We start from the raw sequence: 69765 nt of genomic DNA, 5'->3' as shown, positions 1-69765 counted from the left end.
GGGAGTGGAATGGCTGAGGATGCAGAGCACGGCCTGAGGAGCACAGCACAGGGTGTGTCAGTCAGTGTGATCTGATCCTTCCGTGCCCATCCCCAGGACTGATCTGAGGATGCAGAGCATGGCCTGAGGAGCACAGCACAGGCTGTGTCAGGCAGTGTGATCCTTCCGTGCCCATCCCCAGGACTGATCTGAGGATGCACAGCATGGCCTGAGGAGCACAGCACAGGGTGTGTCAGGCAGTGTGATCTGATCCTTCAGTGCCCCATCCCCAGGACTGATGAGCTCTTGCATGACCCGAGGCTGTGACATTGCATCATGTGTTCTGCGTCACAGGGTGGAGATTCTGGAGTAACACAAACCTCAGTGACCACATCTGCTCCATTTTTTTGTCCAACTCTGGCTGCAGGTGTACTGGCATCAGTCTAACCCCCATAATAGCTGCTGCATTGCTTCTTGAGGTGTGCCAGCTGCTAAGAGTTTTAAAGGAGATGCATGAGGGCATGTGCAATTTAACAGTCTGGGATAACTGAAGTCCTGCCTTCCAGTGATGGGGCTTTCCAGAAGGGCTTAAAGACAAGTACAGATTCTCTGGATGATTTGTGGTGGGCGTTTCTGAGACTTGAAAGGGGCATTTCACAAGGCTGTGTATTGATAGGGCAAGGGGCAATGGCTTCAAACTGTGAGAGTAGGTTTAGACTAAATACACTGGAACAGGCTGCCCAGAGCTTATGGATGCTCCACAAAGCCAGGTTGGATGGGGCTCTGAGCAACCTGGTCTAGCAGAAGGTGAACCTGCCTGTGGCAGAGGGTTGGAACTGGATGGGCTTTTGGGTCCCTTCCAGCCCAAACAATTCATGCACTCAGCGCTGAGAGATGTGTAGTGCTCTTGCATTTTCCATAATAGCTGAAGAGTTGAACTCATCCACATATGTTATTCCCTTCTTCCTCTTTCTGCTTCATCCAGTAAAAAATGGAAATTATTCCACTTGTCCAAGCCTTTCTCTGCTAATAAGATCTAAAGACCAGCCATGTGCAATGGTCTTGCAGGTCTGCTGAAATGTGTAGTCAGGTGTGATCAGTGAATTCCTCCTCATCCTTGGCTGTACACAGATTTCACTTGGCTTCTCAGGATGGCACCTTCAGCAGCTGGAGTCTAGCAGAGGCTGGGGCAGCCTTGTGCTTCCTTGTCCTGAGCTGGCACAGGTTGGATTCTTCACCCTGAGAGCCCTGAAGGTGAGGATGGGCAGTTGGGGAAGTCCTGTTGTGTACAGAAACAAAATGCTGCTTTGTACCAAACTGCTGCTTTCCTGGAGTTGATGAATTTATACATCCTTGTTAAAGTTCTTTGATCCAGGCTAGGAAAAGAATTATGTAGACTTAATAACCTTATTAGGGGATAATCATTTACAAAGGTGAAGGTGCAAAGATCCTTTTCCTGTTGAGGGAAATGAGCAGAATTTTTTCACTGTGAGGTTGAGCACAGTCCACCAGTTTCCCACCTTGGACATTCTCAAAAGCCACTTGGATATGGTCCCAAGCAACCAGCTCTGGATGACCCTGCTTGAACAGGGCTTGGGCCAGGTGTCCTCCAGGAGTCCCTGCTGACCCCAGCCATTCTGTGGTTATGTGAGGATTAACTACTCTAAGTCGTGTTAAGTTATCACTGACTTGTGTGGATTTATAATGCCCTGGTTTGGAAGTGACTCCTGCCTTGCTTGTGCCCCTGTCCAGCTCCTCACTTCGCCGTGTGAATAATCCTGAGAGCCAGGGCTGGATCTGCCCATCTCCCAGCCTGGAAATGCTGAGCATGAGCAAGGCAGTGGGGCAGGTGAGCTCAGCAGTGGGAGGATGGAGCGCAGGTGCTAAATGGAGCCTTCTTTTTCCTGTTGTTTCCATGCCTAACGAAGTTTGTCCCTGCCTGGTTAACTCCATGACAGGGAGTTTGGGGAGTCAGCTCTGGGTCTCTGGGGCCTTATTTGTAATGCTTCTTCCCAGCTTCTGTAGATGGTTGGTGAGTCCATTCTGGAGAAGAAAAAAGCTGGAAAATTGTTGTCATTGTTCCTGTGTGTCTGCAGAAGCTCTGCTGTTGAATCTGGACGAGGTGCAGATGTCCCAGGTGCTGTGTGAGCACAGTGCAGGTGATGATGATGTGCCCAGGCTTGCTGGGCTTACCCTGCTAATTAACATTGCTGAGCCTCTCCAGAAGGAGAAATCAACAGCTTCTAATTAGCCCTTATGTAATCAGGACTGCTCATCTTCAGAGCATTTTGCTAATACTGGGTAATATTCACAACTTCATCTAAAAGGTCAATATTGCTCCCCTTTGACAGCTGGGGAGGGGGAGTGGAAACCTTTGCACAGATCCCTTCAGCTGTTGGGAGTATGCAGAAATGTGGCTAAACTGGTGTGGGTGATGGATGTCCTTAGCATCCAGCTTTTCCTTGGATATCTTTTTTTCTCGGGGTCGGCTGCTTGTTCTCTGCCCCCGAGGTGAGTTGGGTGGTCCAGGGAGCGACCCCAGGCTCTGAAGAATGAGACTGGACTCTCTGTTGTTCGGTCTTCAGGTTGTTTATTAAGTCTTATCTACAAAATTTTCTCCCTGGCAGACAGAGGTCTGACCAGCAAGGCAGCCACGACGCTCTCCGCCCGCTCCCAAGGCTGCGCCGTCTCTTATACCACAAATTACGTATATCATATTTACCTTTACCTTCCAATACCTATCACCCATGTTAGACAGTGCACCTGTATTCTAAACCAATCCCCAAGTGCTAACATCACAGCAGAAGATGAAGGCCAAGAAGAAGAAGGAGAAAGGCTGGACACACCCAGTTCCCTCCATCTTGCCCCCTGAACCCCCATACCAAAAAACCCAAAATCTTCTTTTCCAGCCCGTGATAATTTCACTATTATTCTACCTAAACTGTTGTGGCTTGCTGATCTTCATATAAGGTTGGTAATTTGCTCCATAGGTCATAATCAAAACCACAGGTGTCTTGGGCTCTGTGACAGGGTCTCTGAGACCCCTAGCAGGGGTCCTGGTGTCCTGGACAGCCAGAGGTGTGTCCTGGGTCCCGACATTTTTTCCCTACTGGAACTTTTACTTTTTTGAAATACAGTGAAAACTGAAAGGATTTCTCCCCCCAGGCTTTCTGATGCTTTCCAAAGTGAAGTCCAGGTCCCATCTCGGTCAGATGCTGAGGTGTGTGATGATCCCTGGACAGAATATTACTGAAAACAAGACTGTAATTGGCTAAACCTGACCAGCAGGTCTCCTTCCAAGGTGAGGAGCTGTTTTTCCTTTTAGGAATCTGGCCAGATCCGTCATTTTGTGACAGGATTTGCTGAGTGTGAGGAGGTTTTTTGGAGTCCTTAGTCCACATGGGTGACATGAGGTGTTGTGGACATGGGATGGGGGGTGGGTCAGGGTGTGATATGGCCACCCTTTGTAGAGATATTCCAGTGATTTTTATGTTGTATTGCATCCATGCTGAAGGCAACACATTGAACCCAAACCATTGCCTGGCAGCTGATTCCCATTTCCAGCAGGAGTGATGTGCTCTGCTAGTGAGGGTGTGGGTTGGGTGTTTTGCAGAGATGTTCTGCAGTCAGTGTGCCCAGGCCCCCTGGCAGCTCTGGGAGGCAGCACATGCTGCACTCAGGTACAGGGGGTGGGTTCATCACCAGCAGGAATTGGTCCCTCTGGCAGCTGGGCTGAGCTGGGCCAGGTCTTTGACAGGCAATGTGTATTTCACACAGAAACTCCACTTTGAGTCAAGAGAGGGTTTCTCACTCAGGTCTGTTGCTGCTCTGAGGAGTCGCACAGGATGTGCTCATCATTCCCAGCAGCAAGGCAAAAACTTTTCCATGAGAAGGAGCAAGACCCATGATTTTTTCATATTTAATGAGCTCAAAGTATCTCATACTGAGGTATGTGAAAAATCTATGAGCTTTTCAAATCAAGGTGGTGTTTTGAAAGCCCTGAGCTAGGGATTTTCCATGCCAGGTCTTAACACTGCTTTGCGAATATTCCAGGCTCCTCCAGAAGCTGAGGTGTGGCCCTTTCAGAGGATGTGGAGCAACTCCTTGGCTGCTGCTCCATTACTGGTGATTTGTGTGGGGCTGTGCCAGCTGTAGGAGGAACCTGTGAGCAGAATGCTCATCCTCTGACAGGGAATGTTCCATTCACGTAAGTGAGGTCACTCCCAAAGATTCACCTGCAGGAGTCACACCCTGCTCAGCTCCCCTGGCTCTGGGCTGGACAATTTGGAGAGCAAATTGTCCCTCACCACTTCACTCCTCAGCCTTGTGGCAGCAGAGATGCCTGGAGCTGCCCTTGTGGACACCAAACCCAATTTCTTCCTCTAAATCAAACCCACAAAAGAATCTCAGATTTTTGGGTTCTGGCTGTTGAAGCCAAATACTCAAACTTACAAGTTCATTTCCAATGTTTCATCCTTTAAGCAGCCACAGTGGAGGAAAGCTGCCCACAACCCTTTTGCTGTGGGGCTCATGGTCAGATGGACCTGGGCACGAGCAGGAGGCGAGGTCAGGCCCAGCATCACTTGCCTGAAATGCTCTTAGTGGCCACAGGCTCCTCAGGCTGCTCTTTCCTCTCTTCCATTGGCAGCTTTTCCATCCTTGGCAAGGAGTTAAGGGGCTTTGTCCAGGACTTATCATTTGCCATTCTTCCATATTCTTTTTTTCCCCATCATTTTGCTTTTTTCTAGAGATGGGTCCTTCCTTATTTCATATCTTTAACGTGATTTCTCAAAGAAATGAGGATAAAATTGCCACAACCTCTTTCCATCTCTTCTGAAATAACTTTTGAACCTGTTGGACAATCTGTAAGAAATCTGACAGCTGGGCACAAGTCTCAGATTCACCAAGCTGTTGCACATTGAATTAAATGTCACACCTTAAGAGAAACAGGAAAATCCCCTCATGAGACAGAGCCAGAGGAAACCAGGCTTTTGTGGTTCCATAAAAATCTCCTGAGGCAATGTTTGCTTTCCTGGGTGCTTTGGGGCAGTTTGCCGTGGGTTTTTTCCCTCCAGGCACCCAACAGCTCATGGCCAATGCAGAGTGCCTGAGCTACGACCCCAGTGGGTGGAGAGTTGGGTCCCAAAGGCAGCGATGGTGCCACCCCATTGTCCTCGTGCTCCCAGCCATGACTCAGAAGAGGGACACTTCTCCTTCCCTCCCAGGGCACTGACTGCAAGGCCACAGGGAATGGCTGGTTTTGGGTTTTTGGGAGCAACACTAATGCCCCCCATCTTGGCTGCAGCTCTTCCAAGTGGGACTTTTTTGCTGTTACTTTTCCCTGCACCATCTGGTGATTAATTTAACACTTTAAAATTAGCACTGGTGTTTCAATGAGGTTTTGGGCAGGGTTGTTTTTTTTTTATATTTTTATTTTTCATTGTTTCCTGCCTCACAACACACGTGTGAGCTGTGTTCCTGCAGTGCCAGGGCAGGTTTGCCTACATCAGCTGGAGGATGTGTTTCCTCTCCCAGCACAAAGTGCCACCGCTCTCCTTCCTCCTCCAGTGCATTCCAGTCAGTGACATCTTCCAGCTCAGCCTACGTGTGTCTGCACACGGGCTTGTTAACTTTTACATCTTAATTGAGAGGGTGGCACATGTTTGAGCCCTAATAATGACATCCTTTCTCCTGAAGCAGTCTTTAATCTCAGGATGAAGCAGTGAGCCAAGGCAGCAGAGTGGGGCTGCTGAGCCAGGCTGCTGGCACACCTGAGGATGGGAGCAGCCTGCCAAGAGAGGACGTTTTAGGGTTTGATTTGAAACATGTGCCTGATGGTCCAGGGATGGAGGTAGCAGCAAGGGGAGGTGATGGAGGGCCAGTGAGTGAGGAGGAGGATTAAAGAAGCAGGAGCTGTTTGTGAAGTCTCTCCCAGAGCTATTAAAAAGCCTAAAAGCACAAATCTCCTTTTAATGTGGCCCCTTGGTACATCTCTGCACGCTGCTCCATGGGCCACCCCCATACATCTGCCTTTACCTCTTCCTAGCCTGGCTCATTAGTCTGAACTGATGGGGTTTATGGGCTGGGAGCTTCCTTTGCTGTTTGTCCTGGGAATATGACAGTTAAAATCTCTGGATATCCTTATAACACAGACGAGAACTTTATGATCCCATATAGCTGCAATGTAAGTTACTTTAATATGGCAACTTTACAGTCCAAAAGTTCCTCCAATCCTGACTTACAGCTGTGAGTCAGGGCTTCAGTGCTGGAAGATCAAAACATTCCTGAGAACGATGCTTGTGAGTAACATTGGTGGGTTTGGGAGCCCAACCTCTGTGCTTTGGAGGGATCAGATCCTTGGATTTTGGAGGTGCCATTTAGAGAGGCTCAAAGGTTGAATGAGAAACCATTGGTTTGACAGATGGAGTGCAATGTTTGTTAGTGGGGAGTCTTCAAGGACACCCTCTCTTGGCTGCCACACTGCAGTAGGTGGGAAGAAGCTGGGAAAAAACAAATCATTTCTCTGACATAGAGAAATTATGTGCCATGCTTAGAGATGCTGCTGAGGAAAAAGACAGGAAAAAAAAAAAGAAATACTAGGGGAAAACAGAGGGGGGAAGTAAACAAGAAATAGAAATAAAGTGAAAAAAAGTAAAAAAAAAAAAGTCCTCCAAAAAGGAGCAGTAAATGTGCACTGCTAATCGACCAAAGCCCTGCCAAGCAAATCTTTTGTCAGATCATCTGTCCAAAATCAAAAGCCCGGACTCAGCAGCCCCGTTACCGGCGGTTCTGCCTACGAAGCAGGAAAGGCAAAGCCCCGGTTCCCGCGGCTTTGTTACAAAGCCCTCGCCACACCAGCCCCGGCCCGGCCCCCCCGGCCGCCCCTATATAGCGCCGTGTCCAATGGTCTGTCCATCGCAGCTCTGCTCTGGCTCCCGCCCTTGGTCTTGGAGAGCAGCCAGCAGAAAATGTCCCAATACTCAGGAAAAGTAAGTAACGACCCGACCCTTCCCTTTCAGCCTGGGGCCGGGGAGCCCGAGCATCCTGCGGGGGGAAGGAGTGGATGAGGGTAATAGAGCCAGCAGTGGTGTGAGTGGTGATCCCGGGAGCAAATCTGGTAGCAGGGATGGGGAGGGTGTGGCAGAAGGAGCTGCATTTCGGGAGCTGAATTTCCTGTTTAAACATTCCTGCTGGAAATATGTGTGAGTGAGCACGAGGCGGCGAGAAGTGTCATAAATGCGGGACGCGCTGCGTTCCCAGAAAAACAAATACGCTGCTTAGGAAAAAATGCCAGTGATGCTTTTGCTGGAAAGCAGCTAAAATAACACAAACCACCCTGAAATGATGCATCTGCAAGAGATTCCCTTCTGCTTGGAATGGGAATCCAGCTGTGTCCCTGCTGCTCAACGCAGGCCTTTTCTCCTCCTCCCCCCAGATCACTTTCTACGAAGGCAAATGCTTCACAGGCAGGAAGCTGGACGTCTGTGGCAGCTGCAACAACTTCCAGGACCAAGGTTTCCTCAACAGGGTCAACTCCATCTGTGTCCAGAGCGGGGCTTGGGTGTGCTTTGACCACCCAGACTTCCGAGGGCAGCAGTACATCCTGGAGCACGGCGAGTACCCCGACTTCTACCGCTGGAACGGGCGCAGCGACCACCTGGGCTCCTGCCGGCCCATCGGCATGGTGAGTGGGATGCTGCTGCTGTTGGCTCTCCCAGCTGGAGCACCGTTGGGTTTAGTTTATCCTGGTCACTGGAGCCATGTGAATAATTGCCATAAAAATGTGTGTTCTTTAGGAATAGGGTGTCCCATTGAGCGGGAAGGAGTTTTCTGGATGGGTTTGTCCCCGTTCAGAGCGGTCTGTGCAGTGAGGCAAAGTAGAAATTTTCCAAAGTAGAAATCAATTTTGATTTAGGTGGAATGTACATCTTTGAGTTAAGTATGTAGCTTGCTGTGTAGTCTGGCTGCAAAAAGCCTAGGCTCAGAGAAACTGCTTCAGTGAAAGACAGATAAGGGGAGGGGAGTGATAGAGAGAGACAGAGACTGCTGTGAGAGCAGGTACACCTGACCTAAGAATTCTTTCTGATAAAGAAGAACTAGCAGCAAATGTCATGGGAAATTCATAAAAATGAATATGTATGAACCTATTGTGAAATTGTATGCATATGTATTTGAGAGGGGGATAAAAAGAGACCTGAAGTTCCCAGAAGCACGCATGTCATTTTAGGGGAACGATTCCCACATGTGTCCAGCGCTGTAATAAACATACCGGCTTTACAACTCTCACAAAAGTTGTGGAGTTTTGTTTATTTCCGCAAAACAGCAGGCCACAAAGCCAAGACAGTTTCCTGTGTCCCCAGACAGGAGAAAGATGCATTTTCTTCCTCTCACAGTGAAACACAGAGCCTTTAAGAGGATGAGCTATTCCTGTGCTTTTCCAGATGAGATGGCAAGGTCCTGCTGGTACCATGTGCTTTTCCTTTTAATGTGAGCTGCTGTGAGATACTCACGGGGGAATTCAGAAGGAGATTCATTGCCCAAGGCAAGTTTGAGCTGCAGCTGCTCCATCTCCCCACGCACCCAGAGGGGGACAGGGCAGCCCAAGGGCTTCCTAACCAGACCATAGGGCTGCTCCTAGCAAATTTTAGTTGAATTCTCTGCTGTTGCAAACCACCCTCTGACCCTGGTAATCCTAAACTAAACCCATTATTTTCCCTTCCCTTATCCAGCTTTTAAAAGCACTGTCCAGAGGAAGGTTTACATGAGAAGATTAAAAGGTAGCAAAGAGAAATGAGTATGGGTTGGGTCTTTCCATTGATTCTCCTACCACTGAGAGCCTCTGGGGAAATGGTGAGCCCAGCTGGAGCTGGTGGGATTTCTCTTTTGGCACAGCAGCAGATCTGTTTCAGGTCTGTAACATCATCCCCAAAGCACCTCCATGATCCATTCATGGAGGGATGCTCTGGCCCAGGCCCTGGACCTTGGCCAGCACAAGGATGTGCTCCTCCTTTCCTGGCCCAAGATGTTCCTGTGAGATGCCAGTGAGGGCCTGGAGGGGTTTGTGCAGTGCAGATTCCCTGAGGAATGTTTGCTCAGGCCTGGTGTCTGCCTGGCTGCTGCCTGCTGTGGGCTTTGGCAATGGCAGCCCAGCTTCTTGTGTGCTGACGTTGTTTATTTGAAAAATGCCTTTAGGTATTCCTTGAATTTGGCTTAAAAATATCCTTTGAGCTCGCTCTGTCCCACATAGCTCTGCCACAGGCTGCAGAGATGTCCCCAGAGTCATTTGTGACATGTGACCATCAAGGGCTCACACAGCAGCGATGATGCTGGGAAAGTTTCCTTTTCTCCCCTCTGTTTTTATTTTCCTAAAAGAAAGGCACAACATCTCTCACGAGGAACAGCAGCTATGCATGAAACTGCAGGCAATACAAATTAGTTTAGGGGAATCATCCAGCATCTTTGTACACTCAGGATATGTTTCTTTTTTCCTGTTTGGGTGTGCAGAGCATTGGGGCTGCAGCTGATGCTGCATTGGGGATGGAGGGGTTGTGGGCTGGTGGGGGGGATCTGCAGATGGATGAGAGGCTATGTGTGCCTGAGCACTGGCACCCCAGGATGTGTTAGCATGTGCACAGCAGCACAGGAAGGTGCAGCTGGGCACAGGTTTGAGGGATTTTTGGCTGCTTTCGTGGTTGGTGTGCTGGGAGGCAGCACGAGTTTGTGCGAGCTCTGTTCATGCTGGCACCAGTGCTCTTGGATGGATCCTCACATTCCCCTTCCAAAGCACCCTTCTGTCTCCCTCTCTGTCTGATACAAGCCAGAGGAATAATTTGTTGTGCTGTTTTGGTGTTGCTGTTGACTCCATTCCCTTTGTCCCCAGCACGGCGAGCATTACAGGATTGAGATATTCGAGGGGAGCCATTTTAGGGGTCCCAGCCTGGAGCTGACAGAGGATTGCTCCTTCCTGCAGGGACAAGGCTGGGACAAGACCTGCATCAATGCCCTCAAAGTGTACGGCGACGGCGCGTAAGTAACTCCACATCAGCCACTGCCACTCCCTGCCCTGGGCACTGCAGGGGACAGGGGCTGCAGACAGCCCTCCCTCGTGGAAAACCCTCTCAGTGCTGGGGACACTTGGAGAAAGCCTAAAAATGTTTGTTAAAGGTGAATGTTGGTGCCTGCCCACCGCTTCAAAGGGGTGTGACTTCTGGAGTGTGGCAGCTAAGCACGAGTTACAAGAACTCTGGCACACCATTTTAAGGTGTATGAAATGAGAAGCCTAAAACCACCCTTCCCTTCCCTTCCCTTCCCTTCCCTTCCCTTCCCTTCCCTTCCCTTCCCTTCCCTTCCCTTCCCTTCCCTTCCCTTCCCTTCCCTTCCCTTCCCTTCCCTTCCCTTCCCTTCCCTTCCCTTCCCTTCCCTTCCCTTCCCTTCCCTTCCCTTCCCTTCCCTTCCCTTCCCTTCCCTTCCTCTTTCAAATCCATGCTGAAGCTCTCAGGGAGGTTGGATGAATGGTTCCAGGTGATGCAGGTCAGGGCTTTTGCTTTGCAAGTGGCCTCACCACACCTTTTCCTAAGATGGCAAAAGTGAGGCAGCAGCAGCAGCTCCCCTTTACATTAAATCCTGCCTCTGAAAGACAGGGCTGACAGCGGTGGTGATGCCCAGACTGAGGCTCAGCCCCACCCTCCTGCCCCTACAGATGTTCCTGAAGGCCTGGGCAGGATGTCAGTTTTGCCTTTTCTGTGATATTTTGTGGCTATTCTCAATGGTGTTGGTCCTTTTTGTGTGGTTTTTTTTTTTCTCGTCAGAGAGGCTGTTCTCTGTCTGTCTCCCCTTTCCTCTTGTGACAATTGTGTTTTCACTGCAAGCCTGCTGGGAGCTGGGGAATGCCATAACACCTTCCCAGAGCCAGGCAGCAGGAGGCAGGAGGGAGGCCCTGGGGCAGAGGAGGGAGCACAGATTCCTTGTTCTTCACCTGTCCTGGATGTTGTGCAGCTCACAGGCACCTGCTGTGAGAGGCTGGACCCTTTGTGTCCATTTTTTTCCCTAAGAATAGAGAAAGCTTGTTGCCATCAAGATATCCTGACAGCAGCAAGTGTCCTGCAGGAGCCTTTCTGATCCAGCCAAGCCTTCTCCTCTTCCAAAAATCCAATTAGGCAATGGCAGTTCATTAAGGAGCAGAGCTACTCACTCCTGATGGGAAGAAATGGCTGGAGCCCACCAGGGACCCTGTTAGTGCTGAGCATTTGAGCACCAGCACCACAAAGCCAAGAGGGAGCCTGTGAGTACTCTGACAAGAGCTTTAGGGCCAGTTTACTGTTTGGGTCCCTGTAGCAGAGCCTGGAGCTTGAGAAACTGGGAAGCTGCCCAGAAACTTTCAAGCACTTGAATTTTTCAGATTGATTTTCTCCCTCACCTACAAAATATATAAAAGGCACAGAGCTTGCTCTCCCTCACATGAGAGTCTGGATTGTTTGTGTTAACATTACAGGACTTCTCAAGGTTTATGAATAGTGAGAAAAAATAGGAAAAAATAAAGCATGGAGAGGAGTGTGGTGAGGAAACTCACTGAGGTTTGTAGCATTGCATTCAGATCCTGGGAAGATCAGTGCTGGACATGCTTGGAAAGGTCTGTAAAGGCAATTAAAGGCCTTTATCAATGCAGAGGGACCTGCTGTCCTGGGCTGCAGGAGGAGGGAGGGAAGGATGAGATACTACTGCAGAGAGGTGAGAGCAGGGAGGGAAAGGGACCCTATAGCACCACTTTTCTCCTTTGGATGGACCTTCTAAACCCAGGTGCTTCCAGAGGTGCTGCAGGTGCAGATGGTGCTGGGTATAACCTGGCAAAGCTGTCCCAGGACTCATCCTTGAATGTCTGGGGAGCAGAGGAGATGGGGTCAGTGGAGACAAAGGCAGTTTCAGCCACAGTCTCCCTCTTTGATTTTCACCCTCAATTCCCACAACACGACATCTGTTGGATACAGAAATATTTGTTTCCATTTCAAAACCCATGGATGGTGTCATGTGCTGATAAAAAGTTGCTGCCTGCGCTTTGTGGAGGCGGCTGTGCCCGCGGGAAGCGATGATGGATCATCTGGAAACATGGCAATGGAGACAAACATCAGCCTTTGGCACGGTGCATGGTGAGCCTGAGGGGTCCAGCACCTTCCCTGCTGCCTTCCTGGGGCAGGCAATTGCTCTCCCCACAGCCAGAAAGGGTGATGGTAAAGCTGTTTAAGGCACACTGGTGATGAATTGCTATTTTGGAGCAGTTTTGAGGTGTCACCGCCTCCTCGGAAGCTGCTGCAGGTTTGTGGTGAGTGGCTTCGCCCGTCCCACGGCACAGCCAGCTCCAGTATCACATATGGGATCATCTGATTTTAGATGAAGATGTGGGGTTCTTGTCCTCTTTGTGCCTCAGCCATTCCACAGAGGACAACCTAGAAATTGCAATTTTAAAAAGCTGAATTTGGTTTGCAGTCCACGAGAGAATACCCCAAAAAGAGCTTTTCATACTACAGTGGAATAACTTGAAGGAATCAGACCAACCATTTATTCTGCTGAAGTATTCATGAGTGTTCTGCAGTCAGGTTATGAAATACAAAGCAGAACACATACCCAAATAATGAACATCACATATTTCTCAGCAAAGGTGGTACCTGCCCGTGGCACTGCTCAAGTCCTGCATGAAGAATAAGTGACTTTGAGCTCCACTGAAAGCCTCCTGCTTGGTTCAGGCTGATGCTACAGCATTCTCCTCCTCATTTTTCAGTTTGAGCAGCCAGTGTTGGCTTATAGAGTTTGAGTTGGTTCCATGAGCATTTTATTCCCGTGTCCGCTGGGATTATGTGCTAATGAAACACAGCACTGAGATGTTGGAGGGCTGTGTGCTATGTGCCTGGATCAGCTCTCCCATGCTGGGCTTGAGGACAAGATCATCTCTTTTTTTTTATTTTCTGGGCTCTTGACTGACTTGATTTCCCCTCTCACTGATGGTCCCAGAGAATGTAAATTTCAGGCAATAAAGGAGCAGCTAAGTAAGCCATACAGTCCTTCACTCATCACCTTGCACTGCCAGCACACTTCACTCCCATCTTTCTGCTATTCCTTTTATTCCTGTGGTTTTTGGGTTTTTTCAGCCTTCCCGAAGCAGAAGGACAAGTCAGAGGGGGTTCTTATCACCACACCAGGTCACTCACTGCTTCTATCTAGACCAAAGCCTGTCCCATTCCCTCCATGTAATGGTGCAGACACATCAACGATGTGTCTGGAAAGAAATCTTGGGAAAGACAAGACAGTGAGGGGCTGTTCTTCCCCCTGCTCTATTCCCCATGGTCCACCTGTTGTTGAAACAGGTCCTAGAGCAGAAAAGCTGAAAAGAAAGAGGAGGAATGTTTTATAAATTGTTGTTAATTAAGCTGGGAATGCTTTCTGTCACTGCACACTGGGATATGTGGTGGGGGTACACTACACTCACAGGTGAGCAGTGGGCAGCCTTCCCCACATGCTGCAAAGGGACCATCAAAGCAAAAGGCTGAGGATGATTTTGTAATTCCAGTTTGGATATAAACTGGCTGCAACAAGTGCCAGAGAATGAGGCTGTTTGTTTGCAGGAACCACGTGTCAGCACAGCGCTCTGATACTGCAGGATGCTCTTTCACAAAACCAAGGCACAGTATTCCATGCTGGTATCCACATGCTGGTCCTGCACAGGGATCTGGGAGAAGGGACCACCACAGTCCCACCCCATGTCCTCTCAGAAACACAAAACAAATATGCCAAGGAACCTGTAAGGTGCCTTGGATGAATACCCCAAACTTTTCTTGTTTTGTTTTTTAAATAATGCCCGTTAGTGGATGGTTTTATAAACAATTTTTTCTAAGCCTCCAGCTTTTTTGCTTTGGGTTAGACTGATCTGAGTTCATCAGCTGTTGTCTGACCCTCAAGGCCCAGCAGTCTTTGACCCCTCTAGTTCTTGAAGAAGTTTCTCCCTGGAAATCCCTCACACTCAGTAAGTCCCAACCCCAATGTCCCAGCTGAATTCCTGCAAAGACAGACCACAGAAACCAAATGACTGGGAGGATTGCATTTCTGCTTTGCTGTCATTGCTAAGCACATAAACGGGAAAAGCAGCTGAGATCTTCATAAAATCTTAGAAATATGGAGATGAGAGGAAAGAGGCAGAGATGAACAGCTCAGTAATGTCAGGGTGGTAACCTGACCATAAAACTGTCAGAGCAATGGCAAAATTTGGTTAAGAAGCATGAGAGACTCACATAGAGGACAGGGGTGACACTTGTGGTCACAGTAAGATCATGTGAAGGGAGAGAAAAGCAGCAAAATTGTCTTTCTTGATCATCAGAATTGCTCCTGACTTGACCTACAAATGGAGAAAGACATATCACAACCAGGGTGATGGAGAGCAATGTAGCCAAGCCAGGTGAAGAAGTCAGGCATGCCAAAGTCACCAAGGTCATTGAATGTTGTATCCATTTGACTGCATTCCAAGGGAAAATTGTCATTAATTCTTAGTGTAGAGACAAAGTACAGATAACCAAGCCAAGCCGTGCTCTCTGTTGGAAAGCATCACAGAGGTCATTAGGAATTATTAACAAAGAGAGAAATTACTAAATATGGTTCCCATCAGAGCTAATGAATCAGTTCAAAGAGACAAAAGGTCCATCAAGCATTACATGTTTCTCCTTACAGTCCCTAAAAAAGGGGTTTATGGAGGGGCTGGGGGGACTCATATCCTTCTTTAGCTCTATAAATGCTATTAAATTGTTTCTGTTGCATATTGTGAAGCTCATGTGAATGTGAAGCAGGGAGTCCTTGGGCCCAGGTTTTATTGCTGGTGTAACCCAAAACATCTTCCAAAGGCAAGGTCCAGTTTGACTTTGGGTGTTTGCCAGGCCACACTGTGGAGAGTGGAGGGAAGGGCCCACAGTGACCTCCACCAGGAGCATTTCCATGTGTGGGGTGGGACTGGGAATCCGGCCCTGTGGTTTGCAGTCCAGCAGCGCCTAAATGCAGCCCCTTGGAGCAGCCACTTTGCAGGAGCAGGGTGCTGGGCCCAGGTGACCCCCCCTTTGTGCCCAGGTGGGTGCTGTATGAGGAGCCCAACTACCGGGGCCGCATGTACGTGGTGGAGCGCGGCGAGTTCAGCAGCTTCAGCGAGTGGCAGGCGCGCAGCGCCAGCGTCCAGTCCATCCGCAGAGTCGTCAACTACTTCTAGCTGGGCTTCCCCCCTGCCAGCCATGGCCTGCTGAGACTGAGCATCACCCTCCTCCCCACCCACTGACCCCCTGAATAAATTGTTAAACAACAGCTGTTGGCTCTAAGCGCATTTTTTTTCCATAACTCACATGAGTTCATGAGAGAAGAGGCTCGTAATCTTTCTAAGCTTGATTTACATCAAGCTGTGAGTTTGCTCTCTTGTTCTGCAGTGGTTTATGAGGATGGGCCAGAACTGGTGGTGACATGCAGATCTAGGAACATGCCTGCCATTGTGGTTGTGGCGTGGCACATGCTCCCTCTGCCCTGACCAGGCCCACCATGTGATGGCCCCAGCTGACTCCTGGTGCCTGGAGGGGGCCACATGGATGCACACATGGGTGGGGAGCACAAACTCAGAGCCATTGGGAGCCATGTGAGGACACACGTGAGGATCATAGCAGGAGCTGAGTGATTTGTGGGGTCTGTCTGAGCATGACATGCTGGTCTTGATAAAAAGGTGGAAGCCACCATTCATCCTGATCATTACATATTAAAAATATATATTAAAAAAAACCTCAAGCCTGAAGGCACAAAATCTGAGCAACTTTCTTTTTGTTCCCAACCCTTCCTGACAACAACATTTTGAGGGATCAACAGCAGGGGAAAACAGCCACTGCACTGTCATTTATTTCACAACCCTCTTCCCCATCTTTCTGCCCCTTCAGTGTTCCTGGTCCATCCCAATTGTTTCAGTGCCCCTGAATCCCATTCCATGGTTGACAACTGGGATGGGAACCACTCTGCCCCTTCACCTATGGACTGTCCACTGCAGCTTTGGCTTCCCCTGGCATGCAGCCCCCAACAGTGCTGTAGCCTCCCTTCCGTAAAATCATAATCTGTGTTCAGCATTAGCTAGGGTGTTTCTGGCTATTTCAGAAAGGGGTGATTTTATCTCTTCACTCTGTTACTCTATTAGTTGTTAAGCCTTGGCTGTCTGATAGATCCTGACAGGCGCAGGCATGGTGCCGGCAGAGCTGCAGAGCTCTGTGCTAATCCAGTGGGAAGGCTGCTGATCTAAGCCCAGCCCCAGCCCTCTGAAGGGACATGAGTGAAGCTGACAGGCCCCCAGCACACTGGAGCATGAGGTGTGTGTGCCCTCAGGGCTGCTCTGCTTTGCAGGTCTGCCACGGGAATCTGCCCTTCCCTGAGCGATGGGGAGGAGCAGGACTGTGCTCTGTGCCAGGGGCTGGTGGGTCCCTGCTGCATCCCAGCCTGACCCTGGATCTGCCTGCCATTCCACCAACTCACAGTCATCCACCTGGATCTTGGTTCCCTGTGGCTCTGCACCAGTACCAGGACTGGGGTGACTGGTAACAGCTGGGCCTGTGTGAGGACATGTGCTGGTCCCATGATGAAGTGACACCGTTGGTAGAGTTGCATCAATTCAGATTTGCCCCAGCTGCACATATGCTGGGTATGTGTTATGAGGTGGTATGGAAATGCAAAAAAAATTCCACCTTGTGAGTTTAACAGCAGTTTGGGTTAAGGCAGTTTGGTCTGCCTTAGCAGTGATACAGACAATCGTGTCCTCTTGTAGACAGCCGGTTGTCTGGATGTATCCTCCATGCAAATCATCACAGCAGCACTTACAGTTACACCAGCTCAGCTCTGGACTTCAGTGGCCATGTCCTGGGTGACTTTGTGGTGACATGGTCCATTAGAGCTGTAAAAATATTTAAGATCTTTAATGGGTTGCAAGGTATTTCTGTGTCAGAGAAGGCAGGGAAATGATTCATTCATTGAGTGGGATGCACAAATGTACAACTCGTGCATCAACTCTTGCGTATTTCATTTTCTTTTAATTAGATGCAGCTTATGAAAGATTTTAGGAGTCCTTCCAGGATTAGCATTGCTCTTGCCTCATGAAGGCTGTAATCAGCTCCTGAGCAAAATGCACTCTATTAAAAGTTAATATTCAGTCATATGCAGTGCTCTGTGTTGCGACCTCCTGGACATTAATCTGTTAAAAAAAATCCCAAAGTGGTCCCAGAGAAAGACAAGCATCGAATTGTGATGAGCTTTAAAGGAGGCTTCTCATTCATCTGAAACACATTCAATGTCACAGGGCAGCACGAAGGATAAAGAAACAAAGGCTTTAAAATATACAATAACTGGAGTCCCAGATGCTCCAAGAATTTGGGGGACAAAAGAAAAGAAAACAGAGAACAAGCATCCAGCCACATTCCCCTGGGAACAACAGCATAAGCCCAGACACCCGCACATCTGGGTTTGTCAACACTCAGTGCACACAGCCAGGGGAGGTGACTGTCCCACTGGTGTTGGGGTCAGAGCTGTGACATCACAGATACTCTGCTCTGTGACTTCCAGTGGTCCGTGGTTCAACTCCCCTGCATGCAGAGCAGCTTTAGAGGGACCCATCCTGACGTCCCTGCCCGTCCTCAGTGGGAGCGTGGGACGGTGCACGTATACACAGCTGTACAGGCTGACTCCAGCATCCAGCCACTCTGTGCAAGCCCACTTCATCTACACACTTCAAACTAATTATTTGTTTATATGCTCTAGTAGATTAATATTTGCTGCTTAAATTGTGGGAGTATACTTAGGATCCCAGTCCTGGGCTGAGCCATGCCTTGTGCTAGGAGTTAAAAGCACAAAAAACACAGTCTGGTTAATCTGTGCTGTTGTGTGGAACCCTGTTTGGAACCAGCGAGTGTTTAGCTACCTACAGCACATTTTACACAAGTTTGTAATATGCCTACAGAGTAAACACTCATTATTTATTGACATCTGATATCCCATTTATGAGCACACTCTCAATGCAAAAAGCTGGTCCCATGTGAAGGCTATTTAAAAAATTCCTCTGTGTGCACAAGCCTAATCTCACTAAAAACTGGCAGCTGGGAATTGAATTCCATCTATTTTTTGCTTATTTGAAACCTAAGTAGGGTGGCCATGGGCCTAATCCAAACAGTGATGCTGCAGGAACATGCATTGCGTTGGCAGCGGGGGGACGTGGCTCTCGTTCTCTTCCTTTTCCCTCCCCCTCCTTGCTAAATCTGCACTTGTTCAAAGGACAGAATGTACAGATCCCATATGCTCGCTGGTGGCTCGTTGGTGCTTTTTTCCCCTTAAAAAAAAAGAGATTATTGACATTGCTCTAGTATGAAATGGTATGCTTTGTGAGTTTATAGAGTATAAAATATAAATGACAGAAATGCCAGCTCGATGTGAAGTGGATGTGAGATTGTGCAGCAGAGGTTTGAGCTGCACGTCATTAAACTGTATGGCTGAATGAGCTCTGCCAGTGAACAGAGAAAGCAAGCAATGGATTAAGAAAATTGGAAACTGTTCCACAAAATGCTGAAGATGAAACAAAGATTCAAAGTGAACAAAAGGGACAAGTCATTAATTACAAGAGAGAGAACGAAATGAAATCAGCTCCATCTGGAAAACCAGGAAAACCCTAATAATCAGCGTTACTGTGCTTGGCTAAGCTGCTGCAGTGTAATATTCAGAATAACTTAGAATTACATCTGGCCCCAGAGCAAATAGCTCCTGCCAGAATGCCTGCACACACGAACGTCCTTTCTTTGTAGCTGGATAATGTGCAAATGTGATGGAATATCTCTTTCAAATGAATCCTTGGAAGATATCTGAGGAACTGCAGTGCTTTTGCCTTGCTATACTACTTGGCACATGTACATATAGTGAAGGTAAGGAGGAAACTGCCTACTGATCCACTGTTGGCATGTGTGATGTTGTCATGTTCAAATGAACCTCTCCCCACTGCTTACAGAGGCAAAAGGGCTGCACAGCCACCACCTTCCCTGTGGAATCAAAGAGGTGTTATCCTGCTATTGAGGCTGCCCCACACTCACACCTTCCTGCGCTTTTTTCTCTCCTCCTCCAAAGACACCTCTCTGGACCTGGTAGAAATGAATTCACTCCTTGGTGTCTGCTAGAGCTGTTTTATTACTTCTTTAAGTAGAAAGTCTGGCTCAACAGTGACCTCTTTGACTGAGTGCAGAAAGGAAATGAAGAGCTTGAAAAGGTCTCTCTGAAGTCTGGCACCAGGAGGAGAGCCCTGGTCATTGTTAAAGCCTAAGCAATGGCAGGGTAAAAATGTAGAAAGAACACAGTGACTGGGCTCTGGAAGAGGTTGGCACGAGAGGTTGTGGAGCCTCCTTCCCTGGAGATATTCAAATGCTCTTTGGACACAGTCCTGAATAATGTGCACCAGGGGACCCTGCTTGAGCAGGAAGGTTGGAGCAGATGACCTCCAGTGATTCCTTCCTACCTCACCCATTCTGTGATTCTATGATACTCGGGACCATTGACAGATATTCTGGCTCCTGTGCTTCATCTCGTTTGGTTTTCACTTTCTTTTCTTTACACATTTTCTTCAATGTTGTATTGAAGTCAAGAGAAAATTAACTTGAGTGAAAACACATTTGGCCTTGAAATTTTTACTATCCATGGGCTCAAACCCTTGTCCAGGAGTAAATCTGTTATAGTTAACAAGACCTGAACCAGATAATATCTGTGTAATCTGGTCAGCATCATCAACATTACAAATGGTGATTTGTTTGGTGTTTTAATTTTAAATAATCTGGTTTGTTGGAGAGATTAAACTCAGTTAAATCAACCTTCAGTGGTTGAGGCTCATGTAGCTTGGTGTCCTTTTTTTTCTTCCAAGAGTCACCCTTCAGTCAGCAGAGGAGGTGCAATAACATCCCACACAATCTGAGCTGTTCCCACATTTACTGGTGGCTGTGGCAGAAACCAAACACACATGGAAAAGAATGGAAAAGGACAGAAATAAAACAAATATTATTTTTCCATGGAGCACTGAAGAAAGAGCAAGTGGTGTACCAGGTTTTCCATGGGCAGCTGACCATCTTTACATGATTCAGAACGAGACAGTTTGTAATCAAGTCAAGCTGTCCTGGTTTAAGCATGTGAACATATGGAGGAATGTACCAGTGTATTCAGGCAAATTGTCCGTGAAGTAAACATGAAATCGTACAGAAATTGTTAATGTAAATTCCTGCTTTGAATATGATGATCTCTAGTGGATTGCAGTAAATCCACATGTCCTGTAGGCATTTGCACCTGCACTCACACAGTCCAAAAAGCACTGAATGCTGCCTCTCAGTCAGAATGGTTTCATGTGCTCCTGCTAGGGAGATTGGGATGGTAAAGAATCAGTCCCTGCTGTTCCATGGAAAAAAATGCAATTAAAAAAATATTTGGTTAACTCATTGCAGCAGCTCTGGTATGCTGCCACTCAGTTTGTTTGGCCTGATATAAACTAAGCTCTTTTCTCATGTAAGTATTTATTGGTGGCCACCAGTGCTGCTCATCATCTCTGATAGGGTAAGCGAGCAGTGCAACTCCTTCCCTGAAAGACACAACAGCAGGCAAGGCTCATGGTCAGCACAGGTTTGTTCATGTTTTGGAAGAGGTGCTTTTAAGCTTTGACGTGTCTGCCCTGTGATTGTGGTGGTGAGGAGGTGGGTGAATGATCCTGACTCATAGATGGGCAAAACTCTGTGGTTTCAGCTGACCTTACCCTTGCTTTTTTTTTTTTTTTTTTTTGGTGCTGCTGGAAACCAAGAGCTTAGAGAGAAAGAGCAAAAAATTGTTCATGGGACAGATCTCTTCCTTGCATGCTTTGCTGAAGGTGGCCACCACTAAAACCAGTCCCTTACCCAGTGCTACAGAATCCATAAGGCACCTGCACACAGCTGAGCCCTCTCTGACACAGAAACACACCCAACATTGTGAGCCTCCTTTAGTTCTGCAGGGCAGGCTGCACAAATCAAGTTTTCAGGGAAGACAAAGCCCAGTGTGGGCCGCTCCACACACAGAGCTGACCTGCTAAACTCTGTGAGTGCAACAGCTGCTCCAGCAATGTAAGTGGGAATGAAAACTGCTGAGATTTGCAAAACTTTGTGCGGTTGTCTTTGGTTTTCTTGGCTGGTAATGCAAGAAGAAAACAATAACATTTGAGTCATATGAACCAATAATAATAGTAGTAATAATAATAATAATAATAATAGGATTTCAAAGGTTTTATTTTGTGTGAGTCTTGCTGTTATTGACTTGCCCTTTGAAATGATTCTTCTGAAAATAATAGAGCCTCTTTTTTTTCACTGAGGGCTGGGGCCAGATTAATTTGTCATCTCCCTTCTAAAGAGAGAGGAAAAAACCCAGGCAAACACCATTTTGACTTCTGGAATTTATCATTTGTGTTCAGGTGTGTCTATAGAGTTGACAGAAGCCTTTTAAAGGTTTCAGACTTATCTTTTTAGAACTTATTAATAAATTATATATAATAGTCAGCTTCCCTGACAATTAAACATCGCACACCCCATCAGAACCAGGGGCTTCCACAACACTGGAAATACTTCTGCTTATACTGAATGGTTCTTCTTTTCAGCTGCATTAGGCAATACAGGTTTGGAAACACACAAAAAAAATTCTGGTAGGAATCCAAAATTTCTGTAACAACCCCCCAGGCCTGGGATTTGTCTAATAGTTTGCTATTAAAGGGTTCTTTGCCTGGAAAGAAGTACCAGACAGAGTTTCCCTTGTTCTAGCTCTTTGTTTATTTTTTTTTCCTTTTTCTTTTAATTTGGTATTTGACTCCTCAGCACAAACTTGCCGTCAAGATGATGGAAGCTCCAGGGGAGGACAGAGGTTACCAGCTTCTCAAAGCTTGCACTGATTTATTGCAGGAGTTTTTCCTTCCCCAACCTCCCAAGTAAGGCAGAATAACAATAGCATGAATAATAGTAACAACAACAATAATAAAAACATTCTAATCAGTGATTTTTCCATTAAGGTTCAAATCACCCCTTGAAAGACACAGCAGAGCATTTTAGCTTATATGGAAAAGACCCAAAACTGTGTCAGGAGTTGTCACTCCCAGCCCTTTGCTGTTCTTGCCTTCTGCTGGGCGCAGCAGTGCCGGGGATGCTCTGATTTCCCGGCAGCACTGGGTGATTACCCAGCACTGAAGGCACTCAGTGCAATTAGTGGGAATTAGGGCAGGCCCAGAGCTGTGCCTTGGCTCCTGCAGCCTGTCCCAGAGGGACATCGGCTGCTTTAGGAGCCTGGTGCAGAACTGGCTCATCAAGCAAGCCAGAGAGTTCAATCACATTTATTTAGCATGACTGCACCAATTTAGTGCAGCTGAATAGCTGGCCCACAGCGTGCACATGTTCCTAGATGGTTAAAAGTCACTCTTCACATTTCCCTTCCTGTTCAAGTGCTCCAAGGCTGCATATTTCAGTAGTGCCTCTGGAAAGTAGCTATTGTTTTTATCTTTTCAGTGGTTTAGTTGTGAAATTCACGCTTGGAGAAGGGGTGGAGGAAAGTCCCAGAACAGCCGACCGAGGTAAATAGTATTTCCTCTGTCCTAATTATTTTCTTCTGTCATTTCTGTGCCTTTGCAACTCCCTGAGAATCCATCTCCATGCCTTAAACATCAGATATTTGCTGACACCCTTGTTGAGTGCTGATCAGATGAAAACAATATGTCAGATTTAAGGCTGGAAGTGAGTCAAGGCCATTTGTCTAATGAGCTTCTCTTTTTCTTCACCAACACAAACATCAGAGTAGAAAGCACCTTCCTCATTAACATAGAGTAATGGACACCAAAGCAAATTTAGAGTGGAGAGAGAAAAAGTATATACCCTAAGTTAATAACCTTAGCTAATGCAACTGATTTGACTTAATTGAAGTCAGTTGTAGAACTGGGCTCTGAATCTTTCCCTCATTGCATGGCTCAGCCTAGCAGGGAACCCAAGAGTTAACAGCACAACTGCTGGTCCCCTTAGTATATATCTCTATCACCATAAGTAATGCATATTTTGAGCAATTGCATCCAAAACGAACAGATCTGTGAGAGGAGATGGATCACTCACAGAGCAGAACAGGAAGAGCCCTCAGCTGCCTTCCAAAAGCAGGGGATGGTTATTTCCTAGGTCCTAGTGCCTTTTCTCAGTGTATCCCAGGCTCAAACACTTAATCAGCATGATTATCATCACACAAATGGTGCCAGAGAGTCTGATTTGTACAGTTATTTCTTTGCTAAATGAATAACCTTTCCAAAACCCGGTGAAGCTGGAGCCTCTGCCATAATTCTTCTGCATTTTGGACGTCTTTTTCTGCCTGCTTGGGGTTTGGTGCTTGTGTAAAGAGGTGTAATAAGAAAAGTTATTCACAGAAGAGTGTAAGATAAAGCAGGCAGCTCAGCCTGATTGAACCAAGGCCTCATCCTCCTGGGGCTGAAGCCTGGCCATGGTGTGAGCAGATGCAGCAGCTCCTATTGCTATTTCAGGGGGAACTGATCTGCTCAGAACAGGGGAGGGATTTTATTCTGGGTGAGCAGATGTTTTGCTGAAGTGGTGTGAGCAGCAGGGAGCTGTGCTGGGTCTGAGTATTTCCTTTGTCCTTGGATCTCAGTGGGTGAATTGCTGCTGCCTTGAGACAGCTTCCTTTGTTGGCATGATCAAGGGCAAATTCTGTGTGAGCCCACCCTGCCTCAGACCCCCAGAAGGTCCCTACTGGTGTGACAACAGCCCAGGCTGAGATTTATGGGGGTATCTCAGACACAGCTTCCCAAAGCACCCCTTTGGGTGCAGTGGCCATCTAACAACCCCATGGGTGACTTGGCTGAGCCTCCTGGCCTTGGTTTCCTAGCACAGGCTCTCCTCGTCCCTCTTTGGAGGTGCAATGGGGGAGCCCAGCTGCCCTACAGCTCCAGAACCAGGGCTGAGCCCTGGGGCACTCTGATGCTTTTTGCTCACCCTTTCTCAGAGCTCCACCTCTGCTGCTAGGGCTTCACAAGCCATGTGTAAGTGCCTGTGACTTTTCTCTGTGCCAATTTATTCTTGAATGCCACCAGAATGTAGCACCAAGCCCTCTAAGGAGCCCAGGGCGCTCTCTCTTTCTCCCTTTACGGCCTTAATTCTTGGCTTCTTCTCTGAGTCACAAAATGTCCCTTTCCCTGCAGCCAACTCACTGCTATTTCTCCTGTTTCTTCTCCATTTCTCTCTCTCTTTCTCTGAAATAGTTGGCAGGAGGCCCTTTCTTTCCTAACTTCCAGTCATTTTTGCCAGGTGACCCTGTGAGTAATCTCCCCCAACAAATAAGTGAAGCCCTAGTTAAACGACCACTTCTGGCAGGAAGAATATTCCTCTTTTGAACCCCCTCATTATTCTCTCCAGTGGGTCTCTCAGGCAAACAACACAAAATCCGGATCACCCGCATCCCCAGACCAGACACAGCTCTGTGGCACACGCACGTGGTTCTTATTTCCCCCCCAGAGAATGGCTCTGGGAAGAAGTTAACCTCTTGAGGCCAGGAAAAAGGCAGCAGAAGATGTAATAGCTTCAGTGATTCACACACAATATTCCATAAAGTGGCACGGCAATTGCCTTTATTTTCCAGAGTCACGCATAACCATTTTTTTTTTTGGTCAAGTTTAACCCAGCAGACATTTTAAATGTCACGGTTTATACCCTCGATGAATTTCACTTGTGAGTGTTGTTGCTAAGACAGACCATATTGTGGCATCAATGTTTAATCGGGCCATTCCCTCAAACTCAACAGGGAGTTCTGCCGGAGATCTGGTGGTATAAATCATGAAGTTGTGCTGTTAGCAATTTTTATTACTCACTTTATGCCTCTTTGTGAAAATGAAGGGAAGATGAGAGGGAGAGAGTTTAACTGAAAAATGAAATATTACAACCTTTCTGATGAAATCTGTCTACTCTGCATCCGTGAGAGTGCAGCATCAGCCCCCATTGGAATTCAGTTTGTTTTTCCTCTCAGTGTTTAGACGCCTGAGTTTGGTGCTCCTGACACTTGCTCAGTGAGGAGCTGGATGCTTGAGCCCAAAGTCTGGTGCTGGGCCACGTGTGAGTTGGGGTATTAGCAGATTGCTCCTTCACCATCATCTTTCTGGCCATGTCATGCCAGTATCTGCTCCATTTTCCAGGACAAAGAACACTGCCCGAATCTCCCAGCCCCACCTAACCCTTTGTTCTGGACGTGGTTCAAGTCTGCACAGACTGTATCAGTGCATTGTTTTCGTGGGCAGCTGGAAAACCTCAGGAATGAATGGAAACAGACGGTTACAGACCAGCTAAATTGCAATCTCTTCTCTCAGCAAGAGAGGACTCCAGTTAGGGTGCCTTTCCAAAACAAGAGTGGGATGAACACTACTGGGAGCTCAGGGGGGGAGATAAAAGGAGAGCAGACACAAAGAAAGATTTATTCACCGGGAGATATGTGGGCTATTATCGAGGAGTGAGGTGATATCCTGACACCTGATTTGTAATGCTGGCATCAGTGTGTGCCATCAGGCTTCCGTTATGTCCCCCCTCAATACAACATCAGTCACTATCAGTGTTTTGCACTTGGATTGTGCCTTCGATTTCCATGGGATTTTGCCAGGCACTGGCACTGTGGGCCCAGTGATGCTGCTGCTGTCCCAGTTCTATCCAAGAGGAACATGACAGACAGACGGCACCCACTGGTGAGCCCAAACTCACACAAACAGAGGTGGAGGTTGGTAACAGCACAGCTTCCCTGAGCAAACCTAAGTTAGATCAGGCAGGAGTAAAATCCAGTCCTAAGGGTGAGAGCATTTGAGAAGGAAAAGCCAAGGATCTTGTGACATAAGAAATGCACAAAAGAACAAGAAGTGCCAAAAAAGAATAGGTGCATCATGAGAGTATTTTCTCTATGAATCCAACTTGAGATATTACCGCTGAGCAGTTCAAGCTTTGGAGGTGCTTGTAAACCTCATGGTGAGCTGAATGTTCACCCTGGTGTCCTTCTCTTTACCAAGGACCACTCTGGTATTTAATGGAGAAAATGAAGAACAGCATTGGCTGTAACCATGCTCTGGCAGAGGCACAGAGTGGGGCAGAAGCTTTGACATCCCTTGGAATGATTCTATTTACTCCCACCACCAACTACACCCATCTAAGACCTTCCCTGCCTTTCTCAGACTCCTGGAAGAGCTGTGCGCTCTGTGGCAGCTGTGTCAGAAGCAGGGGCAGTCTGGCCCTGAAAGCCTCATGCAAAACTCAGTGAAGGCTGCAGAAGATTATTCTGTGGTCAGTGGGTTTGGTATCAGCTGTTCCTATAACTTTCTCAGCAATAATGAGGTGTAAGAGATCGTGACTGCTCCCCCCTTACCCAAGGTTTGGCTCTGCTAATAATGAGGCAGGCAAACAACTGCGAAATCTTCCAGAGGCCAGATGTGAATGCAATTGTGAAAATGCTGCCTGGGTCACTGGCTGCAGCTTCAGCATTTTTGGAAATTTGTTTTTGTACCAGTGTCAAAGGCACTGGGGCTCTCTGCTTGCATCAGTACAAATCTGGATTAATGCAGTTAAAACCAGCAGGGTTGTATCCGTGCAAAAGCAGTTAAAATGGGCTCAGAATCAGACTCAGAAAGTTACCCTCGTGTCACTTAGTAAGATATATTTCTTTTGGCTTCCACTTAGATTTGGTCCTTAAGGAGCCTGTCATAAGAGATATATGGTCTGGGCAAGAGGCCAACTTACCGTCTGGAAGGAACAGCAGGGCTCCCATCGAAGTAGGGAGCAGGGTAAAATGAGCTTTTGACTATTATTTTGTAATTTTGTAAATATTTGTGATTTTGAATTATTCAGTAAAGTTCCCACTACGCTGTGACATGATGGAAGGGCCTTGTCATCTATAGACTGTGTGGGGAGAAACCTATTTACAGCGATCTTTGAAACAGCTGCCGTGGGATCTTACACTTCCTGGCATGTCACAGCTCAAAAATTTCTAGGAAATTGCAGCTGCTTTCTTAGCCAGAGAGATAAGATGCCTTTGCAGCAGTGCTTTTAAGCCATTGCTTCATCACAGCAGAAAGTTAATGCAATCCTCTCTCTGCCTACTCCAAGTTCACAGCTAAATTCCCATTGCTACCAGGGCCTGACATTGGAGTCAGCTACTAAGAGCCCATTTGCGCAATATTACCATTCATTAGGTCATTGATACCAGCTGATTCTCCAGATCCCAGGCTTTCAGATTCCTGGCACTGATTAGGGGCACCCAGGTGTAGCAGTAGTGGGGAGCAGGGATGTACATGGGTTTTACAGATGGGTGTTCTTATTAGGAAACTCATAAAACCAAGTATTTTCTGAAAGAAATGTTTTGGAAATACAGTTTCAGATCTGATTAAAACCCAAAAGAATGTTACATATAATTACAGGAGAATCTAGTGTAAGTGACAGTTTCCAAGTATCTTTTGTCCTGTAGGGGAATTTGCTAAATGCTTGTACCCAAACTAGATTTCTGAGCACCCTGGGGCATTTTAAAGCTGCATTTTAAGAGGGAGAGAAGAACTGTATTGCCTGTAAAAGGGGCCATTTGCAGAGGGGTCAGAAGGAGCTGCGATGCTGAGTTCAGCTGTGTATCTTGGGTCTGCAGTCTCAAAGTCTGCTGTCTGCCCTTCCATCCCCACTTCAGAGTAAGGCAACATCTGCTCCATGGTGATAATTGAACCCATGTAAACTTAATTTGCCTTCACCAATGTCAATTTTTTACTGCAAAGTGAAGCCGCTTAGATGTTGATAATATTTTGGATTAAATCAAACCAGTAGAAGTTACATTTAAATCTATTTAAGGTTAAATTTTATTTACATTGTACCAGTGTAACTGGATTGATTTTTAAATCAAATTTAACTTTAGCAGGGAAATTTTCTTAGAGTAGTTTGCTGAGTGAAGGAGCTTGCCTCTGGAGACACCATGTAACATGCTTTTGTTTGTAGTTCTTGTTGACTATAATGATGTGGCTGAATCAAATAAACCAACGAAGGCTGGATGTCCATGCAGATGTGCCACTATAAATCTCTCAGGCCCCTGACAGTAGTTTTAAGAGAGTTGGTTTTTGCAATTTTCTGAAGTGAAGGAAGAGGTAATACTTAATTATCAGCAATTTTGAAAGTGATTGAGGTTGACAGCCTGAAGCAGATAAATAGATGAAAGAGAAAAAACCCTGGCAGCTGGAAAGGCCCTTTAGAGAAGGAGGAGGGGCTGGGATGATGGAAGGGGTTAATTCTCTAAGAAAGATAATTTGCATTGCTGCACACTTTATTCATTTGTTTTTGGTCTAGCTCTCTGTGCTGACTTCTTTGGGGTGTTATTGGCTCTGCTTCTTTGACAGAACAAAGAACCTTTGTTGTCCATCAAAGACCATCCAGATACCCAAGGCCCCAGGAGGGGGAGGTGGCCATGGAGGAGCTGCCTGTGTTCCTTCCTCCACAAACAACAGCAATAACATTATTGGAAGCATTTGCAGCATTACTGAAATATTTTCAAGGGAAATGTTCTTCAGCATTTATATCAGTGCAGATAGTGATGTAAATACTGACTTAGTAATTTCTGGGAGCCTGTGCTGTGTTTCTGAAGGTCTGGCAAGTGAGTCTAAGCACAGATAATTTGGGATGAAGGGGATTCACAGAGGATTTTGCACCTGATCATTACTGTCTTGTGTGTGTGGAAAATAAAGTGTCTTCCTGTACTGTGATGTTGCCGGGTCAGAGATGTGAGAACAGGCTGAACCTTTGGTGGAATGAAGGTATGATTTGAAGATAAAAGTCTCAATTTGTTCTACTTAATTACAGAGAATTTGGAACCTTCTGATGTTGGACCCCGGTCATAATCCATGGTGAAGGGCATCCCTCTCCCCTTCCAAAACACAGTGTAGCTGATCTTAACTCTGCATCCTTCCTTTGCTTCTGATAATTGCCTAAAGACTCTAAACTTGGCTCCAAACTTAGCAACAGCCACTGTAAGCCTGCAAATTGTGTATTATGAATCCAGCCATAAACATCTAGAAGCTTTCTTAAGGTTTTTTCACTACCTGGATGTTCTAGGAGCAGCTCATGCATCTGTGTATGTACACATCTGTCTGGATGAAGGAGGATTAACTGCAGGATTTTGGGACTGAGGAGCAAAATCAAGCAGCAGGTAACTTTCTTTTATTTTCTTCATTGTCCTACAATTAAAAACCCACCACAAGAACACAAATACAATAAAGAAAACATACCTAAAATTCAGGCAGATAAAAACAACTGAAAAAAGATTTTTAAAACCCTCAAGAAAATGAATAAATATTCATGAAAATATTCAAAAGCTCAGATGTTTTCATTAGTCACCACAGGAGGGAAATATTAATTTGAAATAATAATATAAAACCTTGAAAAGACTTTAAAAAGAGCAAGGGGAGGAACAGCACACCCTCTGCTCCCACAGCTGATACATGGCTGAGCTGTGGCCAAGGGTTTCCCCTCTAGCTCAGCCTCCCCTTGAGATTTAAACTGTGTGGGTTTAAAATGTGCAGACCTGCTTCAAACCTGACAAAATATCCCTTCCCTCTGAGTTTTTCCTTTTATTCACACCACAGAAACACAGGAAAATAAAATGGAGTGCTAATCTATCCTACAGTTTCCCAAGCAAGGACTCTGGGCAGGGGTTTGTGAGTGGATTTGACAGATGTACAAGCAGATGGTGAGGGACGCTCCCTGAGAGCACCCGATTCCCAGGCCTGTATGTCCAAAAAATATCTTTCCACAGATAATGGGATTTTCAGAGGGAAGAAATACAAAATTCATGTCTCGCACCAGAACTTCTCGGTCATTTCTTGAATGCACAAGGGTTGTGTGGAAACGTTTGTCTTCAGAAAAGAGCTGGCTTGGGCCCATAAACCGCAGGGCTCGACCTGACCCTCACAAAAGCTAAACCTGCAGCCCGGCAGCTCCGTCTGGCAAGTTCCTCCATGGCTGCATGGCTATAACTGGCAGCTGAATTGGGATCACCTCCTTGTTTACTTTGGGTGTGACATATTAGTCCTGTTTGGTCTCTGCCAGAACGTGCTGTGCAAAATAACACATCCCAGGAATTATCCATTGAAGGCACGCATTTCTGTCCTGCCCACACACTGGGGCACCTCGCGCCAGAGCAGGGCTGGAGCCTCATTAATGTCACTGAGCATCTGCTGAACCCCAATACTGCACCAAAAGTGTGAAATGGAGCCACAGGGCTGGGGATTTGACACAAAAAAGGTGCTTTTCTGATAAATTTTGCGATTTATCTGTCCTAGTCCTGCCAGCATATTTTTAGCTACAATTTAGCAGCAGCTCCCTTTTCTTGGGAGGGGAATCCACCTCAGACCCTGCTGCTGCCTTGCTGGGAGGTCTCAGCCTCTCCACATTACTTTGCCCAGGAGATTTATCCTTCCTACATTTAATTACAGCATAGTGGGACAGAACCCTTCAGCCCATGCTGTCAGAGCCCTCGGCCAGGTGGGTCTGCAGCAGCACAAAGCCGTGCCCACAGGGTGGATGGGCAAGGGGCAGCACTAATCAGAAAGAGCCCCAAAAGCTTCGGGTCGGGGCAAAGCGAGACAGCGGGTTTGGGGCTCCTGAGGGGAAACGTGGCAGGAACTCGACTAGGGAGAGGGGCCAGAAGAGGAACAAAAGGCGATGGCTTCCCTCAGCCCAGCTCCCAGCACAAGCCTCTGCGTCCCCTCGGGAGGCACCGGAGAAGCCAGGGGGGAAACGCCGGTGCCCTCGGGCGTCCTGAGGGGCGAAGGTGCCGCAGGAAGCGCTGCCTCCCCCGGGACGAGCCCGGGGGCGATTCGGGGGTGCTGTCAGGCTGCTCCGGCTGCGGTGAGGTTCTTAACGAGACCCCAGCCGGGAGAGACCATCCCGCCCCGCCGGGACACTGAACCGCGGTACGGGCGGCTGCAGCCCCGGGGAGGCCGCTGCCCGGCAAGGGGGATCGCTGCGGGCAGAGGCCGTCCCGGCGGGGCAGCGCTGCCGGCACCTCAGGAGAGGAGGACGAGACGCAGAGCGGCAACACCGGGGAAGCTGCACGGGCGGGGCGAGGCGGCCGCCGCGGGGGGAAGCAGCTCGAACGTGGAGCGGGAGGTAATGGAGGCAGGGCTGGGGCGGGGGGTGAGGGCCCGCCCCGGGGTGGGCTGAGGGGGCACGGCGGGAGCCCTTCCCGCCTCCCCGCAGGGCGGAGGCGGCTGGGGGGACACTGTGCTCGGCCCGGCGGTGGCTCCGGTGCCCCGGCGGGAGGAGGCACCCCCTGGCCGGAGCGCGAGTGCGGGATCGCTTCGCCGGAGCCGTGCCCGAGGCGGTGAGTGCCGAGATGCAGCGGGACCGTGCGGGAGGGATGGCGGCAGCTCGGGGCTTTGGGGGCCGCCTGAGCCCGGGCTCCCCTCTCGGAGGCGTCGCTTTCTCGGCGTGCCTAAAGTCAGCGCTAAGATTGCTTGAAAAGCAGCAGCCTCGGCGAGGGCACCAGGTAGCGGTACCGCCGCCCAGGCTCAGTCCCCCAGGGAGCTGGAAGTGCCCTATGCCCATGGAGAGGGCACAGCGGGCAGCGTGTGCGCCCATCTACCACCGTGGGGCTTGGGATCCTGAGGGGAAACGAGCGCTCAGTGACTTCGGCTCACTCTGGCTGGGGAAGCGATGCAGCCACAGGGGGATGAAATGATTTAACGCGCTCTCCCCCGTTGCCCCTTTGTGTCTCTGTGCAGAGCCCGAGCTGCCGCGCTGATGTTTCGCAGTTGAGGTAATGGCAGAAGCCGGTCTGTGGGGCACGGCCGGAGGTCCGGAGCACCACGGTCTGCCGTGATCTGCGCCGCGATGGGGAACAGCGGCTCGGCCGTGAAGGTCTGCACGGATCACCAAGGCGGCATCAACTGGCTGAGCCTGAGCCCCGACGGGCAGCGGCTGCTCACGGGCAGCGAGGACGGCACGGCGCGGCTCTGGAGCACCGCCGACAGCCAGTGCCACGGCCACTTCCAAGGTACGGCAGCAGCTTTTCGCCTGGGCTGTGCGTCTGAGGATGGCACAGGCCACACAGCGTGTTCTGGTCTCGTTCAGTCCCTGCCGGACAGCCAAAATCATGCTGGTTTTGTTTTGGTGTTTATTACAGCAGCGCTAAGCAGGAGCTGTTTCAACCCAGAAGAGGTTACCAGCGCTACTGAATGCACGGATCCTTTTATCTCAGGGTGTGCGAAGTTTAACTTATGTCACTTTCTGCAAGCCTGTTTTACACTATGAAAAAAATACTGACTTTTTGTTATGATCTTTTTTTTTTTTTTGGTCCTTTTAACTATCTCATTTCCAGGTGGTCTTTATTTAGAACCTCTTGACCCAGAAGTCTGGAAGGGAGCCTTGCTAAATAGGTTACTTCTGTTTTCCCTCTTCATCTGATGCATAGAAATGTTACTTGCTGGGCTGTTTCAATTTAAATTCAGTTTGCATTTAAAAAAATTTATTATCCTTAGATTGGCATGTCAGTAATTGAAAAGAAAAAAAAAACTAGAGACAGTGGACATGCAAAAGTCTAGATGTGGGCTAAAGATGTTTGTATTCCCACTGATGTTAAAGAAGCTGTTAAATTTGGAATTTCTAATGTTTTTTCTTCCAAAGAAGAAATCGCATTACTGTGATTTCCTTGTTGTTTGTTTGCTTGCTTGCTTGTTTTTCACTATGGAGTATTGTCTTTCTTCCCCACATCCTGCCATGGTTCTAGCTTCTGGAAAACTTGCTGCATTTGCTTTAGGCTTAGAAATCCATTTAAACTAGAAAGAAAAAATGTATTGGATAGCATCCATTATTATGGAATCTGCCAGTGTTTGGGGTAAACTCTGAAGAAGGTTGGGCTGGGTGGTTTGTGAACTGCCAATCAAATCAGATAATTGTATGTATTTTATAATTATGCATGCACACAGTTGTCGTGTCAATTTTAATTTTACAAGCTATAATTACTGATAAACCTGTATCTCTAATGCAGTTTCAAGCTCCACCACAGCACAACTAGCAGACTTGTGTGGTGGCTGCTTTTGGCCAGACCAGCACCAGACCTTGTCTGCCACATGGGGTTTTGGCACCCTCTGTGTGGATCAGTAATTACTGATGGTTAAAATCTGCCTGGCAGACTTTGATGCAGTAACCAAGATGCTGTTTTGATCTCAGAGCTAGATTACATGATGCTGTGAGAAAAATCCCTGTGATTGAAACCTGATCCATTCAAGCTGCTTTGCAAAAAGTTTCACAAATATGGGAGAATGAGTGTAGTTTTGCTTGTAGTCTTGGTGATCTGTTTAATTTTTGGCATCTGATGAAGTTGTTTTAGAGGAAACAAGCCATATGTTTGTAACATGGATTCTGGTTTGCTTTTGAACTACAACAAGGCTTTTAAACTTCAGGAATTGTACTGAAATCTGTTTTTTGCAGTCAGTGAAACAGTATTTTACCGGGCAGTCTGCTTTCCCTCACTTTTTTTACCATCTCTTCATTTTACAACATTCTGTTTTTCTAATACCTTTGTCCATCTGTCTCTCTTTAATCACAACTGTCCTTCTTTCATTTATTTATTTTCTTTTTTTCCTCAAAGAATAGTATTTAAGTCACGGTAGGGCCCACCAACTTTAGCCATAACTGTCACTCTTGTAATAGTGACTTAAGTGGAAACAGTTCTGCTCCTAAAAGCTTACAGTCTAAAAGTTAAAGCAGAAGAGAGCAAGGTAATAGTAGTCCAATGACTAGATAGGTGACAGCAATTTCACACAAGAGATCTTGGATGAAGGTAGGACTTGTATCCTAAGCTGATTTTTACATGTGGTGCCTTTAATATTACAATAGAAAAATGACACATCTTGCTAAGCAGCAGCAAAAACTTGAGGTGGTAATATTGATTCCTCTTTTTTGGTATTGCCCTGTCAGTGTGACATTTTTAAAACAGTGGTTGTGTCTGTTTTTATTGTAACTGTAGAATCTCTATGTATTCTACATATTGTGTAAACAATTGTGCTCTAATCCTCCCTCCCTTCCTCCTTCCCTCCCTTTCTTTTCCTTAAAAGTATACTTTTATTTAGAAAATTGTGGGGTTTGGTCATGTGGGGGAAAGTATTGGCTGGCTATTTACCTGGTATGTCTTTTTGTTTGCTTTTCATTCTGCCTGGACAATGAAATCAAACTTGCTGGTAAGTCTCAGGTCATTTTTTTGGAGTTTCATGCTTTGATTTATGACTCTGTCCTGACAATCAATGGGCTGGGTTGAAATGCTGCCTTTTTCTCCCTGCTTTCAGAAGAAGGAAGCCAAAGCATTTTTTAATTAAAAAATAAGCTGGTTTTTTACTGCTTTCAAACTGCATTAGTCTGAGTTTTATTATATTGATATTAGTCTATCTCATTACATTTTTGTAAAACTGTTTGAATTACCTGCTTGGTGGAACTGTACCGTTTTACTCTTTCACTTAATCCTGATATCACTGAATTTTCCTGCTGTGACTTGAAATGGTTGTGTTTTACACAAATCTTTAAACATGAAAAGCACAGCGGTGCATTTAAAACTGGAGTTTTGCTACATTTGTTTGCATTTTTCTTTTGGCTAAAGAGAAGAGCTGGACTGATGTGTCCTTTCTGCACACACAGTGACTGATTCCCTTTGTTATTCCTAGGACATGAAAGCTACATCACCTTCTGCCACTTGGAGAACGAGGCTGCCTTCACGTGCAGTGCTGACCACACCATTCGCAAGTGGGACGTGGTGACCGGGCAGTGCTTGGCCATTTACCGAGGCCACACTTCAATTGTCAACAGGTGGGCTTCTCTCCTCGTGCCCCTGCCATCTGCCATCACACACTTCATCATTTCCCTGCAGCTCCCCATTGCTGCACTCATAAAAGGGGCTGTGTAAACCTCTGAGCTCGTGTTCTGTGCTGCAATGATTAGTTTTTCTAGCAACACTGCTGACACAGATAGGAGAGAAATGAAAGGCACACAGCAGGCGAATGGAATCCAGGGCTAGGAATGAAATTCCAGAAGAAATGATCCAATTGATAACAGATGCTGCTGATAAATAGGTTTAAAAACATCCTGTCGAGCTTTTGTGTCAGCAAGAGGGATAAAGTCAGGGATTTTTCTGTAATTATCGTTCCTCTTTGGTCAAATGAAGTTTAATAATAAACTTACTGTGTGTGGCTGATTGGCCTTTCCATTTAAAGTGCCTATTAATAGTTGGACTGGATTTAATTAATGGCAAATAGAGCAGTCAAAGATTGGTATTTTTTTAACATTTCTTTTCTGGTGGGCGTGTGGGCTTTTTAGTTCCTTTCTAAACTCAAAACACATATGATGTGTAGTGAGATTCTGTAAATAGTTAGGAAGGCTGGTTCTGTGTTTTGGCACAGGCCTGATTTTTGCTTGAATCAGCAAATGGGAAATGTGTTCCCCATTCATATGACTTTGTTGCCTGTTTGAAAGGTTCCAGAGGACCAAGCTCAGCTGACAAAGAAGGCAGGTTATGGATGTTTCCTATCTCTGGTTTGGAAATATGAACTGTAGATTTTTTTTCTGGTTTTGTATGTTGGTGCAGCTACTACTCATTATTTTGAAGGCCCAAGAAGTCGAATTCCTGAGGTGTAATCTTTGGTTTGCTCTTCAATTATGTAATAAAAGGGGTGCTCGTGCTTTACCTTTTTTGACATCCTGAGCTAAGTGAAATTAAGTGTATTTTTTTTTCTTGTACTCTCCTTATTTGATGATGGAAAGATGGTGATTTTGCACACTGTCAGTTACAGTTCAGATTCCTGGAATCTTGTTTTGTTGCTTTGTTGTTGTTTTGATCCCAAGCTACTGTCACAGGTCTGCTTTTAAATAATCTTTAATAAAGAAATATTAATGAATAATTATCAAGAAGTGGCTAATTAAAAGAAAATCCAACAAATACAAACCAAACAACAAAACAAACTTCTAGGTATTATATATAACTTATGAAAGTTCATATTCCTTGCTGGAAGGAATTTTAGCAAAACAAAATGCACAAAGGTACAATGCTATGTTGTAAAAATACCTGCATTGATGTGCTTGAATGAGGGATCTCAATTTTAAAAGTAGAAACAGGGAAGTGTGTGATTTTTAAAAATGCCAAAGATGTTATGTACATGCTGCTGTGGGAATTGTGTTAGGTGCTTTGGCAGCATTGATTTCTTGACTTTCCCAGTCAGGCAAGGTAACTCATACTTTGGGATACTTGGCACTGAAATTGTGACAAAAGATGGTTATGTAAAAAGAACAATACTGTTCACGTGCACAACCTTTATTTTTTGCAGAATCCTGGTTGCTAAAGACTATCTCTTCAGTGGCTCCTATGACAGGACAGCCCGCTGCTGGAGCGTGGACAAGGAGAAACAAATCCAGGAATTCCGGGGCCACCGGAACTGTGTGCTGACCCTAGCTCACTATTCCTCCAGGGATGTGCTGGAAGAAGAGGAGGAGGAAGAGGAGGAGGAGGAGAAAGTGAGCAGGGACCTGCTGGTGACAGGGAGCACGGACTGCACTGTGAAGGTCTGGTGGGTGTCCAGCGGGCGCTGCTACCAGACCCTGCTGGGACACACTGGGGCCGTCTTATGCCTTATACTTGATGCACCAAACAGGGAGCTGTTCTCTGGCAGCACGGATTACACCATCAGGACCTGGAATATTGTCACTGGAGAGCAGCTGAAAGTCTTCAAAGAGCACCAAGGATCAGTAATTTGCCTAGAGGTAAGGGCAGAGGCTTCCTCGAGGGCCTTTGGGTGTCTATGTCTTAACTCATGTGGGTCTCAGTTGTCTTTTCATTCGTAAAGGAGCTCTTCTGAGACTGGTTATAAATGGTGAGTTTAAATATTTATGTAATAACAAAATAATAGTGCTTTCTGACAAGACAAACCCTCTTTCTGTAAAACACTTAGTGTTCTCTTAGCTTCTGGTCTAAGTTCTAGCTCAATATCTATTTAAATTCTGGTTGCCCTGGTCTAAGTTCTAGCTCAATATCTATTTAAATTCTGGTTGCCCTGGTCTAAGTTCTAGCTCAATATCTATTTAATTCCCCCAGGTCATGGAACTCATGGGTAGGTGTGCTGAGAGCACTGTTCATCTGAGTGGGATTGTGTACTTAGGCTCATAAGACTTTGAAGAAAATAACCTGAGCAAGTAACACAGGGTCAGGTAATTTAAAAAGGGGAGGGGAAAAACACTCAGTAAACTAGGTAACTTCAAAAAACCCAACCCAAAGCTGTGGGCAAAAGGTAATAGGAAAGCATAAAGCTGAAACAAATCCTACATTAAAGACCACACAGACAAAGATGTGAGAAGAAAAAGGGAGAAACAGATGGCCAAGACAAGAAAATGGGCAAGAAAAACGGAAAAGAGAAGCAGAGCATGGGGGAGAGAAATCAGGAAATTATGGAGGAGAGAAAGAAAAAATGTAATGTGATCTGAAAAACTATACTCCATTTTTCTATTTGCAGTATTTTTCTATTGAATGCTGCCACCTTTGTTAACATTGCAGGGGAGAGGAGGAGGTCAGGCCGATGAAGCAAGAGGGGAATGATAGTTATCCACGAGCTCATTATCCACCAGAAATGCTAATAGTGCACTTAAAGAGAGTACATGATGGCCTGTCACTCAGTTTCAGGTCAGCATAAATGTTTATACATGGATGTGTCTGGCTGAAGTTAATGACAGTAGCTTTTCTCCCTGCTCTCCCTGTTTGTGTTTGTTGTCCACAAGTGTTTTTCCCTTACACAGGCTACAGGATGTATCTTTGATAGCTGTTTAATAAAAGTTGCCTTTGTTTCTAAATAAGGTAGTCACAGCTGATTCTAGAAGATGAAAAACCTGGGAATACTGAAGGAATTCTGTTTTCCTTCACTTTTAGAAAATAATAGGAAAAAACCCCATGCAATATCATATTGCCCTGGAGTAATGTTTGTCTTGCTTGGGTAAATTCTCAGTGTTAAATCTTGCTTTTTTGATATTGTGGTAATGTACTCTGAGGATGCTGAAGTAAATCTGCTGCTTTCCTTAGTGTCACGCTATGTTTTGTTTAATTGTAACCCTTCTCCAAGGCGCAGATTGGCAACAGCAGAGCTTGCCTTAATTTAATTGGGTTCTTGCTAAAATTGTTACACAAAGCTGGCTTGACCCTCTCCCAGAAGCCTAGGAAATTCAATTATGCCCTTTGAATGCTCAGGAATGAGCAATGCCTGTGAGCACAGAGTTAAGCAATGGCTTTAAACAAACATAACTTCTTGTAGGGGAGAAGAAAAGCAAAACCAATACATCTTTTTGGAAAACCTGAACAATTCAGAGTACACAAGACTGCTGCTGCTGCCAAGACTGTGTTGGCAGCAGTCCTGGCCAAATCTTCTGGAGTGACTGGTAGCCCCTCTCTTCTCTCATCACCAGTTAATGTTTGGGGCTGGGAGGGTCCAGCTGAGGTACAAACAGCCCCTACAGAGAGCATTTAGTGTCCAGGCCTCTCCAACTTATCCCAGCTTAAGCAGTCCCTGCTGCTGAATAGCTTTAGGCTGTCCATCTTTCCTAATTCCTCCCTCTGCCTTTCTGGGTTCAACACTATTCCTTCTGTTCCACTTGGCTGTCACTCAGCACAGCCCACATGGTATTTTCATTCTTTTAGAAAGGGGTCAGTCACCAGAATCTGTACAAAGATGTTTCAACAGACAGGAAACTTCCTGAATAGAGGTGTGTTTTTTATTATTATTTTTGTTTTGTTCTCAGAAAGCTTTTGGGGCTGTTCTTGCCTCAGGCTTCCTAGTGACAGTGTTGGAATCTGTGGCAATGAGCTGGGATGGTAATTTTCAAACCCTGGGTCAGGAAGGACTGGGAGGTAGTTGTGAGTTGCCCACAGTAGCCAGAAGTTTTAATTGTTGACAGTAATTCATTTTCTTCAGTGCAGCAGTGAGCTGCTAATTACATCAGATTTTCACTTTGCTGTCCTGGAGGAGCTGAGTCGGTGCCAGCAACTGAAGGCAGTTACCTGTTCTCTGGGTGGTACAATGCTTGTCTGGGGAGAAAAAAAGGGAAAGAAAAATAAAGACTTCTTTTCGTTTTATTTATTAAAATAAAGATCCCTAAGGGAGGATGACCTTTCAAAAAGTTTGAGAAATGCTTAGTGTGATTTCTCATCCTGGACACAGATCAGGAAAAATTTGGATATTGAGACCATATTTTCCCCAACTTTAAAAAGCTGTTATTGATGGGAATGCCCCAGGATGTTCTGAACTGCTGCAAATTAGGTCTGGCCTGTTCCAGTCATCTCCCATTGCTTTACAGTAAACACCAATAGTGTTGCTGTAGCAGTGAATGGAAATTCCTGGAGCTTCTTGAGGGAGTTTTCTGGGTAGATAGCCATAAAGCACACCCATGTTTTCCACCCTGCTTCCTGCAGTGGTGGTGTGTGGAAAGCAGAGGGGTGATGCCACAGACAGATTCAGATTTTGAACGTTTCCATGTTGCTCTAAGATCCTTAAAAGTGTTGTTCCAGGTAGTGTAAGTAGAGGAGCCTGGAAACAACTCTCATCTAGCAAGGCAGAACAGAAAGTGTTGGTGGATTTTGGGCTTTCCCTTGTGCCCTGTCCTTGGTGGCTCTGAGGAGGGATGAGGTTGGGCTGCCCTGTTCCCCAGGCTTGTCCTGCTGTCTGGGGCTCAGGCTGGTGAAGGTGACCAGCTGAACCCCCCTCGTGTGCTCTGCTGCCAGAGGGGTTCTGCAGCTTGTCATAATGCCACTTTTCTCCTCCTTCCACCATTTAAATTGGGCTGAGAGAGGTTTTGCTGGGAAACTTTCTATCTGCTGTGGGAATTGTGTTAGGTGCTTTGGCAGCATTGATTCCTTGACTTTCCCAGTCAGGCAAGGTAACTCACAGCGGAGCAGCCAGAACTCTTCACTCTCCTCCTCCTGCAGTGTGTTGATGGCTTGGCAGACAAAGTACAGCAGCTGTTTTGGGAGCTCCCTCTTCATATAAGAGCCAATAATGAGATTTTATAGGAAGTGATGGGAAAAAGCAGGGGTGGGCTGAGTGTAACCACATAGCTCACGCTCATTCTTCCACTTAAAGTTTCAGGCCTGGCTAGAGACCAGTATTTGCAATTAATAATCAAATATGCGTTTTCATTAATGTGTCTGCCTGCAATAGGCTGAATAACCCTGATTTAAATATTTACTTGCGTGTGTTTTTCTAAATGTCTCTCCTAAGCAGCTTTGCAAACTGTTTACAAGGATTGCTTTGTCCTTTGGTGATTGTTCTGCCTCTGAGTATTTATCAAAATTGTGCTGCCAAAAGCTGGCAGAGAGAAATGACCCAGCTTGGAATTTAGCTTGGATCCTACTGCAAACATTCTTGCAAGAAAACTCCCTTTTGAAGAACATGAACATGAGTGGGCAAGGACTTGCTTCTGGTTTTCCTGCAAAAGTTCCTTTGTTTGGACCATTCTCTTCAGTTGCCTTTTAAAGCTGACTAGAAGAAAAGAATGCTTTGAACAAAGCCACGGCCTGAACTCTGTTTATATGCTGAACTGTTGTGATCACAGGGACAGAAATGTTTTCTTGCCTCACCAGTTAAATTAACATATTTTTTGCAGTTTGTGTTTGTATTTGTTGCATCAGGGGATGAAGAGGTGAATGAGTGGAATGTGAAAGTGTACAACACCTGTAAGAACAAAACACAGAGCCATCACTTTGCACTGCAGTAAAAAAGTTGAAAAACATTCTCTTAGCCAGCCCAGAGAGCTCATTCTAGATGGATTCTTAGGAAAAAAAACCCCAACAATTTCTTGCCCTTAGGGAGTTTGTTAGCTCGTTTAAATGGATGTGGTTTGAATGGGATCCTGAAAGTCTTAACTCAGCCCAAGGCTTACATAGTTGTATCTTGACATTGGTCCAGCTTGGTGATTCTTGACTTAGAAGTGGCTGTGAACAGAAGATCCAAATTCCAGATTGTAGGAACACTGACCCACAAGAAGAATAAGCTGGTGATGGAGTATGTGGCTGCTCATGTGAGCTCATCCTGAAGTTGATGAGGGCCAGTCTGAGTGCACTGACCCTCAGTGAAAGGATGTGTCCAAATCTCTTTGGAGAATCAATTGCCTCTCCTTGGCTCTCCAAAACTTGTTTCTCATAGCAAAGGTTAATTGGGAGGGCAAAGTCCATTCCTATAAAGTTGAAATATCTGCTAAACAGCTCTTTTACAGATATTTTTGGCATTTTTACAGGTAAAAGTTGGCTTAAGCTGCTGCATTTATGCAGTTCAGCCAAGCTTGTGAAGCAATAGGGTTGTGATTGTCTTGAAAGACCAACCCTGGACGTGGTAATTTGTTCTTTATTAAAATTCTGGTGTGTTTGTGGGCTACAACCAAGGTTTTTTCTTATTAATGAAACCTGTAACTACTAAAGTGTTTACAACTAGTCTTCTGCTACTGCTATTACTCTGCAACTCACAAGCAGTCTGACTGAACTTCTTCAAAGAATAGTTACATCTCCAGTACTTTGGGTCGAGGATTAAGACAAATTTTCTCCATTCACATGTCAGTGTTCCGTCTGGTTCAAAGCAAAATTTCTCATGAGAAAAAGTAACAATCCAGAATTGCAAATATGAATGCAATGGGTTTTTTTCTGCTGTCTGGCTGAGGCTTTAGAACTGGGCATCAAACTGTTGTCACGTTTTTAATGTTTTTGAAGCTACATGGGTTTGAAATGTCCACTCAGCCCATTGGTATCTGAGCTGCAAATCTGTTCTATGCTGTCCACTCTCCTGCAGGTGTCCTTGCCTGGCCCTGGTGTTCTGTGGTCAGGAGCTTTGTTGGGCAGTTGGCCAAAGTGAACCAAGTGCTCAAAAGCCAGCCAAGGAAAATACAGCTTTAGAAATGTCACCTCTTCTCTGGGCAGACACAGACTGGAATACGTAACTGTGTCTGCTAAACATTTGAAACCACAGAGTGTGGGGCCAGCTTGTGAGGTGCTTTTGCTAGGGGAACAGTAAGTGATGATAATTATTATTTTCAATACAGAGTAAATGCAGATATCTGAAGTGTTGCAGCTTGGGCTGGAGTTGTAAGCTAGACCTATCTTTAGTCAAGTGAAGGAATGATCTCACCTGAATTATTCTGGCCACAGCTGAGAAGGTTGTATTTGTTGGGAAAGAGAAATAACAAGTTTTAACGCATGATCTGTTTCAGATGTGCCTCAGGATGAGAGGAATTGTGCCCTAGATCACAGTGACTGTAAGGGGGCTATCCTTAGCTGTGGAGCTGTGAACCAATTTAGATGAGATTATGCCTGTCACATCACTAAAGACAGATCTGATTTGCAACTTCAGCCTGAGCTGAGAGCTCTTGAAGGCTTTCTTCACTAACAGCCATTTCATGCTGTTTTATAAAAATGCCATGGCAATGAGGGGCCTGTGTGACCCTGCCCTGGGTTTTGCTGTTGGCTCTGCTGCAGGCTCAGTCTGTGGCATCTGATGGATTGTTTAACCTGTTGAGGCTTCCTTTCCCATGCAAGACTGAAAATCCTGTGCTACTGTACTACCTGCTTAAATTGGTGGAAGGAAGGAAGGAAGGTAGGTAGGTGGGTGGGTGCATGGAAGTGTTTCATGGGGCAGCGCAGAGGCTTTGAATTTAATTGAGATGGTTCATGTGCTGACCACCTCACCAGATCTCAGATATGAGAAAGCCAACCCTATCCAGGGCTGCACCCAAACCAGTACAGGCAGCATGTCAAGGGAGGTGATTCTTCTCTGTTCTTCTCTTGAGACTCCACCTGCAGTGCTGCATCCAGCTCTAGAGTCTTCAGTACAGGAAAGACATGGATTTGTTGGAGCATGTCCAGAGGAGGCTGTGAAGATGATGAAGAGGGATGGAGCACCTCTGCTATGGAGACAAGCGCAGAGAGTTGGGGTTATTCAGACTGGAGAAAAGAAGGATCCAGGGAGACCTTATACCCCTTTCTAGTGCCTAAAAGGGTACAAGAGAGCTGGGAGGGACTTTGGACAAGGCTGTGGAGTGATGGGACAAGGGGAAATGGCTTTAAACTAAAGGAGGGTAGATTTAAATCAGGAAGAAATTCTTTCCTGTGGGGGTGCTGAGGCCCTGTCACAGGTTGCCCAGAGAACCTTTGACTGTCCCATCCCTGGAAGTGTTCAAGGCCAGGTTGGAAGGGGTTTGGAGCAACCTAGGATACTGGAAGGTGTCCCTGCCCATGGCAGGGGTTTTGAACAAAATGATCTTTAAGGTCCCTTCCAACCTGAACCATTCTATGATTCTAAGGCTCTTAAAATCCTGATGCTATAAATTACCTGAGTAAACCTACATAACTTCAAACATTTTTGTACCTAACAAGTTAGCAAAACTAGGTAAGCTGCAGCTCTCCTGTTCATTGATACTCCCACTTAAATGTAGAAATGAACTGGTATAACCTAATGTACCATTAATGCAGAATGGCATTTACCTGTGGGAGGATATAATTTAGTGTTTTTCCTTGCTCAGTGGGTGGGTTGATGCTGCTAGCAAGATGTCTAAAAAAGAATTGCAACAACTTGGCCACAAACCACGCAGCAGGATCCCAACTCGAAGCATCCTCTTCCATTTAGCAGGTGCACATGACAATTCTCTTCCTGCCTGTTCAGGGAGAGACTGAAATTTAAAAGTCCTTCTTCAGGCTAACTTGTGGTTCATGGTTTTGTTAGTGCTGCTGGCCATTTGTTCACTCTCCTTATGGAGATGCAGCATTAATGCTGTTACTAAAACAGCTTAAAAGTAATAGGAAGTGACATTTCAAAGTACTGCTGGCTTTTTACAGTGGTTTGTGCTTTACAAGCTCCTGGCATTCAGCTGTGAAATCTCTCCCATGGGCCAGGTTCTGCTGGGAGGAAGTGTGGCATGTCCTGCTCTGGCTGAGCTGGTGGCAGCTGTGGCAAGGGAGCCTCTTGGTCTGCCTGCTCCCATTTCTTGTGTGGGTTATCATAGTCCCATCACTGTAGTGCTTCATATCTTAAAATACCTTTTGCTTCACGTTGTAACACAGCTGAGTGCTGTTTTGTACAAAGCTCACTTCTGTTGCCTTTTGGGAATGGGGTCATCCCTTTTTGGATTGGGAGTGGAGATGGAAGAGCATGAACATTCCAACCTTACAGATAGTGTGCAAAGAGTTGGGACCAAATCTAAGGTGGCAGGAAAACCAACCCTTAAAAGTGCTCTAGAAGCAAGACCACAAGTTGATTTGTCATTTGCTGGTTTCCTGGAGATACTGGAGAAGCATCAGGGGTTTGTGCACTGCTGGTCATTCAAACCATCTGATATGTGTATCTGGAGGACAAATACAAGGTACCATTCATTACTCCTTGGAGAAATTCCACTTCTTGGTGGGGGGTCAGGGTTCTCCCTCCTGTCTCTCCATCCCTCTGATACAGAGGCTGCTGCAAGTCCATAAAACTTCCCTTGAGCCACAGCTGGGTGTTGGAGTGACTGGCTGCTTTCAGCAGGAGTTGGGCTCTACATAACAATGGCTGTGGAAACCTTCAGTTTGATGTCTTTACACAGAGAATGCCAGATTTTTCTATGCACTATGGATTTTTTTCTTGCTGAGCTTCCAAGCTTTGTGTAGCTTGTTTACTGTGAACTGGTTGGTTTTTAGTCTTGCACAGGTCAGTTATTTTCTCTCTGTTTCTGTTCCCCAGCTGCAGTCCTTCCTTTCGTCATTCTCTGTCCTGTCTATGTGGAACAAACCCCATCCTCCCTACCAGTGAGTCCTCACAATGTGCAGGATGCCTGGTGCAATGAGGGGTAGCACACAGCAGAAGACAATCTGCTTGAAGATGTTTAAAAATCTGTGTCAGGATAGTTACTTATTTAATCATTCAATAACAGTCTAAAAAGGATAGTGGAAATGCAGATACAGAGCAGTTTCAAGGAAGAGTTAGTGTTTCTGAATACTGACCTTGTGCAGAGTGATCATACTAAACATAAACCCTGGTTTATGATGTGTAGGATTTTTATTTAATTTACCTTTAAAAAAATTTTTGTTACTCAGAATTGTTCTGAATTTTTTTTTTGTAATTAAAAAGTAACAATTGGGTAAGAGTTCTTGTCAAATATGCTTTGCAGAAACAACACTACTGGGGTGTTTTTGAGGCTTTAGTAATATAACTGATTATGGATGTAGGGTTAGCATTGTTAAGCTCCCTGGAATCCTGCCTGCTGGCACAAGCAGATGGGCTAAGCTTTTGTGTTCTGAAAGCTGGGGGCTGTTTTTAAGACCCAGAAGTCAATGAGAGATGCGACTATGAAGAACTCAAGGCTGGTTTACTCACCACTCCTCTGTTTCAAGGTGCAGCTTGTTCCTCTCTGAGTTGGAAAATGTGACTTGGGATGGGTCCCTTCAGTGCAGCTCTCTCACAGAGGTGCCTGGGAGGCCTTTGCTGATGTGTTTTTCTCTCCCCTCAGCTGGTGAATCGTCACCTGTACTCGGGGAGTGCGGACAGGACGGTGAAGTGCTGGTTTGTGGACACTGGGGAGCGGATCCAGACCTACAAGGCTCACAAGCACAGCGTTAGCACTTTGAAATACCATGCTGGCATCTGTAAGTTGCCTTTCCTCTGTTCTCCAGCCCTCTCCAGTCTCCTTTTCAATGTTTGTGTTTGATTGAAGGTTTTTAATGGAGAAAAATTTTGAACACTTGTAAAGTTTTCAGTTTTTTTCGACTCCAGCATGTTTCTGTTCAGTACCAAACTTCTGCACCACTCCATGTGGGAAGCTTAGGTCTTCCCTCCATTTTCCACCTCCCTCTTCTCACAAATGAAGAGGCAGTTTTTGTTTCTGTTACCAAGGGATGTGGCTTAAATCCTGAGCTGTCTGGTTGGTTGTGTCACTGTGATTTAACCTCAACTAGTCTGGTGTCTGTCACCTGCTTCTGCTGGGTGCTGGGGACAGCAAGTGCTGCTGCTGGACACACAGCCCTGTGCCTCTCTCTGCTGCCTTGTAGGCTCTGTGTAGCACCCTGTCCTGAACCAGAATCACACCTCAGATGCTCACTGCTCCTTTCTAACTGTTAGGCTTCCTGTTGAGACTCTGACCATCTCAGACTCATTTTCCCCAAGTTCTTTACCTGTTATCTGTTATCATTCATGGATTTGTTCCCCAAATCACATTCCTCTAGTAGCCAAGCCTTACTAATGCTCAGGACTCAGCTCTCCTGCCTTCAGTCCTCCTGTTTACAGTGGTTTCTGTCCATCAGTGTCTATTGCTGACATAGCAGTATATGCTGACCATCAAACCTCCCTCTTTAAATCCCTCTCTGTGCTGGCTTTCCTTCTGCATGTCTGGGCTGGGATTGCCAGACATTGGGTTGCCAGCACCTCTGTTTTGATCAGTGAACCTCTCTCTGTCATCCTGGTCTTATTCTGCTTCTGATATTTGACTTGATGTATCTTCACTTGCTTCCCAAAAAAGAACTTCTCTCCTTCTCTCCTCTCCTACCCTGAAGGAGATAAGAGAAGGAGAGCTGTCTTAAGCTAACCTAGACATTCACAGCGCTTTCCTGATTTTGAGTTCTTCACTTCGCCTTTGAAGTGAACACATCACACTAAATGAGTGGTTGCTATCTGGGCCTTGATCTCTCTTTTGGCAGCTCCTCAGTGTGATGGTGATAAATAGCTGACAGATGCAAGATGGTGCACGTTAGCAGAGTTGTACCTGCACAGTTTAGTAGCAGTTGTCTGGCACCATGATTGCTTGACTACATTTATAACCCAGTAACTGAACTGATTTCTTAATTTTGTTTGGAAACATAGCATGTAACCAGGCCCAGAGGTAGAATTTTAGTCAGGAAACCTTGTTTTAGTCTTCCTTTCAGCATGAGTCCTACATCGCTGCTTTTCTGCAGTAAAATATTTATTTATAATGTATTTCAGCTCTCCTCACCTCCATGGCAGAATTAGCCCATTCTCCCCTACCTGCAGGTTGTAATTTATGCTGGTTTCAGCTTCCACTGTTGGCTAGAAGGCTGAAATGGAAGGGGAAAGGGTCTGAACCTACACTACACCTTCCAGTTATTACTGCTCCAATATGCAGGCAGGTAGAGCAAGAGAAATGAACCAGAAATTGTAATGTGGGATGATCACTGGTAGACAAAGTACTGATGATTTTGTGTGTGTGTTTTCCCCCTTTAATTATAAAGAAACAAACCAAAGCATTGATTTTGTCAAGATTAGCCAAAGGCCAGTGATCTGTGCTAAGCTGATGTTTGCCTGATCCTGTGCTGAACATGAATGTCTGGGTGGGAGACAGGGATTGTCTCCTTCATTAATGACACCTCCAGAGCTACACTGTTCAGTGTTGGGTACCTGTTGCTGATTCCCTGACTTCTGGGACACTGGCTGGGCCCTCCCAGGGGGGCTCCTCTGTGAGGGGAGACCCTCCTGGAGTGGTCTTGTGTCAGGAAAGAGAGACACATTGGATCTTTTCAGTCTCCAGGTTCTTGTTTATTGTGATCTTACTGAGAGTTTTGCACGCTGTCCACACAAGGCTCAGGGCACTGGAAAAGCACCACAAAAATGGCCAACAGCCTCTTGGTACAAGGTCTTTTCAGACTAAACTATCCAATTAAGAACTGAAAACCAGATTATTTCCCTTTTAACCCAATAACTGATCCCAAAGAGCCCACAATGTGGACTTTTCTGCCCAATTACAAAATGCCACCCAAACCCATGAAGAAGGAGGAAGAAGAAGCATGAAGAAGAAACCCAGGATGACTCCCTGTGCCCTCCATCTTGTTCCATCCACAACATACTAAAAATCCCAAAACCTGAATTTCCCTCCTAAGTGATACACCTACACTACTCTGTACAATCTACTTCACACCTTAGTGGATTCTGGTCTATTCTGGAGTTTAGGGAACTTTCTCCATAAATGAGGGTCAGAGTCAGTGCTCCCCTGGGGGTCAGGGCACCCCAGAGCAGACAGGGAAATATTCCCAGTGCCCTGGGTTGCCACAGTTCACTGTTGATCCTACTCTTCATGCAACCTGCAGAGACTTGACCAAACTGTAAAGAAAAGGAAATTTTAGCTCAAACAAAAGTTTTATTATTTGCTGCCACCTCCATCAGCTCTGCAGCTTTCTCTCTCTTCCCCTTCATTCTACCACCTTGTCCCTGCCATACACGTACACTATTTTTCCACAACACTCTTTTTAATTAAAATGCAGATAATATTGCTGCATTTAGTCAGACCTGCAAAGAACACCCTGATAGTGTGATAGAAGAGTTTACAGAGTTATTTAAGATCCTGTTTTAAATCAAATGCAAAAATATTAAAAGTGTCAAGCAGGGAGTATCAAATTGTTCCACTTCAAGGGTAGAAAAAAAGCTCTGGAAAAATATTAGGAACTTGTTTGAATGCATTATATGCACTTTAATTAATGAAAGAGGAAATTTCTCCCTAAGGATTAATTTATATACTATGATTGCTTGCGTTATTGTTGTGCATTCATCACTTATTTCCACAGTATCTAATAATTTTGTTAGAATTAGAATTATAAAGATATGTTAACTGGATACCAGTGTTGGAACTAGTGTAGCTTAAAATACAATCTGTTCACCTGGGACAGATCAGAACTGCCTCTAAAAAATGTGGAAAAATTATTTAAATTATGTTTGTTATGGTTTATGTCACATTTGCACCAGTACAGGAATATGAAAGAACATCTCAGCCATGAAGTGGTAATTTTCTGTTAGAAGATCTTAATTCTGCTGCCTTCTCTCTGATCAGAGCCCAAAGGCTCATTGCCCCAAAGGGTTTGTGGTCTAAGTAAGAAAACAGAGTAGAAGAAAGAGAGGAAAAATACATGTCTGTTTCCAAAATCACTTTATAGTATACAGGGAGTCCAAAAATATGTGAAAACTAACCATTAAATCATCAGAATGTGTTTCCAGTGGCTTTTCTCAGTCTGCTTGTGTAATTAGTAGCATAGGGAATATTACAGTTGGTTCTCAATCTAATTTATTTAATGATATGTTGATTATTTTTCTCTTAAAGTATGTGCACAGCCGTTTAAAATTTAATGTGGTTTATATTTTTTTCATGTTACAAAAGCTCCAGAGGAACCTTTCAAAACTGTTCTCCCAAGGGTCTATGAAAATTAAGTAAAGAATGAAAATTAATTTTATTTTGTTGTTGTTTATTTCGGAGGTGGTATATATAAGTAAGTATTTAAATGCTAAATCTGGGTTAGATCAGCAGCTCTTCTTTGAAATTCAGAGGTGGAGAGAGACTTCTACATCCAGAGTGACAGTTCAAAGGACATAAAGGATGTCTGTCAAAAGGGAAATTCTGATGGCAACAGCTGAAGTAAACTGGCAGCTGCATAGTGAAAACAGTTCTTAATTGGTTCCTGCTCTCTGCATGTCTGTAACAGAATTAAGTGATTTCCATTCACTGGTTAAAAATCAGTACCTGTTCCCTGCTTTACTTTGTTGCTGCTCATTTACAGAGTGGGACATGCTGCTTTTTCAGGACTCTGCTGGAAATTGAATTATAGTGGCCCATATAAAGTGACATTGATTTTCCACATCCAGATGTTTCTTGGAGGTGCACCCAGGAGGTGCCCAGCTCCCTGCTGTTTCATTTGAATTTAAAAAGCTCGTGGCAGTACATAGTCAGTTCTCTCATCTGTTATTATAGTCCTGAATTTACAACCATGATAATTTTTTCACCCCTCTTTAGAGATTCAGTTCCTCACTTCTTCTAAAAGATAAGGAATCTGTTGGCTTCAGGCACACCAGTTTTGTAAAAATCTTCCCATGCTAGTGGCTTTTACAAAGACATGAAATGCAGGGAGCAGGGAATATATTGCTTTTTGCAGCTCTGAAATATTTATGTCTAGAAGAACTTGAGGAGTTTGGGTTAACTGAAGGGAAGTGTTTATCAAGAGAGTTTGTAGCCTTTAAAGCACATGAATGGGCTCATTTTTGGGCATATTGCTAAGTACAAAATCTAAATATTAACACTGCCTTACAGTTCCTGGATGCAGCAGTCTGGGAATCTGATGTGAAGAACCTGAAGTGTTGAGAAATTGTTCTTTGAACATGTAAGGTGCTCTAAGGAAACCTGATGAATAGCCAAAATTCCTGGTCATGCTTAATTTAGTTACCCCAGCCCTGCCCCTCTTGCAGCAGCAGAAGTAATGGAAACAGTGGAGTACTGAATGGAAAGCTGTAAATAAGTCTGGTAAAACAAATGAAAGGTTGAGTGGAAATCCTTAAAACCAGACTTGAGATAAATTGCCTGCTTAGAATTATTATAGGCAGGGAAATAGCTGTGGAAGAGAAGAGCAGAAATAGATACTTGAAACATGTGCAGAGTGAAATGCTGGTGTGTGTAGGAACTTCAGGTTTAAATCAGTTCAGTCTTTCAAGAAATACAACTCCAGCATGCTGGGGTCAGCAAAATGATCTGGTTTGTCTGAGGAGAGAATCCAAATGATATGTCATACCCCCCTGGGAGCTGGTTTTAGGTACATTTTTGAACTTGTATGAACTGTCCTCATGTGGCTGCTCACATCTGGCTGTGCTGTGTGGTTGTGTGTCAGTGTTCACAGGAAGTGGTGATGCCTGTGCAAGAGCTTTCAATTCCAGGAGTGGAGTACTGGAGAAGATTTTCCGAGGACACAAGTTCATCATCAACTGTATCCAGGTCAGGAAGGGGTTTCTTGGTGGGGTTTCTTCCTTTTGATTGCTCCCTCATTTGTTTTGTGGGAACTGGTGTGGCTGACTGTTCTGTGTGTATTGGATTGGATGTTGTTCTAGCATAATACTTGAATAATCTGTATGTAATTTTAGAAAAGCTTGTAAATAATCATAAGGATAAGTGAAACCACGGAACGAGTCCCCAGGGACAGCCCCATGTCTGGGATTGGGGTTTTTTCAGGTCAGGTTGGATAAGCAGCCATGAGAACTGAGACAGATGAACTGATGCTGTGTGGGGCACAGAATGGACTCCAGCCTCATGAGACCCTTGCCATTACAAGACACTAATGATAAGTGTTTGCAGTGCTTTAAGGGGAAAAGAAGTTCCTGCCTTATGCAGGCAGAATAATCATAGCATTGTCCCCCAAACCACCCGGGGGCATGGCATCCCCAAACAGCTCAGTAGTGATATCTGACCCACATCCTGCCAGGAAAATGGAGGAGTTTTCTGCCACTGGCTTAAAACTGAAAGTTAATGTTGTTTGCAGAATGTCTAGGCTCAAGTGAGAATGGCATTTAATAGTTACAGCAGGAGGAATTAGTAATCCCTGGTGGCCATGCAAAGACCATGGAATCATAGAGGGGTTTGCATTGGAAAGGACCTCATTCCAACCCCCACTGCCATGGGCAGGGACATTTTCACTAGACCAGGTTGCTCAAGGCCCCTTCCAACCTGGCCTTGAACACTCCCATGGATGGGGCAGCCCACTCTAAGAATCTGCATCTCCCTGCACTGGGATCTCAGTGTAAGCTGTCTGCAGGATGAAGATTTTCATTAATAATGGGAGACATTGTTGGTAATTCTGGCAGGCTGACAGTCCAAGGAAAAAAGAGAGGAGATAAAATTCCTTTTGGAGTTGATCCCAAGCACACAAAGTTGTAAATACATTTTCTCTTGTATATTCTTCTGAATTAGCAAGTGGCTGGATGATCTTAAACTGCAACCTCCTGGTGCTGGGCAGTTGTTGTGCAGCAAGTGGGCATCTGAATGAGTTTGGGGAGTACCTGATAGAACCACCCTGGGCAGCCCCAAGTGTTGATAAGACCGAAGCTTGGCTTTATGTCCTTCTTTGTAACTGAATTTCCAACTGTACAGGGGCAAAAAAAAAACCCGGGAAGAGAGAAGACTGAGAAGTGGCAACCTTAAGATGATCTTAGGTATAAAAATGAGGGCTGGATGAGAGGTGTGGTGCTTGTGTGGTACTTCATGTAAGCCAGGGAGATGTTCACTGTCACAGGCAACCACAGGGCACCCATGGGGTGGACAGACTGATACAGGAACAGGAAGATCACCGAGACTGATGTCTGGCTTCCAGGCCAGGACAAGGGCAATTTGAAACGTTATCAATAGCAGCAAATGGTCCATAAAGGAAATGAAACCACAGCAGCGAATCCAGGTTAAATTACTGCAGGTTTTGAAGAACAGTGGAGTTTGAAGGAGGAATTGTACCTATAATTTAGTGCAAAGAAAGAAGGGAAGCGAGACAGGAAGCATTCCTGAACCCCTGCTGCCCACTGATGATGATTTTGGTGCCTCCTTAAGTTCCACATCAAAACCAGCAGTCTGAAAACAGTGCAGAAATTCCCAGCTACAGCCTGCTCTGACATGGGGTTTAGTTCTCCATTGCTTTTCTAGAGGGTCTGGGTTATTAATAACTCTTGCTGTTTATGGCTCTGTGAAGTGGCTGAGAAATGAGTCCTGACTTGGTAATGTCTCATCCCACTTCAGCAGCTTTTGTGATAATTTATACTGGCTCTTGCAAGGAGCTCAAGCCTTAAGTGTTGGGATCAAGCTGTGTTTGCTCTGATTTTTGACAGTTTGATTGTGCTGTGACCCTGTTGTTCCAGATCCACAACGAGCTGCTGTACACAGCTTCCCACGACGGCACTCTGCGGGTCTGGGACATCCGGGGCATATGCAAGAGGAACAAGCGGCGCTGGAAGAAGGAGAGGTCTGTGCAGGGCAGGAGCTCCCAGAAGGGGAGTCTGGCTCGTCTCTTCAACAATAAAGTTGGCTGTATGATACAGCAGGAGAATGGGGAACACGAGGCTGTTGAACTGATGTGACTGTCCAGAGCAGGCTTTATGTCAGAGACCAAAGCTGAACCTTTTATTTTCTGCACCACTGTGTCCATGTAAACCAGAACTTGGAAAGAGATGGGAAGTGGCTTCGGCTGAACCTCTGTGTGAGGAGCCAGGATTCTCTGTGACTGCCAGATGGACTCAGGTCAGATCCTGTGGCTGTGATGATTCAGCTGAGCAGCTCTGGGGTCAGCAGGGGAGGCAGCGTGGTTCAGGTGAGGTACCACTGTGTGAGTGCAATTAGGAACTTTTCTTACCACTCTGGCATCAGTTCCCTAGGCACAGAGGTGTTTCACCTCTGGCTGCCCAGTGTCTAATGAGATGTTTTCCCATTCCTGTTGCCCCATGACCCCTGTCCAGTCCAGGGTGGCAGTGAAAGGTGTCCTGCAGTGAAAGGTGGCCTTGAATTCCATCTCTACAGCTGACCTTCAGGTCAGTCATTGGCTGACAAGGCCAATGCAGGAGGGTTTGGCTCTGCAGCAGGACTTTAAAGCAGACTGGACATCTCTGGAAAGCTGGGAGTAGTAGTACAGAAATTAATTTAATTGGTTTTTTTAACAAAACATAAGCCACAGAGCAAGCTAAACCCCAGCCCTTTTGTGCCAAGGTCACCTGTTTGCTGACCTTGTGTTGTCTTTCCTCCTCCCAAAGCTGTGTCTTCCTAGGTTGCCAGTAGCATTGGATAAGTAGTCAAACTCAAGAGTTTTCCCAGTCTTTTTCCAGGTTCATCCTTCTCTGATAACCACTGAGCCATGAATTAACAAGGGTTCTTATATTTTTCTATTTGCAGATATAACTCTTTGTAGAACTAGTACAAAAATATCTAACCACATGTTTTTATTTTTATGGCTTTATTTATTCTGTACTACAGCAAGATAAAAATGCTGTAATCCTTTTTTTTTAAATGGATTAATAAACATGTGGCATCTCCAGACAACTGACTGTCTAGTTTTTATTTTTGTCTGATATATTGGGGGGTGTGGCCTGGCTGCAGAAGCACAGAAGTTAAGAATGGATGGAACGGGGGGAAAAATCCCCACATACACTTTTGGAAACATTTCTTGCCTTTCCCTCAATGCTGGGGTTAGAGTTGGGTGTGTATGAAGCTGTCCTGCCTCCCACCAGGCACCAAAGTGCCAAAGCTCAGTTCCCCTATCAGGGGAAGGGGGACCAGACACAAAAGCACAGACTTAAGGGACAGCAGGGATGACAAAGAGCTACAAGCCCTGACTCAGCACTGCCCTGGTGGCACCAAAGCCTCCTGTTCTGACCCCTTAACACTGTGTCAGTGGGTCAGACCCATCATAGACCCTGCTCTCCTCTCCTTCTAAGCAGCTTTAGTAGTTCTTACCTCGCAAGTTTCCACATCTAGTAGGAAACAGCATTTCAATTTTGTGAAATGTCTACCAAGAGACTAATTTGGGAGGCCATCTGCATCGTGCAGCCTTAATTGCAATGTAAACCTCTCAGGCTGGTCATTGTGGCTCAGTGGCACATGTCTGTGAGCTGCTGCTGGCTTGCCATGCAGCTGTTTGTATTTTGCTTCTGAGGACAACACTAAGTAGGAGGCCTTTAGGAGCTGGATGGAGTTCCCCAGACCACCTGGGCTGTATTTTGTGTTTTAAACTTCACACACACAACGTGAGACACAAGAGCCTATCTGGGCACACAGCAGCTGCACATGCAGTCAGCAGAGAGAGATCTCAAAAAGTGGAATTAATGAGTCATTACCACTTCTGCCTGTTGCTAAACATATCACAGTGCCTCCGAATGCATGGTCAAAATTAACTTAGAGCTTTCAGCCACTGCCTCCTGCTCTGCTGATCACTTACAACTGCTCTGGCAGAGTTACATCACTGATGAATGGCTGCTCTGACAAGCACTGCATGTTATGATGCTAATTTTAAATTCCCCAAGGACAAACCTTCCCTTCTGAAGTTGTCGCTGCCAGTTTGCTGTGCAAGCCACTTCAAAGAGAATTGCTGCATGTGCAGCTCAATGCTGCCTTCAGTGCATGCCCAGGGGCTAGCCAATGCCAGGAGGTTTCAGAAGGGAGGAACAAATTTGTGTTTCTTCCTCCTTCTTGTTAAAACTACATCCATGACTTGCATGTTTTCAATTCTAAATTCTTTTCTCTATTCTGTTTTCACTCTGCATTTTGTCCAGGGGTTCCTCAGTGCTGGCCTGTAAAGAAAACAGGATATAATGGGTGCTGAAGCTCATACTGCTGGCTTTGGAAATGCTTCAGCTTTCAGGATAGAGATACAAAGCCATTCAATTTTTACAGCACTTGCCTTGATAGAGAATGACGAAATACAAATAATTCCTCAACAGTGTAATCACTGCCTGGTTTTTGCTGTGTTTGGCTGAAGGGATCAGTACAGAACCCAAGCCTGTGCTGCAGCTCGTTCATTCCCCGGGCTGGAGCTGAGCAGTCACCCCGCAGGCCAAGGCCCTGCTCCCTGCAGCGTGCAGCAGTTCACGCCCTCATTTCCCGGCCGGTGAGTGCCGGCTGAGGAGACACTGTCACACGCGCAGGGTCGATCTTCTGGCTGGAAGTGGAGAGCGCGGCCGCTTCCCGGCTCCCACCGGCTCCAGACGGGGCCTGGGCTCCCTCTACCGAGAGCGTGGAGCCATGGAAAACGAATAAACCACGTCCAGGCAGAGGAATGTCTGTTCCCGGCGCAGAGGAGTGCTTACACGGCAGGAAAAGTGATGTTATAAAACTACAGAAACCCCCAAATGCTTCTTCAGAACGCTGGAGCTGGACACAACTACTGAGACAGCACCTGAACCAAGCTCTGTTCAACAGCTGATTGCAGAATATCCTGTAATCCCCCAGAAATCCATCAGCCTTAAGCCACACACCTGCAGAGGTTAAACAGAGCTGAGGGAAAGTGGCTATTTAGTTATAAAAGGAAATTCCAGTAGATCACTCCCCTAGTCCCAGGACAGGCCCTGCCAGGTAGTTCCCACTTTTTTAACAAAGCACAGAGGTCTCTCACCGAAGGCAGAAGCAGCACAGAGTTACCTTTATTGCCTGTGTAACACCTGTAGGAAGGGACAAGCAGAACATGGTATAAACCCATGCACAACAGATACATTAATGTCTCTTAGAAATCTTTCAGAAGAAAACTTGGAAAGCTGATACACCTCTACAGCCTCATGAGCTAAGGTTTCTCGTTTACAAACTCATGTTTTTCTTTTAAAGCTGGTATTTTAAAATGGTATAGAAATGCTTCTTTACTAAGTGAGTTAACTTATTTCACAATAAAAATATAGTTTAGTTCTATTAAATTTTCTTCTGAAAATAAATGTTTCTATTTTTCTATGACAATAAATTACAATGTATCACAAATGTAGGCTTTAAGCAGAGTTACAAATAAGCAGGAATTAAGTATTCCAACTATAGTCTGATGGAATTCAAGGCCCTTAGTAAAAGATAAGCTGAAGGTGCATTTATAATCCAAACTCAATTTGACAAGGTAAATACATATAACTGAAGTAGATTTAATGGGATTTAGTGCTGCGGTACTTGTATATAGGATAAGTATTCATGAATTATCTGCTCCTCTTCCTCGAGTGTTAAATCCAGATAATCCTCTTCATGTTCAGGAATATCCTCTAGGATTTCATTGACTGCATCAGTCTCCATGTCTTCATCTGTTGGTGAACTAGAGGAACCTTCCAATAAAAAGCAGCAGCAGTGAATTCACCACTGAAAGAAGCTGGTGCTCTCCCTGTTTCACCAGCATGGCTGTTCTACCAGCCCCTTCCTGCACAACCACCTCTTAAAATTACTCTGCAAAGGACAGGGCAGGAAGGCCATTTTTCCTTATTATTTAAATGTGGTGTAGGAAAGCCTTTAATTATACAGCAGGGATCACTACAGCTCTGACAAGTAACGACAGAAAAAGTATGTGCAAGGTTCTTCTTTTTAAGTGGAAAGTTATAATTTATGGTTCTATCTGTAAGGGACGTGATGGAGGAGTATGGAGGCAGGCCAGCCACCTGCAGAGCACAGGTCAGGAATAAACTCCTAAGCCCTGCCCAGGACACCCTGATGTCACCTTTTCTCCTGGGCTGCACCTGCCTGTAGCTGGTACCTGTCACCTGTGATCCCTTTCTGGCTGTCACTGCAGGGAACAACAGCTGCCTTCCTGTAACTGTGCTCCCAATAAAAGCAGCCCGAGGCATTACTGCAGCCCTGTGCCATGATTTCAGCAGAAACTGATGAACTATTTCCTACAAAAGCCAGAACAGCCTGGATGCAAAACTCACCTGCAGACTCTGTGAGCAGGTCCTTGGAAGAAGTGGATTCCTCTGATGGACTGGACCCTTCTGAGGACAGCAGCAGTGAAGGGGGAAGAACACCCCCATAATGAGCAAGGGTTTGGGAAGCCACGTGGATGTTCCCTTTAAAGACCTTTAAAGCTTGCTCTGCCGACTCACGGCTGAAACCCATGTATGTCAGCTGCAGGGGGGAAAAAGGAATAATACAGAAAATCTGGGAAATCCAAGTTCATCTGACACCAGGGTCTGACAGGAATCTGACTCTGCAGCTGACAGTCATCCTCTCACAGAGAAAAGCACTGCATGCCAGGAATTCCAGGACACTGACTGGTTTACTGGAACAGTTAACAACAGGGCAGTGACCTATTAAAGGCATGAGGATGTTGAGCAGGATCAAGAGGCTCTTGTCTAGTACCAGACCAATTCTTTTTCTGTTTTCAAAAGGAAACTTCAAAGCACTCCAGTGTATCAGGGGGGTGCATGTGTTTTTCATAGGCAATACAGTTTTCTTGCCTGACATCAACAACACAGCCACTCTTAACTACAGACGAGCTTGTCAGACAGCCTGTCACGAGAAATACACATTCCAACTCCTTCCCTTGTGCACTGCAGAGTTTAGAGACTTGAATAAATTTCTCACTTGCTGTCTTTTTTGGGATGGAGCATTACAGTGCACACACTTTCCCTCCACATCTGTGCATGGCAGGTTGGTGCAATGGGCAGGAAGTACACACAAAGTGTGTACATGTTAGCCCCAGTGACTTCACTATGAAGAGTGAGTGGATGCCAGACCCTGGAGTGTGACAGCCTGAATGAACACGGGTCCAAGAATACTTGTACAGCTTTACTTCAGGAAAATCTGCTGTCTTTGCAAGCACAACTCAGAAACAAGACAACTAACTCACAAGAAAGCAAGTGGTCTAGCTTACTTGCTCAATACTTTCTTGGGAAACTTGAAACTGGTCCATGGCCACAGAATCATCATCATCATCTTCCAAGAGTAACTCAGGATTGTCAAGAATAAACTGCAAGAAAACAGAGAGAGATCAGAATAGAGCAACAGAGCTACAACAGTCCTCAGCACAGTTGTGTTTGCAGTCCAATGGTTGACATAAGTAACCTCAGCCAACTTAAGTGACATCTGATTTATTGGGTCAGGAAGTGCAAGTTCAGTCATTACAGTTCAGAAAAGGGAGCTATGAACTAAAAAATGCAGACTACAGAAAATAAGAATCTACTAAATAATAAAAAAACCTCCAACCAAATTTCTTTTGTATAACACTACTTCTACTGAAAAATCACTTACCTTAAAGGCTTGGTCCAGGTTTCCTCGTGTCTTTTGAAGAGCTATCTGAGCAGCTCTCTCTGAGTAGCCCATACTTTTCAGGGTATTGATGTCCTCCAGTCGCCGCCGCCTTTTAGCTCTCTCCTCCCTCCTGATCTGCGCCTTTTCCTGCAAGAGCACAGACACTGCAAGTTCACTGTGCATGGGAATGCTTTAACACATAGCCCGTGCATGAAGAGTTTCTTGGATTTTTTTGCTTCAAGTTTGAATCTCTTGAGGAAAATGCTTTTTTTTTTTTTGTAAATACAGACTGTGCTGACAGACACTCGTTCCTAAATAAAGCTACATTTCCATGAGCCAGCCCTGTCGCCACACTTCCGCTCTGCAGATCGGATCTGGTGCCATCACAGCTATTCCAGGCCCTGTGTGGTAAGTGACAAACCCATTTGGCAGATGGGCCCACAGACAAGACTTGCCAAAGACAGGCAGTCAGAACTGGGCAGGGAGCCAGGGAGTTCTGTTCAGTCTTCCCTCAGCCAGTTGGCTTTTCTGTCCACATTTCACTGTCTGAAGTCTAGAAGTGCCTCCTCAGCTTACCAAACATCACTTCAGATCTGGACAGCCCTATCTTCACCCACTCTAGCACAAAAAAATCTTTTCCTTCCTAGATCTTCCAAGTACAAACCCACAATAGGGGGCAGCCAAGCCTGGGAGTGTCAGCTTGGTCCTGGTGGTTTATTCCCATATCACTGCTGAGTAGCAAAAACTGGTGCAAAGCCTTCCCATGGGCCTCTGTTGTACAACCACAGGTCTTTGGCACTCTTGTCCCATCTGTTTTGAGACAAAGCTTCCTCTGTTAGTGCATTAAGTTTTGGTTTCAAACTTGTGCCAACACATCCAACTGTCAGCTACACCAACAGTGCCAGAGTGGGATAATCCAAGTCCTTAACTCAGCACCACACTGCTCCGGCCCAACTCAGGTGATCTGTGATTTAATGCTTTCACTGCCCTTACCTCTCTCCTGTTGGTAATCAGATTGGCAGCATGCTCCACATTCCCGTGGCATGCTCGCAGGGCAAGGCGAGCTTCCTGCTCCGAGAAGCCCAGGAGTGACAGGCGATCCACTTTATCAGGATCTATGGACAGCTCTCCGTACAAAGTAGATGCCTGGATATAGGAAGAACAAATGACACCACTCACACAGTTAAAATACAAACAAAAAATGCCTCCCCATTTCCAGAACAGGTTCCAGAGGGAACCCCAACCAAGGGGCTGCAGTGAAGGACTCCAGAGTTTTACCTAAAGATGTCTTACCTTCTGAATGTACTCTGCAGCCTCCTTTTCTCTGCCACTGTGGTAGTGCCCAATCCCTTGAAGGAGGTAAAGCCGTAGAAATAAAACCTTCTCCCGACCATAGCTTCCCTAAGGAATTGTTTAAAGAAGGAGACAGGAGCGTGTAGACAGAAGCATGTGGTAGAACACCCGTTCATTTCAACAGAACACTCTACACATTTAGAGAAGACACAGTCTGGGCTTTGTCACACTCAGTGTGGACATAAAGCACCACACCTAGACCCCTGCTGAGGTCTGTGCATATAAACACAGGTTTGCCATGACCTTTTTGCCAGGCCCAATGTTTCCCCTGTGCTGACAATCACAGAACCAGGAAACAGGCTGATGATACACAGGAAAACTTTGGGCTTCTAAAAGCCTGTCTTGCAATACTTGAACAGTAACTGAATACATGTAGAAAAAAATCCCACCCTAATTAAGTCAAACCCAGCATACTTTGATGTCAATAAGCCTCTCATGGTTCTCTCCATAGCACCTCTGGAAGCATCTCTGTGCTGTGGACAGCTTTTTCTCTGCATCATCCAGGCAGTCCAGCTGCTCCAGACGGAAGTAGCACCACACTATATCCAGCTGCAGCACTGCGTAATTATCAACCGTGTTCAGCAGCTCTGTGCTACACTCACTGGAAAATAAAACAAATAATTCTTCTTTTTATGGAAGAGGGTTGTTTATTTCCCCTCCCCGCCACCACTTTTTAACATTTATAAAACAACATTAGAAGTGTGCATACCCATATTGGAGAAATGCACACTCTTTGTATCTGAGGCAGGAAACTGATGCCAGGGGAACAGGAATGAAATGCTGATCCCCCGTTCCATTCACTGAAACACAGGACTGATGCCAAGGCTACATCTTAAAGCATTACAGTAACAAAATGAGCTGTGGCTACTGTTTAATATGGCACCTCTAAAAGCATAATGGAATTAAACCCTGTGTAATCTTTGGGAGGACTGACCAACTGCCTCAGTGCACATGAACATGCTGAGAACTGTGCCAGTCTCCTTGCACACCCACACAGATGAGAAACAGAGAGGGACAGTATTACTTTTGGGATCTCAAAAGAGCAATTTAGGGCTCTGACAGCTGATAGGAAATGAATTTACTTGCAGAAGCCCTGGTATGGTTACTGACCTCAGCTATCTGCTCCACCTTTTACAAGAAATAATTACTTCACAGGAGCAACTGCAAACAAATATCCGTAACTGTCTCTCAAGCTAATGCAATTTATAACACGGTACAAAAATACTGACAGTTTCTGTTTATGTTGTTATGAAAGATTAACTTGCCCAGTGGCAGTATCTGTTTCAGCTGTTCTACATGAAGCCACCTGTCACTGCAAGTCAGAGCTTTATCTGCTGCTTCCCATCTGCAAGAGGGGGTGTGGAGCAACCCCAGGCAAAACTGGCCCTGATTTATATGCACAGGTAGAGGCTGTGCTGTTCCTTTATGGGCTGACAGTAAAGACAGACACAAGGACTCAAAATGTTCTTACCAGAAGTGTTTATCAGCATCCAACAAATATGGCAGTGCTATTTCATACTCCTTTTTCTTCATTAATGCTCTGCCCTTCTCATGGTAACCCATAGCCAGCACAAGTGCCTAGAAAAACAGATTGAGACTTTTGACTGCACCTCCCCAAATCAAAAAGCTAAAAGGAAATATCCAAGTAATCCAACAGAGTCCTTGTTCTCCCTAGAAAAACACCACTGTATCAGTTCTGTAAGACCAGTGCTATCTCACACTGCTTCACACTTTTCTCCCATCTGATAATGTCAGATATTGTCTAGTTAAAAGCAACAGATGTTACTGGCACAGGAAATGCTGCAGCAAGCTCGCTTTAAGTATGCAACCCCAGAGAGATTCTCAATGGTGAGTGATACAAAGCTCAGCATTTTTCTGGGTGCTGCACTTTCTGACAGCACCAAACTTGTTTTGCTTTGCTATCACAATTTTCTTGCAAAACTTAAGAATTCACCTCCTGAAAAGCCTCAGAATTAAAAATTAAATTTTGAATGTGTCAGGAAAACACTCCTGCAGTATAACAAATGAAAATGTAGTAATAATTCTGGATAGAAACAACCTGCAATATTTCCTCTGATCCTCGATCAATACTGATGAAATCTCGTTCACTTAAAGCATCACTGGATGCTTTAAGTGAACAAGTTTACAAATGGAAATAAGGCCTAAGAAACAAATTACTTTCATGCCTTTCTAGGACACCCAAAATTTGTAACAGGCACTAAGATGAACAAAATTAAAGCTTGTCTTAAACCCCAAAGTAAGATATGGACCACACAGGGGTCAGTGCCAGATTAGACCTGCAATGAGATCAGGAATCAGAGGTTGTCCGAGATGACTGAAATATCCCCACCTATAGAGTTCTACTTCAATTGTATTTCAAAATTATTTGTATTAAACAAACATCTAGTGGGCCCAGGGGTACATCCCCAGAAAGTCTGGCTGTCTTTCAATCCCATATTTTAAATGTTTCACAGGTTTAAAGAGCCATCTTAGGGGCATTGTAAGATGCCTTCACCTACTTTTTTAGCTTGAGGAGGAATCTGAATTGACCTTCCAGTTTGATTAGCTATATCTAGGTATGGGACAGAGTCTGGATCCAAGTACTCCTCTGAAAGATATAAAAAAGTTTAAAATTTAAACACTACCTTCAACAGAGCAACTCTGCTGCCATAAGATTATTGTAGTTATGTTGTTAAACAAAACAGCAAACAACAAAAAACTCCAGAATTACATATAAAGGCTGCATTGTCTGTTTTTCTGGACATACCAACAGTGGCTCTGGCCAGGTAAACATGAGGAACTTCTAGGAAGATCACTGTGGAAAAGGCCTTGTGCATGCAGAAATTTAGACACAATATCACAAGTTCCATGAATTATAAAGAATTAATTTTTTTCAGAAGACAAAACACTTACATTTTACACAACATAGCATTTGAAATGATTTATCAACTGAAGCACAGAATATTTAAAAAATACAACTGAGCACAGTTGATAAAGCTGGAAAAAAAATACAGCTCAGTATTTTCCTTCCCCACATCTTTAATGCTTGTTATCAAACTACCAATTTTGTTTTCACTTCCATTTGATTTACAATGAAAAGATGATTTTCTTGTAGACAAAAGACAGTTAAGGAAGAGTTTGTTGAGATTAAAAGCTTCTGTCCTGTGGTTTCTCTCACATCAAACAAAAGGATTGTTAAACTCACACTGCACTTCTCACAGACCCTTCAGCCTGGGAGCCCATTACAGACTCTGCTCTTTACCCTGGCATTGGCAAAAAAATGTAAAGAGACCCAACTCAGGATTCAAAATTTGAGGTCTAAACCACCCCTGAAGTCCAAAAAAGGCAAACACTTCTGTCATGTGTTCAAAATCTGACATTGTGGTAAGAAATCAGAAGTCACCAGCTTTGAAGCTTTGTTGGGGTGTTTCTGCATTTGGCAGGAATTCGTGACCTGCTCAGCTTCACAGCTCCTTTCTTGTGGATTTGTGAAACAATGGAATAGAGAAGTGATTTAAACTCACCACCAAGCACTGCAGCTCACAAACACAACCTCATTTTGAAGAATTATTACTGTTAAATTAACTCTATCCCTTTAACTTAATCCACAGTTGCCAGGAATCAACATCCCAAGGGAATGAGAACACCACAGCCGTGTTGCAGATGACAGTGACAAATGAGCTGCTCTGCACAATGAAACCATGGTTACACACAGCCATAGCTAAACTACAAAAAAAAAGTGTTTAATGACTTAAAACACATTATGCACTGTGCTTTTGTCTACAATAAATCTAAAGCTTCTCACAAGTCATCAGTCCCTTAACTGCCAAGTGCTAATTAAACTATTGATTCATATTATATCCTTCTCAAAGTGCCAAAGTTTTTTGTAGCATTCTACTTGTGTGAAAATGGTGGAAAAAAAAAGTTTTAAGCCAAAATAAAATCCAGTTTTCAAGTAGGTAGAAACCTAGAGAAGTGTGAACTGAAATTCAGCCATGGTATAGGCACTCTTCTATGTTGAAAGGCCTGTGAGAATGTAATTGTGGATGCACAAAAATTAATGAACACCCACCTCCCTCCCCAATCCAACAAGCCCACTTACCTCTCTCTGCTAGAATTTCCAAACCCTTCTTAGTTCTCTGCATCTTGTCATTTATTTCTTTTTCTTTCTTACACTGAAGCTCTTCCTCCTGAACTTTCCTTTTGGTTTCCTCATCACTCTGCTCCAGTTGAAGCACCATCACTTTGGCATTGTGTGTGACACCCTGATCTTCAAGGGTTTTACCTGCAAAATAGAGTGTGATTAATACAATTCAACTACTGGAACTACTGAAATTGCAAGACTTGAGAACTCAGTCAAAGCCCCTAAAAATTGACTGACACAGTCAGCAAAATTTAGAATCAGTCTTGCATTTCCAAAGTGCTTTTGAAGTGACTGGTACGTTTCTTTCCTTGGATTTTTTTTTTAATACCATTATTTCTATTTCAGTTAATTGATCTTCAGGCAAAAACTGCAATAAGAACATGTCCAGGATCATATACCACCAGAGTACAGGACAGAGAAACTGGGAACTGAATCCAAGTTCCTTCTGTCAATTCTGTGGTTCCAATTCTGATATATTCCAGGGCCATCAGCAAAGAAAAAGCTCTATCATCACTTCCCACATGTCTGACAGGTTGAGCATGGGCAACACATTACAAAAAGTTTTTGTAAGTGCTCTTATACAACAAGGATTTTGAAGAAATTTAGAGTTTCTCTTAAATGTGCATTTTCAGTGTTTCAACACTAGAAAAGGGGATTTTCTACATTCACTACAGTATTCCTTTAATTGATCTAATTCTATTTAAGAATTTGGATTATTATAATTTAATACACTTCCTGTAAAGCAAAAACTGACAAATATAACAACTGTTTTTTGGAAATTTCTGAAATTAATAGAGTTGCAAGGCAAATTTTCTTCTGAGAAGCAGAAAACAAGAAAATTATTATGAAAGTATCTTTAACTAGAGATACATACCCAGATCAAGCTGCTTCTTATTTATGATTATTTTGACAGCATTTTCTTGTAACGCATATTCCTGTGCTATCCTGTGAAATGAATAATTTCATCCATGAACATTAATTTTTAAGGTTATACAAAACTGTTGTTTCAATAGCAATAAAACCTAAAAATAAGTGCTTATAAATGGCCTAAAATTTTTGCTACAAAAGGCTGCTAGAAGCAAAATAACAACATCAGAGAGCTTTATGTACTAAATAGAGGAAACCTGGGATACAAAAAGGGAAAAAACAAAACAGAAAAGAATCTGATTCTTTTAGGCTTAAAAACACAAAAGAAAAAGTCATGTTCACTGTTCAGAGGATCTGCCTGGTTACAGACTTGGAACACTGGTACTTGCTGGGGATTTACACAGAACTATCTTCTTCCTGTTTTCCATCTGTTAAACCACAGCTGTTCCCATGAAGAACTGCCCTACAGGGACACTGGACATCCTGTTCAGAGAATTCATGCTAAGAAAAAGCTTAAATCAAACAAAAAGTGAGTTTGTTTGCATTTTTTTAAAATGCTCTGTGACAGGGTGGTGTGTCATGAGAGGAGCACAAAGGGTGATTGCACTTACTGGGATCTGAGCTCTTTGCCTGTGATGAACAGACTGGTCTCCAGTGGGATTTTCCTGCTCTGTAGGAATTATATTGGGTGGGGAAAAGAAAGAGGGAAAGAAAAGCATGATACCAATATACTCTGGACATTTTCTTAATTAACTGTTCTACAATAACATTTCTTTTCCAAATAACAATCATATTTAGAAGGTTATGGCTGGAAGCACATAGTAATAATTTCCAGTTCTGTACTTGCTATAATGCTAAAAATAAGCATTATAACAGCAGGATATTCAGAATTAAATAAATCTAAATTCAGAGCCAAACAATTTAAATTAATTTAATTATGCACCTCCAATCTTAACTGTGCTTTGCAATTATGCCACTCACCTGTGACTGGCTAAGTTATGATTAATTCCTATTAGTGTCTCTGGTCCCAGAATAGATAAACTGAAATTTTAAATTAATTCGTTCCCCTATTTGCCCAGCAGCATTATAAAGTAGAATTATGAAACTATTTGGTTGTTTTAACTGCATGGCATTCACTTAAAACTCTCTACCCTTTAGCCCAGGTAATTATTTTTCACTATAGGAGTATTTTATGTGTGAAAATAGGAGTTGAAACCTGACTCTAAAAGGGCAAAACTTAATTCACTTCTCTGTTGGAAAAGATTTTAGGAGCCTGCTCTAAAAGGCTGAGCTTTGGAATGGGCTGCCCAGGGAGGGGGTGGAATCTCCATCCCTGGAAGTGTTTAAGAAACATCTGGAAGAAGCACTGAGTGCCATGGTTCAGTTGACAAGGTGGTGGTTGGTAGGGATTGGACTCGATGATCTTGAAGGTCTTTTCCAACCTAATGATCCTGTGACTCTGTGATTCTATGAATCCATGAAGGGAACAGGTGAGTGCCATCACAACAGAAAATCCTGCTCCTCATTTCCAAGTTCAAGCAACATCAATATGCTGAATCAACTTTAGGTATTCTACAGCTGAAAAAATACATCTGTTCTTTATTGCTAATACAAGCAGTTACATCAGAAGGAATTAAATTGAAATAGACACTTAAATCTAATTTACTTTTCTTAATTGAAAGATTATTTGCCATTAAATCCTAAAGGGAAAAATTACTCATTTGCTCAATATTATACTCCTTTGCCATGATATTCCCATATACCTGGGAAACTAAAATATGTAATTTTCCCCTCCCCATTTTTTTATACCTGACACAGATCACTCATATGAAACACCTGAAAAAGTTGTAGTTAAAAAACCCTCAAAGTAAACCTACTCAAACCTCAAAATAAAGCTATTTATGCAAACTTTTCTGCAGTGTTACTCACTTTTCTACGAGGCAGATAGATATCAAGTCTTGCAATCCCAGTCACTTTAAAATTCTCATTTCCTGTCCCACGCTCAATTGCTTTACACCGTATTTCTTCCAGCATATTCTCTGTATCATTCTTATTGATATTCAGCTTGGATGAATATTTTTCTACAAGCTCCTGAAAAAATGACAAGAAAAACAGGGAAAATGCACCAGCAGTCTGACATGGAAGATGTATGACATCAACTCAGTGAAAATATTTACCTTCATCTCTTCACCAGCTTCTTTTTTTTCATTTGTATATGGTGGTTTCCATAGCTGAATTTTGTCCTCTCTTAAGCAGCTTGTCAGTTTTGCTATCAAATACTTCTTTTGTGCCATTCTTTTAAAATAAAAGTACAGTTGGAAGGGAAAAGAGAGAAAAAGAAACAATCCTTTAATATAGCTTTCCTGTAGCAAGATATTCTGCTTTTCAAGAAGTCTAAGTGACATTCTGGAATTCTGCAATAAATGATGAGTATTAAATTCATTCCATGCATCTTGGTGGGGAGGGGAAACTGAGGCCAAACTATGAGAAAAAATGGGGGAAAAATAATTGAAAAGAGGGTGAAATTTGGATCAGAGGAGGGATAACTTACAAGGCCCCTGCCATTTCCAGACAAATTAAATCTCTTCCTATCCCCTCATGTGAACTGGGATTGCATCAAAATACATCAAAATTGACAATTCAGTTGTTCTGCCCTGCTCTGGATCCACCAATTCTGATGCAGCTCACACAAAGCAAGAAACTGAGATAATCAGCATGACCCTGGGGGAAAAACCAAACATCCCAAAAAGCAGGGAAGGCACACAGAGGGCAATGAAAGCTGGGTGCAGAGATCTCAACAGGAAAAAAAACAAACTCCAGGTGCATGATAAAGCATGGGAGAGTTGTGGCTCTTGGACACAACTTGGGAAATGTCCTTTAAATTATACAGAAAAGCATTTAAAATGTTGGCATACATGCACTAAGGGGGCCATGAAATTCAATTAATCAGTTTCACTTTTCTTTCAGAGTGGTTCCCATCTTTCATTCTTCTTTATTGGCACACAGCTCTCAGGAGAACAGGGAAGAGTTCCCCCAGTTTCAAAAGCTGCTCCTGGCTCAGAAAAACACTGTTTGGGGGGGGGGGAAAAAGTAGGCAAATATTCAATTTGTGGTAAGTTTACCTATCAGCCTTACCTCAAGGCCAGTTTTACTGAGATACAAAGAATTCCCTGCAAGCTGCACTGACAACAGTTTCCCCTAAAGAGGAGTCACAGGGATGAACTGGGCAAGTGGATGGTTTAACAACCCTTCCAGCAGGATTGCTGTAATTTGCACAGTGTCTGTCAAAACCAGCAGAGACAAACACACATTCTTTTTCCTGCTGTTATTTGAGAGCCAAGGCAAACAATGGCATTTACAAAGCTAAAAGTGACAAAACCACTCAATTTTCAAAACATTGCTAATAATGCAGCTTTCCCCCTTTCCCAAAACATACCAGGGAATTCTCATTAACAGCCTGTAACCATCATTTTCCCACTTTTAAGTTATGCTGAAGACCCATTTTATAGCCACAATTCTACTTAACATTTGCAAAAAACGTTATTCATGGTTTTGGGTCACCCAGATAAAATTTAAAGTTGCAATCTATGCTTAAGACTAAGAATTTGAAATACAGGTGACATTTATAAAATGGTAATTTTATCATGGTTTATCAATACTGTAGCTTGGTAAGTTTGTGATTTCTAATTAATCTACCAAAACAGAAAGCACCACTGCAGTCTCCAATTAAACTTATTCCTACTAACACTCTATTTTAAAAATAAAACTTTTGCTTTCACAAACATGAAGCCTATGATTTTATATGTAACATTTCTAACACTTATAATAAATTCCATCACTAAACTGCATTAGAATCCATAGCAAAAACATTTGTGGCTTACTCTTCCATCAACCATAAACGCCACAAGAGCTCCTGAGGCAATTTCACTTTCGGTATGAGTTTAAAGGGACTTTCTCAAAACTCACTGGAGTAAACAACGGGGGTATTTCCCCAGAAACGCCCTGAATGCAAGCCTCAGCTTTTGTAAATAAAATGTCACCCTCTTAGGCCAGTTTTACGTGAAATAAAACAAGTGGAGAAGTAAGACGCGCGACCTAAGATGCAGCAACCAGGTTCATAAGGCAAATTGCTAACGGAACGAACAGGGGGCTGTCAGAATGGGTCGATAATAAAGCAGGACACATCAATTTTCCCTAAAAACGAGGCAAGCACAGCTCTGACACACTTCGCCGCGGCTGACCGAGGGGAAGCACTGAAACAGCGTCACGAACAAACCCTCAGGGACGGCAGCTCCATCCCTGTGGGCCCGGGCATCCTCATCCCTCCCCAGCAGCGCTTCCGGAGCCTCCCGTGCCGGGGCTACCGCCAGTGCCCCGCTGGCACCGGGCTGCCAGCACGGCCCCGGCCCCGGGCACCCACCTGCGCCCCGCGGGCTCGGCACAGCCGCCGCCGCCGGGGGAAGCTCGGGGGCCGACGCAGCTGCTCCCTGAGCTGCTTCCCGGCAGGGAGGGAGGCGAGGGCCGCGGTCCCTGAGGGAGACGATGGGCAGCGGCTCCTACGGCAGCCCGGAAGGCCCAGGGAGACGGGCGTGACGTGGGTGAAGCCGCGCCCCGCCCGCCATGTCCGCCCTGCCCTCGCTCGGAGGCGGCGGGGCGTGCCCGCTGCCGGGCGCGCAGTGTGCTGTGGTGGTTGGTCTGTGCGTGCTTCCCAGCCTAGTGAAAAAGAAAGGAATTACAGAATCACAGCGTCAGTTAGGCTGGAAAAGAGCTCTGAGGTCATCGAGTCTGACATGTGGTGGAACGCCACCATGTCAGGCAGACCATGGCGCTGAGTGCCTTGTCCCGTCTTTA

At 45.0% G+C, this 69765-nt stretch overlaps 3 protein-coding genes across 6 annotated transcripts; 2 read left to right on the top strand and 1 right to left on the bottom strand.

Annotated features, from left to right (window-relative positions):
* Positions 1-6857: 6857 nt before the first annotated feature.
* CRYGN (crystallin gamma N) lies at positions 6858-15278 on the top strand. Of its 2 annotated transcripts, none has more exons than XM_030943072.1 (4): positions 6858-6968; positions 7415-7663; positions 9860-10005; positions 15079-15278. In XM_030943072.1, the coding sequence occupies exons 1-4, from the start codon at positions 6948-6950 to the stop codon at positions 15212-15214; spliced, it is 552 nt and encodes a 183-aa protein (XP_030798932.1). In that variant the 5' UTR covers positions 6858-6947; the 3' UTR covers positions 15215-15278. The 2 variants fall into 2 exon arrangements, with proteins under 2 accessions (XP_030798932.1, XP_030798934.1); XM_030943074.1 differs by lacking the exon at positions 6858-6968 and adding an exon at positions 7021-7048.
* Positions 15279-30930: 15652 nt separating this feature from the next.
* WDR86 (WD repeat domain 86) lies at positions 30931-54195 on the top strand. Of its 3 annotated transcripts, none has more exons than XM_030971924.1 (8): positions 30931-31202; positions 31817-32088; positions 32218-32293; positions 34761-34892; positions 36404-36836; positions 45573-45708; positions 50713-50816; positions 52718-54195. In XM_030971924.1, the coding sequence occupies exons 2-8, from the start codon at positions 31926-31928 to the stop codon at positions 52934-52936; spliced, it is 1263 nt and encodes a 420-aa protein (XP_030827784.1). In that variant the 5' UTR covers positions 30931-31202; positions 31817-31925; the 3' UTR covers positions 52937-54195. The 3 variants fall into 3 exon arrangements, with proteins under 3 accessions (XP_030827784.1, XP_030827783.1, XP_030827785.1); XM_030971923.1 differs by lacking the exon at positions 30931-31202 and adding an exon at positions 31270-31416; XM_030971925.1 differs by lacking the exons at positions 30931-31202; positions 32218-32293 and adding an exon at positions 31270-31416 and having other exon boundaries at positions 34751-34892; positions 52718-54191.
* Positions 54196-55961: 1766 nt separating this feature from the next.
* Positions 55962-69526, bottom strand: NUB1 (negative regulator of ubiquitin like proteins 1). The gene is made up of 15 exons (XM_030943950.1): positions 69335-69526; positions 67092-67209; positions 66844-67005; positions 65526-65584; positions 64922-64992; positions 64006-64188; positions 62423-62511; positions 61375-61481; positions 60318-60504; positions 59844-59951; positions 59544-59696; positions 58551-58697; positions 58174-58269; positions 57233-57425; positions 55962-56635 (listed from the first exon to the last, which is right to left on the bottom strand). Exons 2-15 carry the CDS (start codon positions 67206-67208, stop codon positions 56472-56474), a joined length of 1836 nt encoding a protein of 611 aa, XP_030799810.1. The 5' UTR covers position 67209; positions 69335-69526; the 3' UTR covers positions 55962-56471.
* Between the last annotated feature and the right edge of the window lie 239 nt (positions 69527-69765).

Source organism: Camarhynchus parvulus, chromosome 2 (assembly GCF_901933205.1).
Source record: "Camarhynchus parvulus chromosome 2, STF_HiC, whole genome shotgun sequence".
Lineage (NCBI taxonomy): Eukaryota > Metazoa > Chordata > Aves > Passeriformes > Thraupidae > Camarhynchus > Camarhynchus parvulus.
This window is presented reverse-complemented; position numbering and strand designations above follow the sequence as displayed.

What these genes read in the sequence shown, in the direction of transcription:
- CRYGN (XM_030943072.1), top strand. Translation starts at nt 6,948, where the DNA reads ATGTCCCAATACTCAGGAAAA. An exon ending in CCTGCCGGCCCATCGGCATG is followed by an intron (nt 7,664 to 9,859) that starts GTGAGTGGGATG and finishes CTTTGTCCCCAG; the next exon opens with CACGGCGAGCATTACAGGAT. An exon ending in AAAGTGTACGGCGACGGCGC is followed by an intron (nt 10,006 to 15,078) that starts GTAAGTAACTCC and finishes CTTTGTGCCCAG; the next exon opens with GTGGGTGCTGTATGAGGAGC.
- WDR86 (XM_030971924.1), top strand. Translation starts at nt 31,926, where the DNA reads ATGGGGAACAGCGGCTCGGCCGTGAAGGTCTGCACGGATCACCAAGGC. An exon ending in CACACTTCAATTGTCAACAG is followed by an intron (nt 34,893 to 36,403) that starts GTGGGCTTCTCT and finishes TATTTTTTGCAG; the next exon opens with AATCCTGGTTGCTAAAGACT. An exon ending in TCATCATCAACTGTATCCAG is followed by an intron (nt 50,817 to 52,717) that starts GTCAGGAAGGGG and finishes CTGTTGTTCCAG; the next exon opens with ATCCACAACGAGCTGCTGTA.
- NUB1 (XM_030943950.1), bottom strand. Translation starts at nt 67,208, where the DNA reads ATGGCACAAAAGAAGTATTTGATAGCAAAACTGACAAGCTGCTTAAGA. An exon ending in GGAAATTCTAGCAGAGAGAG is followed by an intron (nt 62,512 to 64,005) that starts GTAAGTGGGCTT and finishes TATATCTTTCAG; the next exon opens with AGGAGTACTTGGATCCAGAC. An exon ending in GATGCTGATAAACACTTCTG is followed by an intron (nt 60,505 to 61,374) that starts GTAAGAACATTT and finishes TTTATTTTCCAG; the next exon opens with TGAGTGTAGCACAGAGCTGC.